The sequence below is a fragment of the Molossus molossus genome, unplaced genomic scaffold (assembly GCF_014108415.1).
Source record: "Molossus molossus isolate mMolMol1 unplaced genomic scaffold, mMolMol1.p scaffold_m16_p_26, whole genome shotgun sequence".
Taxonomy (NCBI): Eukaryota; Metazoa; Chordata; class Mammalia; order Chiroptera; family Molossidae; genus Molossus; species Molossus molossus.
The window spans coordinates 895,880-965,036 of NW_023425362.1; the positions used below are offsets into that span (position 1 = coordinate 895,880).

At 57.0% G+C, this 69,157-nt stretch overlaps 1 protein-coding gene across 5 annotated transcripts; it reads left to right on the forward strand.

The window, feature by feature from the left end:
• The first annotated feature begins 984 nt into the window (after positions 1-984).
• On the forward strand, positions 985-48,051 carry BRD1 (bromodomain containing 1). Of its 5 annotated transcripts, XR_004961561.1 has the most exons (13): positions 1,364-2,734; positions 19,423-19,579; positions 26,160-26,291; positions 26,684-26,812; positions 27,296-27,608; positions 29,172-29,432; positions 34,871-35,181; positions 35,264-35,368; positions 43,806-43,941; positions 44,253-44,380; positions 45,296-45,405; positions 45,674-45,828; positions 46,648-48,051. XR_004961561.1 is itself a non-coding variant. In XM_036278255.1 (12 exons), the coding sequence occupies exons 1-12, from the start codon at positions 1,368-1,370 to the stop codon at positions 46,829-46,831; spliced, it is 3,570 nt and encodes a 1,189-aa protein (XP_036134148.1). In that variant the 5' UTR covers positions 985-1,367; the 3' UTR covers positions 46,832-47,774. The 5 variants fall into 5 exon arrangements, 4 of the variants coding, with proteins under 4 accessions (XP_036134148.1, XP_036134149.1, XP_036134150.1 ...); XM_036278255.1 differs by having other exon boundaries at positions 985-2,734; positions 34,871-35,368; positions 46,648-47,774; XM_036278256.1 differs by lacking the exon at positions 34,871-35,181 and having other exon boundaries at positions 1,326-2,734.
• The last annotated feature ends 21,106 nt before the right edge of the window (positions 48,052-69,157 follow it).

Sequence of the window (69,157 nt, forward strand, 5' to 3'; positions counted from 1 at the left end):
ACAAAAGGGAAAAAGAAAACCACAATCTGAGGGCTTAGCTAAAAAAGTGCATTTAGGGGCTTACGATGTGACTGACGCCCATTCTTTGCAGACTTTTCTAAGACGAGCTAGGTGGCCGTGAGGCTGAGGTTCAGGCTCCCACAGGTGCTTGATGCAGGCTTCCTGGCCTGCTGACCGCGTGCTCCAGCTTAGAACGTCTGTTTGTAAGCTGGTCTCTCAGATATCAGTTTGCTTTCTGTCAGTGAGATGGTTGTTTGGAGGTGGGTCCTCAGAGGTCCGAGAGAGGTCCTTGTCCATTCCTAAGGTGAGACACTGTTTGGTGTCTTCACATGAAAACAGACTCAGTCAATGACAGACAGTGGAGGCTGAAAAGAGCAAATTGTAAATCTGGCCAAGATTTCAGGTACCTGAGCCATTGCCGGCAAACCCATAGTGGGGCTCTGCAGGCACTGCGGGGTTTCTCGGGGGTGGCCCTCACTGGAGCAAGAGCAGAGATGCCCTCTCTGGCGCCTCATATGTGTCTGGCTGTACTGGAGGGGGAGGAGGGCCTGGTCTGGCGCTGTGGTCAAGCCAACAGCTGAGAAGTGCACTTCAGGGGAAGAGCAGGCATGCTGGTCCATGGGGGTTTCCATGGGGGTCACTGCTGATGCCCTGCAGAAGCTGGGTTGGGGCTTCCTGGTGAAGACTGTCCCCCTAGATCAGTATGGAGCTCCCCTCTTGGTTCTTGGTGTGGTTGATTGCCCTGTGCCTCAACACTGGTGTGGAGGACATGTTTATAGGGAGGAAGGAGGACAGGCTATGTGTGGTCAGACCTCTGAGGCCTCTGGTCCCCAGCATGGGTACTGCCAGGACCGGTACACTGAGGCTTCAGGGCCACTCTCCGGGACAGCAGGGGGAGGAGTGGGTCATGGGGATCATTGGTCAGGAGTGGGGAGCTAGTGAGCACTCTTGCCTCATGGTCACAACCTCCATACCTGCTGGAGTCTAACCCTGTGTGTGGGCTTCTCTGGGTGCAGGGTGGGTACCCTTGCTCTTGAGGGATGTTCCACTCATCTCGGTGATCTCTTGGCTTGGTCTAAGAAGATGGATGGCAAGCAGTGGGAATCAGAGGGTACCAGGGGGACTTGTCGCTGTACATGCCTCTCAAGGGCCACTCCTTGCTGTCTGGTCCTGGGAGTCCTGGTGAGGCATGGTCTGTGGGACAGGCTGTTGAAATACAATAATGAGTCTTGGGGTGAGTGATTTTGGAAACTCAAAGTTGTGTTAGCTGGGAGTTTTGATTTAGTGTGAGTGGGTCAGCTGGCTCTGTTTGGCTGTTTTCTCAAGTTGATTTCACCTCTGCCTCTGTTTCAGGGAGTCAATACCAAATGAGGAGGAAAGGACGATGTCATCGAGGCGCTGCAGCGAGGCACCCTTCCTCCCCGTGCAGTACTAAGCACTCCCCAACGCGAGAAACCCTGACCTACGCCCAAGCTCAGAGGATGGTGGAGATAGAGATTGAAGGGCGCCTGCACAGGATCAGTATTTTTGATCCCCTGGAGATAATATTGGAAGATGACCTCACTGCTCAAGAAATGAGCGAATGCAACAGCAATAAAGAAAATAGCGAGAGGCCACCTGTGTGCTTACGAACTAAGCGTCACAAAAACAACAGAGTCAAAAAGAAGAATGAAGCCCTTCCCAGTGCCCATGGCACACCAGCCTCGGCCAGTGCACTTCCGGAGCCCAAGGTGCGGATTGTGGAGTATAGCCCCCCATCTGCCCCCAGGAGGCCCCCCGTGTACTACAAGTTTGTTGAGAAGTCAGCTGAGGAGCTGGACAATGAGGTGGAGTACGACATGGATGAGGAGGACTACGCCTGGCTGGAGATCGTCAACGAGAAGCGCAAGGGCGACTGTGTGGCGGCTGTGTCGCAGAGCGTGTTCGAGTTCTTGATGGACCGCTTCGAGAAGGAGTCCTACTGCGAGAACCAGAAGCAGGGGGAGCAGCAGTCCCTGATCGACGAGGATGCTGTGTGCTGCATCTGCATGGACGGCGAGTGCCAGAACAGCAACGTGATCCTCTTCTGCGACATGTGCAACCTGGCTGTGCACCAGGAGTGCTACGGGGTGCCCTACATCCCCGAGGGCCAGTGGCTGTGCCGGCACTGCCTGCAGTCTCGGGCCCGGCCTGCGGACTGCGTGCTGTGCCCCAACAAAGGAGGTGCCTTCAAAAAGACAGACGACGACCGCTGGGGCCACGTGGTGTGTGCCCTGTGGATCCCGGAGGTCGGCTTTGCCAACACGGTGTTCATTGAGCCCATCGATGGCGTGAGGAACATTCCTCCCGCCCGGTGGAAGCTGACATGCTACCTCTGCAAGCAGAAGGGCGTGGGCGCCTGCATCCAGTGCCACAAGGCCAACTGCTACACAGCCTTCCATGTGACTTGTGCCCAGAAGGCTGGCCTCTACATGAAAATGGAGCCTGTGAAAGAACTGACTGGGGGCGCCACGACCTTCTCTGTCAGAAAGACCGCGTACTGTGACGTACACACGCCCCCGGGCTGTACCCGGAGGCCTCTGAACATTTACGGGGACGTCGAAATGAAAAACGGTGTGTGTCGAAAAGACAGCTCAGTCAAAACGGTCAGGTCCACGTCCAAGGTCAGGAAGAAAGCAAAGAAGGCGAAAAAAACACTGAGTGAGCCCTGTGCGGCCATGCCACCTGTGTGTGCTCCGTATATCCCTCCCCAGAGGTAAGCACGTGCAGATGTGGGGACCAGGATGAGTCTAGGATGGGGCACCAGGGAGGGGCCCCGCAGGGCTGTGTTAGCGTGTGCTCGTGCCTTCTGTTTATGAAGCTTCCTAATGGTCCCCTGGAATGCGGCCTCGTTCATTCATCACCTTGTGGGAGCGTGGATGTTGCAAAAGACTCGAGTCTATTAGATCTGGAAGGACGTGTGGTTTCCTTAGTGCCCACACCAGCCCCTGGGGTGAGCTGGACACTGTCAGGGTGACTGTGGCCACACTGACTGCAGTTCTGGGGTCTGGGGCGCTGTAGTGGGTCCAGGGCTGGTCGTCATCTTTGACACGATAAAGTACTCTTCCTCACCTTGCTTCCCTGCCCAGATTTGGGAACTTTGTAGGATTTTAAATTTTTTCTTTTTTTTTCTTTTGATGTTAGAGAGGGAGAGGGGGAGAGAGAGAAACATCGATGAGAGAACATTGACTGGCCGCCTCCTGCATGTCCTCCACTGGGGATCGGGCCCAGAACCTGGGCATGTGCCCTAACCGGGAATTGAAATGATGACCTCTTGGTTCAGGGTTGACGCTCAACCACTGAGCCACACCAGCCTGGCAAAACTTTGTAGGATTTTAAAGTAATTTGGTGGAAAGTGAAGCAGTGTGACTGAATAAGAAGACACCGGTGGAGATCAGAGTGGGGCTGAAGAGAGCTGCGGGTGGGAGGGAGGGAGGGAGGGAGGGATTGCCCCCTTCCTGCCGCGTGACGGTCTTTCTGGTTTTGCTGACCGTTTCCTTTGTGACGTGAATCTGGCCTGGTCAGTGTAGGGCTCTCTGACCTAGAGTGGTCCACAGTGGTGGGGCCTGGGCCCTGCTGTGCTCTTGCCTATTCTAGGGCCGGCCCTCATCCCACTGTGTCCACCCCTGAACTTGTTTCTGTCTCTTTGCCTGCACCTCCTGTTATAGACTTGACCTTTTTATTCTGTTACCTTTCAAACCGTTCTTGTTCAGAATGTGAGGTAAGTGACCCAATGAGTTTCACATCGGAGCCAGTGAGTGCCCTGGGAGTCCGGGAGAGCAGGCGTCCCCACTCCAACACTTCCTGAGCTTTGAGGAAGTGGCACCCTGGGCATGGGGCTTGAAGACACTTGGCTAAGGAAGTAAAGCATCAGGCTGGTGAAGTCAAGATGCAAATGGATGTCTGCTTGGGAGAACTGCTGGTGAGGTGTCTCGTCACCCGGAGTGTCTTGTTATTTGAAAGTCACATGTAAATAAATTTGTATTTATCTTACAGATCAAGTGGATAACAGACTACCAGGATATTTTTGTTATTAAGTAAAAATGCTCTTCATTATATTGAATGTTAGCTTTTCCTGTATATCTGTGATGTAAAATAATTCATGCCTACCAACACATGATTAAAAGATAGAGTGTGGTCTTAATGTGTCACGATTCACGGCCTGCTGTCTAGATTGTAAGAGTGCAGTGGGAACTGCCGCCGACATGACTGGTTCTGTCTTTAGAGGAGCAAACACGCGCTTTGTGTTAAGAATTGCAAGCGTGGCCCTGGCCGGTTTGGCTCAGCGGTTAGAGCGCCGGCCTGCCGTCCAGCGAGACCGGGTTCGGTTCCCGCTAAGGGCATGTACCTCGGTTGCAGTTTGTCCCGGGCCCTGGTTGGTTGTGTGGGTGGCAGCCACTCAATGTGTCCCTTTCACGTCGATGTTTCTCTCTCTCTCTCTCCCTCCCGCTCTATCTGAACAAAAAATGGAAAAATGTCCTCGGGTAAGGATTGAAAAGAAAAAGGCAAGTGTGGCTTTTTTCCTGAAGTGAAATCTTTTTTTCTTTTACAGAGTAGTACATACTAATTACTAAATCAGTACATACAGACAAAGTTAAAAATCTCACGATCCCTCGTTCAGAGAAAAGCACTGTCAAAACCAAGGTGTCGCTGGCAAATCAGTCAGCCTGACTTTTAGAAGAGAGTTTCCCCTGGATTTCTGCCTCCGAGCCTGAGAATAGTATTTGTATCGAGAGCTTCGGTTTCAGTGCCCTAAAAATTTCAGCTTTACTGACATTGAAGTAAACAAAATAGAAAATACGGTCTAACAAACTGAAAGCCAGAAGTCTCGAGCGGTGTCTTCACTGCGCCGGCAGGAGGGTTGGAGCTGGCTGTGCTGTGGGGCTGCAGGCACTGTTTGGGGAGCATTCGCAGGTGGGAAACGCACTTGAGCCTCCAAGATGCCCAGGCCTGACCGAGAAGACGCTCGTGCCTGGCGCCGTGTATTTCAGAGCAGGCGCTCCCTCCGAACCACCCACCAAAGGTGTGGTCTGGCCCGGGCTTCGTTTCTCCCGCCCTGATTTAGGAATAAGCTTTGTAGTGGAGATAAAGGACGTGCTGGACAAGGGTTTGTGGCCACAGGCTTTGCCGCCTGAGTTGCCAGGATTCCCTGGGAAACCCTAACATTTTGGGTCACCTTACCACTTTGGAAGCTCTCCCAGCTTCCCTTTGCCTGGCGGTAACTGGCATTGGATTGTCCCTTGGGTTGTCAGGGCAGGTGCTGTGAGACTGAGGTGTTGACTGGGTGTGTGCAGGAGGCCCCAGTGGAGTGTGGATTGGGGCAAAGGTGGCACTTTGCATAGCCCTTGGTGGGACTGTCTAGAGCAGCCGCTACCACAGCGTTCTGCGCGAGCTCCGGCTCCGAGCAGGTGCTGGAGGGGTCTCAGAACAGGAGGGATCTCCCTTAACTCCCTGCAGAGAGGAGAGAGGGCTGCGAGAAGAAGGGGGGAGGGTTGGCAGGGACAGGAAAGTGCTTTGTAATTTGAGTGGCTTAAATATTAAGTTTACAAGTAAAAAAGATAACTGAGACCAACTGGTTCAAAGTTATAATCTAGCCTGGCCCGTGTGGCTCAGTGGTTGAGCAACGACGCGTATACTAAGTTTGCTGGTTCAATTCCTGGTCAGGGCACATGCCCACTTTGTGGGCCTGATCTCTAGTGGGAGGCATGCAGGAGGCAGCCAATCGATGTTCTCTCTCGTCAATGCTTCTCTTTCTCTCCCTCTCTGTCCCTTCCTCTCTCATATCAATAGCGAAAAAAGTTACAGACTGTATGAAAGGAGGTGTTTAGTTTTTTTCATATTTAGTGCTTTTAAGTCATAAAGGTTGCTTTTTACTATTTAAGTAAGAGGCTCTAGAATAAAGATGTGGTGTTGTGGGGCTTTGCCTACCCATTCGAGAACTCAGGCTGGTGCTGTGCCAGGAGCTGCTTTGCTGGAGCGTGTGGGCAGGGCGGCTCGAGTCCGGTGGGCATTGGCCCTTCCTGGTGCTCCTGCCTGTGAGGCCCCCGCTCGGGCGGTCAGGTCGCTCCTGAGAAGTTGTCCAGTCTCCCGACCAGTGCCCATCAGTGTACCTACTTCCATGAAAATAAAAGTTGTTTTCCAACAGAGAAACTTATTTAAAACCGGGGAGGTCAAGTCTAAAGAGAATTTTTCTCCCAAGCAGCGTTTTGGTGAGCGCTGCTGTAGCTCTCCCTGCTGGGAGCGCCGCCTCCCCGCCCTGCTCGCAGCCCACTCAGACCCGAGGCTCCTCTGGATCTGCGTCCGCCCCATGTGCTTCATGGGGAGCGCACCAGTCGGGGAGGACTCATCGAGTTGGAGCCTCCTGGCTGCCTTGGCATCGTTGACCAGTTCCCCCCAATTTTCCCCAAAGCGGCACATTTTTTTTTTTATCCTCACCCGAGGACATTTTTTGCATTTATCTTCAGATAGAGCAGAACGGAGAGAGGGAGGAAGAGAGAGAAACATCGATGTGAGAGAGACACATCGAGTGGCCTGCCTCCCACACGACCCCATCCAGGGCCGGAGACAAACTGCAACCGAGGTACGTGCCCTTAGCAGGAACCGAACCCGGATCTTTCTGGTCCGTGGGCCAATGCTCTAACCGCTGAGCCAAACCGGCCAGGGCCCAAAGCGGCAAATTGCTCACTTGTCTTTAGTTGTATTTTGGGGCCTCGTGAACTGAGAGCCTGATGGTGCTACATGGTCTGGACTCTGGCCTGGTCCTTTTGGCTCCTTGGGTCATGGATGTTATTAAGTCAGTGCACATGCTACGAAAGAGGAGGTTGCTGGAGTTAGTGGTGTAGGTTGAGGGTCTGGTCACCAGCTTGGTTTTGTCGAGGGCGCGGCTGGTGGGTACCTTCACCATCTGTACACCAGCTGAGGACAAACAGGAGAGTGAGCACCTAGTAGCCACCGGACGGGAGTTTTTAAAAAGTTCTCACCCGAGGATATTTTTCTATCTTTAGGGAGAGTGGGAAAGAGGGGGAGAGAGAAACAGCAATGTGAGAGAAACATTGGCTGGCCGCCCCCGCACGACCCCGACCTGAGCCAGGGACAAACTGCAGCCAAGGTGCATCCCCCCTGACCGGAATCAAGCCCGTAACTCATTGGTCCACTGGTGACGTTCAAGCCGCTGAGCCAAGCTGGCCAGGGCTGGACGGGCGTTTTATGCTTGTGGACTATAACTGAGAAGTTGGGACTCAAGTTTTGTCTTTCTTTTTTCGTGTTCCTGGTAGTTAATTTTAGTACACTTTATAAAAGCTCCGATATGCTGTGGACTAGGGGCATGCGACGTGCTGTCTCAGCCCTTCCTGGTGGAAGCCCTTCTCTGGACACCTGCAGCAGGGCTGTGTGTGGCTCCTGTGGACGTCCGAGGCGGGTGGTCATGGAGCTCCGCCCGCCAAGAGTGGCAGCTCTCCCCAGGGTCACCAGCGGAAGTGTCTGTGTAGTGGCTACTCTGGAAGGAGCACTAAAAGCCAAATTGAAAAGTACAAAGTGCAGGCTGTGTGGACACAGGGTCGGTGTTTCTGTCACTGCCAAACTGCTGTCTCCTGGTCACAGGGCCACGCCTGAGCTGCTGCGCCGGCGGGAAGCCCCGTGTGAGCACCATCTCACACCATCCACGACTTTGTTGCTTTCCTTGTCTTTTTAAAAAAAACTTTTTTTTCTTTATTGATTTTTTTTTTTAGAGAGAGGGAGAGAGAGAGAGAAACATCGATGAGAGAGAACATTGATCAACTGCCTCCTGCATGCCCTCCACTGGGGATTTGGCTCACAACCTGGGCATGTGTCCTGACCAGGAATCGAACCTGCGACCTCTTAGTGCATAGGTTGATGGTCAACCACTGAGCCACACCCACTGGGCTCCTTGGTTTTATTAAAACATTTTTATTTATTGATCTTTAGAGAGAAACACCCAGGATCACCTACAACCTTGATGAATTGGGATGACACTAACCAGCTGTGAGCTACTCAGCCAGGACCACTTTCCTTGGTTTTAATTTGGGGGGGACCAGGTGTCTTATTGCGAGTCTATCCTGGTCCAGCCCGAAAGGATGTCTCCAGTGGGGTGGGATATGGGACATCTGGTGAGCAGATTGGTTTTGATCAAAGAGCCAAAGTGGGTGAAAATAAAACAGTGCCAGGGGAACCTGGGTGCTTAGTCTGTGTCTCACCAGGTGTCGGCGTGCACGTCAGGTGTGTTTGACTCCTCTGAGAGATTCCTGTATCGAACTAAAGTTCGTGTGTGAGGGCAGTGCTGTGGGCCAAGCTCCATGGTCATCGTCAGCCATTAAGGCCCCTTCCTCCTGGGGGTGCTGCCTGGTGGTCTCCTCTGCTGGGACCACCCTGCTGTTGCTGAGCTCAGCACATCTGCTGTGCTCACGGTCTCACTGGGCCTGGTCCTCTTCCCAAGCACCCCTGCAGGCAGAGTGGGCTCTCCGTCCGTGGGAGGGTCTCCTCAGCATAGCGGGTTTTTGCCATGTCTGTTCACACTCATGTGTTCGCTTACTTTGGGAGAGAGAGGGGTGACGGTTTATTTGAATCTTTTTTTTAAAGGCAATTTTATTTTTTTTAATTCTCAACCGAGGACATTTTTACACTCATCTTCGGATAGAGTGAGAGGGAGAGAGGGTAGAAGAGAGAGACTTTGATGTGAGAGAGACACATCGAGTGGTTGCCCCCCACACGACCCCAACCAGGGCTGGGGTTGAACTGCAACCGAGGTACGTGCCCTTAGTGGGAACCGAACCCGGGACTCTGATCCGCAGGCTGACGCTCTAACCACTGAGCAAAACCGGCCAGGGCTATTTGAATCTTAATACTGGCAGTGGGTCATTGCTACACAGTCTCATCAGCACTCCAGCTAAGTGTTGCCTGGGCTGACAACGTGGAAAACGTCATTTTTGACGTACACCTTGAATCAGTGTCCCAACAGTAGTCAGTGGTGGGAAGGCAGACCAAGGGAGCGCCTCTCCTGGGCCCACAGAGACTGGAATTGGGTTGGGGTAGCGTCATTATTTCAGCTCTTACTTGGAAAATCTCTCAAGCTCATAAACTGTTGCAAAGAGAAGGAGATCACCCCAACCTTCTGCCCAGAGCTGCCTCTCACTGCCCTGCACCTGCAGCAAGTGCACCCTCTAAGGGCGACCCCATGTGCCCAACGTGGCGAGGTGAGGGTTGTGCATCGTCCATTTGCAGCAAAGCAGGAAGGACACAACGCCCCTGTGCCTTCAGCCAGGACCTGTCCTGGTCAGCCTTCTTTAGTCTAGACATTTCCACAGTTGCTCAATGTCTTCTGAGATATCTCTCTCTTTTTTTTTTTTTTTTTTTAATCCTCACCTGAGGATATTTTTCTATTTCTCTTCAGATAGAGTGGGAGGGAGGGAGAGAGAGATCCATGTGAGAGGACACGTCGACAGGTTGCCTCCTGCACGACCCCGACCCTGGTCAAACTGCAGCTGGGATACGTGCCCTTGACTGGAATCGAACCCAGGACTCATTGGTCCGAGGGCCGGCGCTCTAACTGTCGAGCCTACTTGCCAGGGGCAAACGCCCCATTTTTAAAGAAGACAGCCCTTCCCCTTGGGAGAGCCAGCCTCGCCTCAGGTCTGTCGGGTCCTCACTGTTAACGGGGGTGTGCCCGGAACCACGAGGCATCATGCACTCCCTTCGGGACGTGCTGATGTCCTCTGCTTCTTGGGACCAAGTGTCCCCAGCGTGCGTCTCAGACGATTGCTGCTTTAGTTTCTTCTGGCGTCTGATCTGAAGTCTGGGAGACCTTTGGAGGCTATGTGGCTCCTGCGCCTTCACCGCCGGATGTCATGTCTGTGCTTGCCTGGGCCAGCTTCGCTGGGAGGGCTGGGAAAGTGTCCATCTCAGCCCTCCCTCCAGTTCTCCTGTCAGCCCATCCTTCTCATCTCCAGGCCTTGTGGGTCAGGAGGTGCTGGTTTTCAGAGAGGTCCACCCTGGCAAGGCAGTGGAGGTGGGCTCCCAGGTGTGCTGGGCAAGTTGGGGCTGCTCCAGGGAGGTGAGCATCTGGTGGGATTTCTGATAAAACTGGACTCTGCCTGGTGGGCTGTTCCTGACCCCAGGACTCTCAGCTCTTGGTTAGTGAGCTGAGGGGAGACCCCCGCTGCAGGCAGCCATGTTGGTGTGACTGGGTGATGGCAAGGCCTGGCTGGTCGTGGGTGTGGACATGTGCACCGCAGAGATCTCAGGGCTCTGTGACTGTCATCCATGCCTCTGGAGCCCTGAGGAGGGTGCAGGCAGTCCTGACCCGAGCTAAGCTGGGCAGGGGGTTCTCCCAGAAGCCAGGGGTGGTACAGGACCACTTCCAGAGGCAGATTCTGGGCTTTCTAGGGCTCGAGGGTTGGATCTCACCAGTGCCACCCTGACCTTGGTCCGCTCTCTGAGCTAACAGTGCCTATTACAAAGATGCAAGCAATGCCGCCCAGCCGGTTTGGCTCAGCCCTGTGAGCGTCGGCCTGCGGTTCAGAGAGACCCGGGTTCGATTCCTGCTAAGGGCATGTACCTTGGTTGCAGTTTGTCCCTGGCCCCAGTTGGGGTCGTGCGGGAGGCAGCCACTCGATGTGTCTCTCTCACATTGATGTCTCTCTCTATGTCTCTCTCTCTCTCTCTCTCTCTCTCTCTCCCTCTCTCCCCCTCCCACTCTACCTGAACAAAAATGGAAAAATGTCCTTGGGTCAGGATAAAAAAGAAAAATGAGATTCAGGCAATTCAGTGTTAGAAAGGGAAGGGTACATTTCAGCCTGGCTGGTGTGGCTCAATGGTTGGGCATCGACCCTGCACCAAGAGGTCACTGGTTCGATTTCCCGTCAGGGCACATGCGCAGGTTGTGGGCCCGATCCCCAATTGGGTGTCACGTGGGAGGCAACCAGTGGATGTGTCTCGCATCAAAGTCTGTCTGTCTCCCTCCCTCCCTCCCACTCTATCTGAAGATAAATGGAAGAATACCCTTGTGTGAGGATTAAGAAAACGGGGAAGGGTACATTTCAAAACCCTACCACTCCCAGGTGACAGCTGCTGTACATCAGGAGAGCAGCCTGCCTTTTTTTTTATTTTTTTTTATGCTCACCTGAGGGCATTTTTGCATTTATCTTCAGACAAAGTGGGAGGGAGACAGGGAGGAAGAGAGAGAGAGAAACATGCATGAGAGAGACATTAAGTGGCTGCCACCCACACGACCTCAACCAGGACCGGGGACAAACTGCTACCGAGGTACGCGCCCTTAGCGAGAACCGAACCCAGGATTCTGGTCTGCAGGCTGACGCTCTAGCCGCTGAGCCAAACCAGCCAGCGTGAGAGTGGCCTTTCTTTACTTCCAGTGTGTTCTGAGGCAGTGTGCAGAGTTCTTTCCACACATAGGTGGAAGTAATTTTTTGAAGGTATTTTTCCTATTTTTTGTGATCTTTACCTAAAAAGCTTAAAAACAAAGAATAAATTAGATTAATGTACTCATTTATCAAATGCAAAACAAAACAAAAAAAAGCCCAGCTGGTGTGGCTCAGTGTTTGAGGGTCAACCCCTGCTCCAAGAGGTCGCTGCTTCAATTCCTGGTCAGGGCACATGCCCAGGTTGTGGACCCAGTCCCCAGTGGGGGGCATGCAGGAGGTGGCCAGTGGATGTTCTCTCTCATCGATGTTTCTCTCTCCCTCTCCCTTCCTCTCTCTAAACAATCAATGAATTAAAAAATTAAATGAACACTCCAAGTCACTTTTGGGACACTCCATTCCCAGTAGCCCTCCCCTCCCCATAGCGGCCACTCATTGTAAGTGCCCTGCACTGGTGTGCATGCAGCCTGCTGCGGATTTGCGTACTGACCTTGGTGCGAGGCTGTCACGCTGGCGTCCCTCAGTGTTGCAGTGCCCCTGGGGACTTCGTTTTGCTGGTGTCAGAGCTTTCCTGGCTCTGGCCTGGGGGTGGGGATTTGTGGGGGTCCCCAGGGCTGGGAAGGCTTTGTTTTGAGTGGGTTAGGTGGTATTCATCACATGTCTTTCTCTAGGCTTATCATCTCCTTCATTATCGTCTTTGAAAAATCTTTTCCAATTTGGAAATGTGCATGAAGCAGGGAGAGCCCGCCGCCCTGTGGCTGCGCCTCAGCAGCCGCCACACCTGTCTGTGTCCTTGCCTGTCCTCGCCTTCCATCCTGTCGCCTCAGCGCCCAGGCATTTCACCCAGGACCATGTCGGTGTAGATTCCGGAAGGATTCTTAAGCAGCCATGATTTTATCATGTCTTGATGAACTGCGGTTTTTAATCTTCGTGTCTTTTCCGTTACAGTGTGTGTTTGCATCCTGGGTTTGGTCTGAGGCCTCTGTCCCTCGTCCAAGGCCCTCCCACTGCTCCCCCCTGAAATTTTTCAGGACCCTGTAGTTCTGCAGCCAAGGAAGTTGGGTGTGGTTTATGTGTCTCCTTCCCACCCCACCTGTTGACTTCCAGTGCTCTCTGCCCTGACCCTGCACTTCAGGCCGGGCCCTCAGAACCTCAGGGTGACCTCCCTGAGCCCTGGTCTGTGCGAGGCCAGCCCACCTTGTTCTTCCGGCAGCCTGGCTGCCACAGCACTCCCTGCACCCCCACGTGGCTCCAGGCCCCATCCTCTTGGCTCTTGGATGTTTGTGTTCCTTCAGGGAGGCAGACTCCACACCCATGATTTACCTAAACGTGGTCATGGCCCACCTGTCTGCGCACCAGCACTTCTTTAATGTCTTCATGACCAGTCAGGCTTTGCTTCATTGAAACCCACATACTAATTTAGTGTGGTAGAGTGTGTTCTTTAAAATTACTTTTCTTGTTCTTAGTATATAGATCTACCTTTTTTTTTTTTTTACAGATTGGTATAATAACTGGACTCTCTTAGGTTACCTTTGTGGACAGCATCTGTGCAAATGACGATTTGGGTGGGCTTTCCCTTCTTCAGTGTTTCCTGTCTTTATACGCACTCTGCCCAGCCCAGGGCTGATCTGACAGGTGAGAGTGGACATCCTTGGCTTGTTCCTGGTGTTTTACGTTTATATATTTATTTATTTTATGTTATGGCCAGTGTTGTCATACCTTGTTTTAAGTAACCCTTTATTTCCCCGAGGGCCTCAATATTTTCTTCTGAGCTTTTGAATAGTCCTCCCTGCCTCTGTCCTACCTGCCCTCCTCTGGCCTCAGCAGTGAACAATTTCTCCCAAACCCCGAGATTTGTTGGCTGTGTCTTTGCTGTGGTGGCCTCCCTGCAGCGTGTCAGCCCCGGACCGCGGAGGTTCTGGGTCACTGTTGAATCCGTGTCCCTTACATCAAGTCTTAATCACTTGGGGATGAGTGTTCTTTTTCAGTGTGGATGACCTTGCTCTCGTCATTTACTTGGTAGTGTCTTCCTAAGGCCCCACCTCCAGCCCCTGCCCCTTTTCCTGGGCATCAGTCTGCTGCTCCCTCTCTGTGAGGCCAGCTGTTCAGACTGGGGGTGGTTCTTTCCTGACCTGTGGCTCCCTCATGTAAGTTGGAGTTTGGTCCTCATGGTTTCTTGGGAATTTGGAAATTCCATGGAATCCATGGAGCAATTTGCAGGTGATTTGTAATTTATGTTTTGTCTTTTTTTTTTGGTAGTATGTGCCCCTAGCAGGAACTGAACCCGGTACTCCCTGGTCCGCAGGCCAAACTGGCTAGGGCTAATGTTTTGTCTTCGTCTTGCTAACATTGTTCATGGTTGTTGAGTGTCTCCATTATTTTAAGCCTTCTTTACTGTCATTCAGTAAAGTCTTGTAAAGTTCTCCCATCATAAACCTGCTCACACCTGGCCTTTAAGCTGCCGACTCACCCGTGGGATCATCACCCACTGCAGCTTACGTGGGGCCCTGATGGTGGGCCTCGCGGTCCTGATCGCAGGGCAGTGCCCACTGTGCTGACGGGCGCGCGCGCCAGGCTCTGGTGGAGCCTCTCCCAGCCCTTCACTGTGTGTTTCAGGTCACGCGACCCTTTACTTTCCCGTATTTTTTGAGATGATCACATTCTGCTCTCTTATCTGTTGATATGTGGGTTCTATTTATAGAACTTGTCATCATGTCCCTTCCTGGGACAAACCCCCATGGTCAAGGTGTGTAGTGTTCTCTTACATTTGAATGGATTTGATTGGTGGTTTGAATGCGTGTTTGCAAGTGCGTTTGCCCTTGAACCTCCCCTCCCTGGTTTGGTGTGCCTGCCTCCTGGGAGCTGGGTGCATCTTCTCTTTCCAGTCAGTGGTACCAGGTCGGACTGATCCATCTAATAGTAAATCTCTTCTGAAAAGTCATTTTTTTGCCCTGGCTGGCATGCCTCCATGGTTAGAGCATCAGCCTGTGCACCAGTCAGGCCTGGGTTTGATTCAGAGCAAGGGCACATAGTACCTGGGTTGCAGGTTTGGTCCTGGCCCTGGTTGGGGCACATGAGGGAGGCAACCAATCGATGTGTCTTTCTCTCCCTTTCTCTCTCATCCCCCTTTATCCTTCATCCCCCTTTCTCCCTCATCTCCCCTTCTACTCTCTAAAAATCAATGGAAAAAATACCCTCCGGTGAGGATTAACAACAACAATAAAAATTTTTTTTTTTCCTTTGGGGGTAGGAGGAAAAATTTAAACTACATATTGTTTCACTTTCTAAAATAATTATACAAATGTGTTTAGATTTTTTTTTATTTCCTTACAAGTTGGTTTAGGTAAGTTACAGTTTCCTACAGATTTGTTTCACATCTCAAGTTTCCATGATACTCATTTTTGAAAGTGGGTTTCTGTTTCATTTGTCCTCTCCCACTGCACATCGTCTTGTCTTCTGTCTGATTAGTGCTTATCAACGTTCGTTTACTGGTCTTTCCAAAGAGCAGAGTTTTGGTTTTGTTGAGACTGTCTCATATGTTCTCGTTTTTTACTTCATTATTCTTTGCCTTTTTTTTTATCTTCTTTCACCCCCAGCTTTATTGAGATATAACTGACTGATGACAGTGTAAGTTTAAGGTGTCATGACATGATTTGATAGACGTGTATATTGTGGCGTGTTTAGCACAGTGACACTAGTTAGTGCCCCCTTGACCATGCGGTTGCTGTTTGTTTGTGGAGGTGGAGAGAACAGGAAGCCCTCCTCTTGGCAGCGCCAGGTGCGCCCTGTGTGTCCTGCTGTGCGCCAGCCACCGTGCTGTCCCGGGACAGACCCTTTCTCTTGTGTTTCACTTTGGTTTTCCCCTCACTGGTCGGTCAGATGCGCAGACGCTGAGTCAGCCTCTCCTCTCTAGCAGACCATCTGGGTGTAACCGTCCAAGCGGTGTCGCACCTTCCACATGTTTGAGTTGAAATTCAGTATTTTTCATCCCAGGTAGTGGAAAAGCATAGTTTCTCGACTAGTGAAAGTGTGCACGTGTTAAAGGCGTGTTCCTCTGACAGCCAGTCCAGGGGACCTATGGTGCCGGCGCCCCCACTCGGCAGACGCTGCCCAACACTGTCCCCACGCTCTTCTTGCTCTCGCTGGGCTGGGAGGCGGGCATGGCTGTCTGCACACACGAGGCACAGCACGTGGACAGCTGGAAGACTAGTCACAGTGCCTTTCACAGGCGCATCTCTTCACCGGACGGCACGGGCAGGGGGCGGTGCTTCCATGTGCGGGTGCTTCTGCGCTGAGATCGGGTCTCCCTTAGTTCTGATACTCGATTGTTGCTGTGGACGTGAGTGCCGGAAACCTGGTCACGTGTGAATAGGTTGTATGAAAGCGGTTTTGTTGTGGAGATGACATACTCAGTTTTGAAAATTTCCTTTCAAGTTGTACACCAAAATCACAAGTTGATGTTTTATCAGATGACCTCCATTTTTTCCAGAAGCTAAAAGTGGGCGGCCCTGGCCTGAGAGTCTGCCACTGACTCCTGGTGGGTCTTCACGGGCTTTTTCACCACAACCTATCATGCCCCCGTCGCTCACGCCTGTGTACCTTTCGTTGGGAGACACTTTGTGCATAAGGTATCTTCAGAAAGGCTCGAGAAAATCAAACTTCTGATCCTTTCAGTATACCCTTGCCAAGTACTGCATTTGAAAAATAGTTTAGAGTGTAGGCAGGCAGTTCGGTACCAAAAGAAAAAAAAAGAAAAAAAGTTTAGCCTGGCCGGTGTGGCTCAGTGGATTGAGCATCATCCCATGGACTGAGAAGCCCTGGTTTGATTCTGGTCCGGGCACGTGCCCGGGTTATGGGCTCGATCCCCAGGAGGGGGCGTGCAGGAGGCAGCCAATCGATGTGTCTCTCTCACATCGATGTTTCTATCTATCTTTCCAAAAAAATCAATAAAAACATATTTAAAAAAATTTAAAATGGAATACAAAATCAGAAAGTTGAGTAAAACAAACCCATAACTTAGTGAATTGCTATAGGGCAGACATGCTCGTAACCACTATCCACCTGAGAAGACGGGGCCTGGCCAAGCCCCAGCCCCTTGGTGACCCTCCCATCCTCAGGGCCACTGCTGGCCTCACCTGCGTGGGACTCGCTTGCTCACCCTTCTTGAACACCAGAGTTTACTGTGTCTTTAAAAATACGAGTCCTTTGGTTATCTATTCTCGCCTCCCCCTCCCCACTGCCCTCTGAGATTCAACAGTCTTGTCCCTGCTTCAATGTCTCTGGATCTATTTTGTTCGTCAGTTTATTTTATTCATTAGATTCCACATGTAAGTGAGGTCATGTGATACTTGTCTCTCTCTGACTGGCTTATTTTGCTTATGGACACAGAAATAGTGTGGTGAAGGTGGCGGGGGTAGGGGGGAAAGGAGGGACATCTGTAATACTTCCAACAATAAAGATAAGTTAAAAAAAAAATCAATAAGCATATTCTTGGATGAGGATTAAAAAAAAAAAAAGAGTCCTGGAAGTTTCTTCTCCTTAAAGGTGCCTCTTGGTCTCCCTCCCTTCGGAGTTTATGGAGGCGGCTGGCCCTCCTGCCTCGGTCCCTGCCCCTAGGCTGGTGTCTGGGTGGTGTTGCATGTCTCTTGCCCAGTGCTTGCTGTGAGTGGTGGTGGGTGAGGGTTGAGGGACAGATGGATGCGGTGATGTGTTTGGGGTTGGCCAGCTGCTGTCCAGAGCTGCTCTGTGTCCTTCCGGGAGGACACGGTGGTGTCTGCGGGCTGCCTCGGCGCTCAGCCCGCCAGCTTGGGCTCTGCGGCCGTGAGGGTGCTCTGTTCAGTGCGGCCGTCCCGCGAGCACTTGAGAACAGCTCTAAACACATCGTCATCAGAGCCTCGTTGCTCATCCCTGTGGGCCGCTGATAGCTCAGAAATCCTGACTCTGGAGGAGAGGGTGGCTTATTGTTTCGTGAGACAGAATCTTTATTTATAGCATGTTGCCAAACAGCATTTCTTTGGACCTTGAAATTGTTGAAAGTACTTTTATCTATATTGCTTCATTTGACCATGGAAATAACTGAGCGCGCACATGTGTTAGAATGTCTCTCGTGTGCAGAGATCCAGGGGCTGTGTGCTGAGATCTGTGCACTTCACTGCACGTGTGCGATGCCTCAGTCAAATGGTGAGAACAGACTCCTCCCCAAATGTGTGAGGTGCCCAGGATCAGCCAGTTACAGCCCCATGTGTGGGGCTGCAGAGAGCCTGTGTCCCCAGCATGCCTCCTCTCCCGCCTCCTGCTGAGGCTGTGACCAGGTATCCTTCAGTGTGCAGGTCTGTGGCCCCTTGGTCAAGGGCAGGCTGTGGACACACTTGAGCTTGGCTTCTGGATTTGCCTGTGGAGGCCAAGGCTCTTGGTGCCTTCTTGGGGTTTGATACTATTGGGCCACTTCTGGAAAGAGCCCGCAAGGTCAGGTCCCTCCAAAGGCTCGAGCTGTGTCCTGCCACAGGGGGTGGGCTTGGGTCTCCCTGTGGCCTGCAGGTCTGGGAGGAGGGCAGCAGCACGCGCTGCATGGCCTTCAGCACGTGGGCCTGCAGGCCAGCCAGCGGCAGCGTGGCTCACACAGTCTTGGAAATGCAGCAGAGCCGTTTTGTTTTCATGTGTTGTTTTTTTACCCTCACCTGAGGGTATTTTTCTGTTTATCATCAGATAGAGTGTGTGCAGGGGGAGAAGCAGCAATGTGAGAGGGACACATCGACTGGTTGTCTCCTGCACAACCCAATCAGGGCTGAGGACGAACCGCAGCTGAAGTACATGCCCTTGATCTGAATCTGAACCCACGACTCATTGGCTCGTGGGCCGACGCTCTAACCGCTGAGCAAAACCGGCCAGGACCAGGGCTGTTGTTTTTAAGAGCAGGACAGTCATAGTCTGGACATGGTTGAGCTGGGAATCCTCTTGCAGTTTTGTTCTTTGATTATTTTGTAAAGCTTTTTATTTGTATTCTTTAAAATGTTTGGTCTTAAAATTCCTTGATTTCTGTCCTGACATTTTGATTGTGGTGCACAATGAGTAATGCCTCCCCTGTTGCATTTTGAGGTTTTGTTCTGTTTTTAGTTTCAATTGAACTTATGTTATTTTTTAGTGTCCTTGTGAAGCAAGTTGGTGAGTTTCTCTTTGTTTAGCAGGAGGGTAATAACTGGGGAAAGGGAGCTTTCTGGTAACCTGAAGGGTTGTTAAAGGATCATCCCCCCCCCCCCCCGCATTTTATTTTTTGTTTTGTTAATCCTCACCTGAGAATATTTTTTCCATTGATTTTTAGAGAGAGTAGAAGGGGGGAAGAGAGAAACATTGATGTGAGAGACAAATTGATTGGTTGCCCCTCATGTGTGCCCCGACTGGGGCTGGGGCTTGAACCTGCAACCTAGGTACTTGCCCTTGATGGGGAATTGAACCCATGACCCTTTGGTCCGTGGGACCAGGTCCTTGCATTTGATAGTCCCCGAAAGGATGGAGGTCGCGCAGGAGACTAGAGGGTGCCCGGTGTCGTTCCAGTGAGCAGTAGCTCCTTTGTCTCCAGCCCCAGCGGCTGCTTCTGCTCAGCTCTGTCCCACCTCTCCTCTGCGAGATGGCTGAGGGGGCCGGCGCCCCGCAGTCGTCCACCCTTCATGAGAGCCAGCTCTCCTTGAGGGCCCTTTCCCACTGCCGCAGAGCTCCCTGGGCCCTCAGCCTGCGTGGGTGGGGACAGCCCCCCAGGGAGAAAGCCCCCCTGAGCTTTCCGTTCAGGGTTCAGTCTGACAGACATGAGTGAGTGAGTGAGATGTCGATGGAGCCTGCGGATGGTAGGAGATGGTGGACTTTGAGCGGAGCCAGGGATGGCAGAAGGTTGCATTTTGTGCCGTGGATGAGGAAGAAACACCTGCGGTTTATTATAAGTAACACTGTCGTTTTAGTTTCCGTGATGAAACATGTTAATGTACTGCTTTACAGCTAAACTCTGAGTTTCTCCATGTTTTAGATTAAATAAGATTGCGAATCAGGTGGCCATTCAGCGGAAGAAGCAGTTTGTTGAGAGAGCCCACAGCTACTGGCTACTCAAAAGGCTGTCTAGGAATGGCGCTCCCCTGCTGAGGCGACTCCAGTCCAGCCTGCAGTCCCAGAGAAGTACGCAGCAGGTACGTGCCCTGCACACCTCGTGGTGTCCCTCCTGTCTTTCTGAACAGACGCCGTGGCCCCAGGAGCCAGTATCTGCTTCCGGCTGATGCGCTGCCAGCCTCCGGGGCTCCAGGCCTCGTCTGCGGGGCGGGAGCATGGGGCCGTGCAGTCTGGTCCTGGAAGCCAGTGAGGAGGACCTGTGCATGTCCTCCCATGGATCTGTGTCCCCAGTGTTCCTGCATTTGACTTCTGCTGCCTTCCCTTCTCCTCTGCACACATTGGGGATGTCTGGGGGAGGGGAAGCCATTACTGCTGACCACGTGGGGCGGGAGCAGCAGCAGGTGAGGCTCGGGACCTATGGTGTCGGTCTGAGCTGGACCAAGTGTTTGTGGTCGGAAGCGTGCACGAGTGATTTATTTAAAGGGCCTTTCTCTGCAGGCTGGTTCAGCGTTGGCTGCAGTGGGAGGGCGGGAGGCAAGAGAGGAGGTGAGTGGGAGGAGCAGGGTTTCAATTTTTCTAATCCTCACCCAAGGATGTTTTTCTGTTTATCTTCAGACAGAGTGGGAGGGAGAGAGAGAAACATCATTTTGAGAGGGGCACAGCCCCGGCCAGGGCTGGAGACGAACCGCAACCAAGGTACTACATGCCCTTGGCCGGAATCGAACCCACGACTTATTGGTCTGTGGACCCATGCTCTACCACTGAGCCAAACCGGCCAGGGCAGGATTTTGCTTTTTAGAAGAACAAACCGAGCGCTCGCTTCGGCGGCACGGGCTGAGATGGGAAGGCTGCAGAGGAGGCTGGCGTGGCCCTGTGGAGGTGGCAGGTGGACTCGGGACACGCTCTGCAGAAGGTGAAATGACCCAGCGAGCTCTCACGTTTCCCTGCGTGATCTGGGTTCGTGGGCCATCTGACGTCATAGAGCAGTTCTGAGAATGGGGTTTAGAAAGTCAGAAATTGGCTCTGTAAGAATTTGCAAACAAAAATGGTCACCTGCTCATTGCCCCAAATTCTGGACTGGTTGTGTTTGCTCGCTCTGTGCTGTGAGGAGGGGCCCGCTGTGTAGGAAGAGTGTGTCCGTGGTTGGCCTCTGGGCTTGGCCACCTCCTGGGACAGAGAGGCTGGGAGGACTCAGCGGGGGTGGAGTCTGGTCAGAGCCCCTCCCTGCCCTCCTCTGCCCTCTGGGCACGCAGCGGGCTTGCCTGCGTCAGGTCAGGTCGGTGTTGGCGCCTGTGCCTGCCCCAGCCGCTGTCTGCGTGGCTCCGCTGCCCCGTCCCTCTGCTGCTGAGTTGCTAGGTGGCTGTGCAAGGCCGAGGGGCCACTGTTGGGCACAGCAGGACATGGTGCTCTCTGGGGGGCCAGGGCCAGGTTTGGGGGTGCTCTGATGGGAGGCTGTCTCGGGCCGTTGGCAGCCACAGTTCCTGTCACCCCCTCTGCTGTGGAATCTGGTTGGGCACCACTAATCATCGCACCCTCAGAAGGGCAGCGGGGTCTAAAAAGCACACCCTGGGCTGTTCTGGCTTTAAGGTTGGTCCCACTGAGTGAGAACCCCTGTCCCTGGATGGTGTCACCACCCTCTGAAGTGCCAGCCACAAAGGAGAGGCCTAGACAGATGTTTTTGGTCATTGAGTGAATCAACACCCTTTCATCCTGTTCTGTCTTGAGATGTCACCTTTCATCTCTGTGCTGTCCCCTCTTTCAGTCACCGTGAGTCCTGGGTGGAGCGTGCCCCTCTCCACCTCATGCCCCTCTGTTCTGAATTCTGTGGTGGCAAAACAGGTGGTTTAAGTATTAACACATTTAAATGTTCAATTTTTTAAAATTTGGATTTTAGTGTTTTTTTGTTGTTGTTAATCCTCACTTGATATTTTCCCATTGATCTTTAGAGAGAGTGGAAGGGAGGGAGGGAGAGAGGGGGAAAGAGTGAGAGAAACCGATTTGAGAGAGATATCGGTTGGTTGCCTCCCTGCGGTACCCTCACTGGGACCAGGGATTGAACCTGCAACTCAGGTACGTGACCTGGACCAGGAATTGAACCCTCGACCCTTCAGTTCATGGGCCAACACTGTTAACTGCTAAGCCAAACTAGCCAGAGCTTAATGTCTTTTTTTTTTTTTTTTGTAGTGTTTGAAAACCAAAGAGAAACTTAAGATTCTAGGCCTCTGGGAGATGGGATGTACCCCCTGATCCTTCTCTGTCTCAAGGCTTGAGGGGTGTGCTTCTTGGACCCTGCTGCCCTTCTGAGGGTGTGATGGTCAGGCTGTCTCCTCTCAGTGGTTCAGGACCTGGTGTGGGTGTGGTGTCCATTGCATTTGAGTCACACCCTATGACACTGCAAGCACACCTGGTCTCAGGCAGGGGCGGGGGACAGTGTGTGGCGGGGTCAGGCCTTGTGCAGACTGGCACTGCCCGCCTTGTCTTGGGACCGCAGGACTGCTGGGGGGGCCTGGCTCGGGGCCCAGTACACGGAAGGCAGCTCCCTTAATTCAAGGATTTGGCTACCTTGGGCGCATGTGTGGGTGAGGCCGGGCTTTGTGAGTGTCCTGACGTGCTGCAGGCCTGGTGAGCGGTCAGCCATCTGCTGTCCGTGCCATCTGGCATTGGGGTTGCTGACTGCTTTGGACGCACTCCTCTGCGTCGTGCCTGCTGCGGCTCAGGGCTGTGCGCATGCGCGTCCTGCTCTCACTGAGTGGGTCTGGGCCTCTGGAGTCCACTTCAACCTCTGCGTCTAACCTGGTGACGCCTGTCTAGCTGACCTGCCGCATGTTCGTCCTCCACTCTGGGAGTGGAGTTTGTGTTCCCGTCAGGGCTGTGCCAGGACTCGCGTCCATGGGACTGTCGGCTGGAGATGGCGTGTCGTTGGGATGTGCTGACCAAAGGCGGAGCAGGAGATTGGGACCAGAGCCTGCAAGGCCTCCTGTGTGAGAGAAGGGGCCCTGGGCCTCTGTAGGTGGATGGGCGTCACGAAGCGAGGTGTGTAGGGGATCAGAGCACGGAGGTAGGAGGATGCAGAGAAATGGGAGAAGTAGAGGGTGCAGACCCAGGGTTCTGTCATGCAGCCACGGTAAACCACATGGTTCCCACACATGAGCCCGCTAAGAAACGCCAGGCCTGGGCAGGGGCGCAGAGTACAAAGCTCCGGGCTTGTGTGGCCTGTGGTGGGGAGTTGTTGGACCAAGTGGGAGGAGGAGGGGCTTGGAGAGAGGAAGGCGGGGCCTGCACGCCCGGAGAGGCCTGTGCGTGGGGCTGCTGTGAGAGCACACGCCTGTCTCAGGAGGCGCCGATTGACACGGTGGTGGGAAGCCGGTTATCTGAGATTTTGCCCTAAAAGGTACATTTGTAAGGGCAGGAAGACAGACATGGGAACGTGGGCTCTCACAGAAGGATTGGCAGAAAGGCACAGGCTCGAGTCCGAACCGCTGACCTGGTCGGTGCTGAGGCCCTGCAGTGCGCCTGGGCTTGTCGGGCGGGGCTGGGCGGTCCTGACACAGCTGTCGGATGGTCGCTGGGCCTGTGCAGGCGCTGCTCCGGCCTGGGCTGGCCCTTTGAGGAAGGACAGCAGGTGGCAGTGGAAGGGCTGCTCCCAAACCCCTTCGCGGGTGGACTTTTGGGGTCCAGAGCGGCAATGTTCCACACGGAATGTTAAAGGCTGGGTGTGATTTTAATGTTTTTTGAAACTTGAAAAATATTTGATATCAGCTGAATTTGGCCCATTTGCCCATGTTTGTGGATGCCCGAGCCAGGCAGGCCCTGGAAGAGGTCAGGTGCAGCCTTTTCTCCTCCTTGTGTCTGACCTTCTAGGGGGGACAGGCAGACAGACGGGACTAGCTGGTCTGAGGGCAGACGAAGTACCTCAGATTGCTGGGTACTGCTGGGGGGCCTCTGTGCTGGCGCCTCCTTTTGGTCTTTTCTGACCCGGAGGCCTAGCCTAGCCATCACCCTCCTGGGGGTGGGGCGTCAGGTTTAGCGCAGGAGCTGGCCCTCGGCGAGCCCACTGGAGGGGCTTGGACCCTGCTGCCCCTTCGGGGGTCTTCACCGTATGGTGGCCTGGGACTTGGGTGGATGTGCTGGGCACTCGCCCTGTGGAGCTGGCCTGCCCTGTCCGCTAGCACAGGGGTTTCGATCTCACCAAGCTGGTCCTCATGGTGGGTTCTGGCTGTCTCCCTGACAGTGGGTGTCCTTCTCGTTCATGGAGTGGAAGTTGGCTGGATTTCATATATGGTCCTCTAAAATTTTCCTTAGCTTTTTGGTAGGAGAAATAATCACTTCCCGAGTTGTCCAGGTTTGGTTTTACGTGGGAAGTAAAGACCACTCAAGAGTTGGGTCAGAAAACTTGGGCCCTTTGGGCAGGTGAGGCTGCCCCATGGGCTGTGAGCAGGCACACAGGCATCACGGACGGCCACCTGGCCAGCGTCCTGGTGCTGGCTGTTTTCAGAGTGTCTCTTGCACACACAGGGACAAGGTGGCTCTTAGGTGCTCTCGGGAATTTGGTTTTCTAGATCAGTCTCTCTGTGCGTTTATTGGCCTTGTTCGTTCTGCTGACATGAATGCGGACTCCTGATTTATGCCTGAGTTTTTGTTCAGATAGAGAGAGAGAGAGAGAAACATCGACGTGAAAGGGACACATCGAGTGGCTGCCACCCGCACGACCAACCAGGGCCGGGGACAAACTGCAACCGAGGTACATGCCCTTAGCGGGAACCGAACCCGGGTCTCTCTGGACTGCAGGCCGGCGCTCTAACCGCTGAGCCAAACCAGACAGGGCCTGAGTTTTGTTTTTTAAATAATTTTTTGGGGGATATTGCTTTGTTGTTTCACTTATTTATACATTCATTGGTTGGTTCTTGTATGTGCCCTGACTGAGGATTAAACCCACAGCCTTGGTGTGTCTGGTTGACACTGACTAACTGAGCTTCCTGGCCAAGGTGGTGCCAGAGAGTTTCACAGATTATTCGTTCAGTCTGGTTGTTCGCTGGGTGGAGGCTGAGGCCAGCTTGCGTGGCCCCCTGCCCTCTGGTCCCAGGCTGGAGCGTTCATGCCTGGTCTCAGGCCCTCCTGACTGCAGCTGTTAGAGGGAGTGTGCTCCCTGCAGGCAGAGTTCCCCTCCCTCTGCCAGATGTTCAGACTGGGAGCAAGGCAGCAGGTGTCGGGGCGGGGGCCTGCGGGGGCCTCGGCTTGGTGTCCACGTGTGTCAGCTCTGTCTGGGTGGGGTGGGGCAGAGCCATCCAGAGAGAAAAGAGGGTCTGACAAGTGTATGTTTTGGAAACTCACGTCCAGGAGTGAGAAGAAAAGCCGCCTGAGGTGGGACCTTCTCTTGGGCCAGGGAGATGTGCACATGAAGCTGGAGTAGGATCGGGTGTCCTGGCTGCTGTGATCAGAGCCTGAAACAGGGACAGGCCTCACGTCTTGTGGGAGTGCTTTCGGGAAGAGGCGAGGGCTGTCCTGACAGTTTCTGTGCTGTCTGTGTGGTCTTCCTGGGAGTTGTGGCTGGTGGAGGGCAGGTCTTCCGCAGACAGCGCTCGGGTGGCCTGGCTCTGGTGTGTGGACAGGCTGGTGCTGCGACAGCAGTAGGCGGCAGAAGGCCCAGCAGTGGAGCTGAGGACGGGCCGCTATGGGAGAGTGGACGGCGACAGCCTTGCCTGTGTGTGAGGACCAGGGCTTGGGCACACCTAGGGGACAGGAGAGGAGGTGTGAGCAGCTGCATGGTGGGGTGGCGGTGTGGCGCCTGGAGAGCAGGTGAGGCAGGACAGGAGGCTGGTGTGCTGGAGGCCAGCCTGTGGCAGGGCCAGTCGGTGCTGCTGGGCGGGGCGCCTCTGGCTGTCATTTCTGCGCGGGGATCGGGCTGTCAGGCTCTTCCATGATGGGTGCTGTAGGGCGTGTGGCCTTGGTTGGAGTGCACCGGTGGGCCCTTGAGGCCCTGGGCTCAGTGGTAGCCACAGCCCAGCACCCCTCGCCCCCCCAATCCATCTCGGCTGCACTCCCACTGCCTCTGTCTCTCCGACTTTTCAGTGTTGAGATGTAGGAAGGGCACAGGCACAGCACACACGAGTTCAGAGCACCTGTGTGGCTTATCCTGCAGCAGGACTCCCACCTGGTGGCTTCTGTATTTTGTTTCCCCAGCTGTTGCCTTACCCTCAGGGCCCAGTAGGTGGGAGCCCTGCCCCACCCTAGGTCAAAGCTGCCCTCGACATAGGCCTGCAGCTCTTTGGGTCCTGGGAAGGCCTCGTGTCCTCCACCTGTGGGGACCCTGGTGTGCACTGCTCAGTCCCTCCTCTGCTGCTGTGCTGGCGGGGCCTGCGGGGGGCGGGGGGCTGTGCTCCTGCTGGCACCCTAGGCTCACCGCGAGGGCACCCGAGGCTGACTTTCAGCTTTTTAAATTTTTACTTTTTACTTTTTTAAATCTTCACCCAAGGGTATTTTCCCGTTTATCTTTAGATAGAGTGAGGGGGGGGGCATTGATGTGAGAGAGACACATCGACTGCCTCCGACCAGGGCCAGGGCCCTTGGCCAGAATCGAACCTGGGTCTCATCGGTCCGCGGCCAGTGCTCTGGTGACTGAGCCAGACCGGCCAGGGCTGACTTCCCGTCTCGATTCTGCAGAGAGAAAATGACGAGGAGATTCAGGCTGCCAAAGAGAAGCTGAAGTACTGGCAGCGGCTGCGGCACGACCTGGAGCGCGCGCGCCTGCTGATCGAGCTCCTGCGCAAGCGAGAGAAGCTCAAGCGGGAGCAGGTGAGGCCCCTGGACCCCCCCTCCCCCTCCCGGCCTTGGCCCCGCCTCCTCGGCTGGGCGGGGCCTGGATGGCAGGCAGCTGTATGGAAGGGTGACCTGGACCCCTGAAGGATGCTGGGGGGCTGTGTAGGGGCAGCGTGGTGTCCAATGTGATGTTTGGGCTGGCATGGGGCCTCCCAGGGAAGGTGGGAGCTGGGTTGGCACCTGGTGGGTGTTTGGGGTGCCATGTGTGACGTGTCTTGACCTGGGCCACCAGGACTTAGTGTTTAAATTAGGAACTTGTGTTGGCTGTGGACCATGTGACAGTGCTGGGCTGTCACGCGACAGAGGTGGGACTGTTGGGAGACAGGGTCACCTTGTGAGCGTCAGTGCTGAACGCCCTTGCTCTCCAGGTGAAGGTGGAGCAGATGGCGCTGGAGCTGCGGCTGACTCCACTCACGGTGCTGCTGCGCTCTGTCCTGGACCAGCTGCAGGACAAGGACCCGGCGCGCATATTCGCCCAGCCGGTGAGCCTGAAGGAGGTGGGTGTGCACACCGACTGCCCCGCCCCGCTCCCCTCCACACACACTGTGTTCCCACGTTCTCGCTTCATCTGACCCGGTTCTTAAGTCACACAGGGGCTACGTTCATTGCCAAACGTCAGACATGAGGTAGGTGAACGTTCTCGCTTAGAAAGAACCTCAGCAGGTGGTGGTCTGCCTGGCGCAGCAGGCGCTCTGGCTCCAACGGAGGGGGCTTGAGTCAGCGGGCCCGTGGGGTGCGGTGTGCGTCGTCAGCGGGCCCGTGGGGTGCGGTGTGCGTCGTCAGCGGGCCCGTGGGGTGTGGTGTGCGTCGGCGTGTCTGGTGCTCCTGCTCGTCAGCGTGCAGGCCACTGTGCTGTGCACCACGCATGTCAGTGTGATGTGTGTGCAAGTGAGGGCTGTGGGTGCCGTGGGGATTAGTTATCCAGAGTGTAAACAAACCCTTTTCTGGTTGTAAGTGCTTGTTTTTTCACCTGCTATTAGGTGCCAGACTACTTGGACCACATTAAACAGCCCATGGACTTTGCCACAATGAGGAAGCGGTTAGAGGCTCAAGGGTACAGAAGCCTCCCTGAGTTTGAGGAGGACTTTGACCTCATTGTGGACAACTGCATGAGGTACAATGCCAAGGACACGGTGTTCTATAGAGCTGCGGTGAGGCTGCGTGACCAGGGCGGCGTCGTACTGAGGCAGGCCCGGCGCCAGGTGGACAGCATTGGATTCGAGGAGGCCTCAGGGGTGCACTTGCCGGAGCGCCCCGCCGTGGCCCCTCGGCGGCCTTTCTCCTGGGAGGATGGTAAGCACTGGGCCCCAGGTCCAGGAGTGACGGGAGAGCAGTCCTCCTGCGGACCCAGGGCCGGCCCAGCCTAGCGGGACTGGGAGCCCACCGCTGTGATAAGCCCTCTGGTGGCCTCAGGAAGACAAGGGAAGAAGTCGAGTTCATTTCAGAGCCCCCCTAACCCAGCAGGGCTGGGTGTTGGGAGTAAGACGTAGTCCACGTGAAAGTCACCGGGATGTTTTGTCATTGGTTGTGTTTTTTCTTTGCCATGTGGTGTGTATCTCACACTCACAGAACCTCTGTGCACACCAGCCACATCCAGGCGCCTGTGTGGGACAGCCCAGGTCTGCCTCGTGCCGTCCAGGGAGCAGTGTGGCTTCCGAGGACATCATCAGCTGTGCTTGAGAGCACACAAAGCCCAGCTGGCTCCCTCCCAGCCTGCACCCCGGTGTGCATGCGCACAGGGTGCCCTGGGCTGCACCGCCCTCGGGCATGGCAGGCTGGGGCTGCCGCCCGGCCACCACCAGACTTCCTGGAGCAGGAAGGGGCTGGAGGGCTCACTGTCAGGCCTTGCAGAAAATGGCCATGCGCATCCCCATGGTGTTGCCCATTAAATGTGCACACTGGAGTTTTCTGGGGGTGGAATTAAGAATGAGACGTCCTGATTCACGTCTTCCTTGGTGTCGGGGTGGGTCGTAGGTGAGATGGTGCATCGAGTGTCACCTGAATCCTGTTAAACCCGTGTGAGCACTGAGTGCCCCCTGCTGCGCCAGGCCCAGGAGTTGTGGCACAGGCGGGAGCTGTCCCTGCTCTGCTTAGGGAATCGGCAGGATGCACAGGCATGTTCTGGGGCTTCAGACCACACGAGCTTTGCTTACGTGAATGTTTCTGAGGTGGTGTTGCCTGTGAAGTTCTGTTAGAGCAGCGACAGGGACTTGAGCCTGGCATTGTGTCCTAGCGTCTCACTCTTCCCTGTGCCGGTGTCTCCTCTGCTTCATAGGAAAGCTGGTGCTTCTGAGGGGTGCCTGCTGCTGGGGATGCTCCCTGCCTGCCCAGCCATGCTGTGTGCGGCCTCCCGTGCCCCACCCCACTTCAGATAGCTCTAAGAGTAGTTCTTTTCTCTGTGGCCTCTCACTGACTTAAGGTAATTTGCACTTCATACACTTTGGTGTTTTGCTGAGCTTGGACCTGCTAGGAACTTTTGTAGTAAGTGTGCCTGAAATCCGGCATTATCTGTGAGTTGTGCAGCCCAGTTGTCACCGAGCCACACGACCACCTGGGTCTGGACACTTAAGCTTGGCGTCAGCTGTGACAATGTGAACAGCCCCACCTGGGCACTGGCACGGCCTTCCCCTCCAGAGGAGGGCCTGTCCCTGCTTCTGCACCTGTGTCTGCCCCACCTCATGCGCCTGCTCGGGGTGAAAAGCACGTCTGCCTGTGGCAGCAGTCTGTCGCGGGTCAGGGGTGTGGGTGGGGGGCAGGTCACGGGCTGAGTGGGCCTGGTGGAAGCGGGAGGGTTTTGTGACCTCAGAAGGCAGCACAGCACCTGATGACTGATGGACGTGTGTTCTTTGACTTCAGTGGACAGGTTACTGAACCCGGCCAACAGGGCCCACATGGTCCTGGAGGACCAGCTGAGGGAGCTGCTGGACAAACTTGACCTCACATGCTCCATGAAGTCCAGTGGATCGAGGAGCAAGCGGGCCAAGCTGCTACGAAAGGAAATTGCTCTCGTTCGAAACAAGCTGAGCCAGCGGCACGGCCAGCCCCCGCCCGCAGAGTCAGGTACTGGAAGCTTTGAAGAGGAAGGTGCCCAGCGGGGGCAGGAGACGGGGGAGGAAGGTAAGCACCGTGCTGTCTCAGTGTTGGTCTTCCCCGAGGTCCAGGATCCCTCTGACTGCGGCCCCCATTCCACTGGGCTTTCTGTCCCTTACAGTGGTGCCGTTGGTGCTGTTTTTGCACTTAAATAGAGCAAAGTGGAAGGCACAGAGTAAGGTTCCCTTTCTCACCTGGGCCTGGAAAGCTCTCAGAATGCAGAGGTCTCATGCAGCCATGCAGGGAGGCTGGAAGGAGAGGGAGAGCCACTTCATGTGCATGGGACGCTCCACATGCCCTCCCTATGTTCTCTGATGTGTGCAAGGGTGGGCAAGTAACGTGGCTGCCAGTCACTGGGGCAGGCCATGGGGCCAGAGGGCGTCTGTCAGGACCTGCCGACCCTGAGCTGCTGAAGGGCCCCCAGGGACGGCCCGGTCTCAGCCACATTCTCGCACTTCGTGTGCAGAGCGTTGGAAGGGGTGACTCCCCGTGGTCATGGTTGGAGTGTACCTGGGGGCAGAGCTGGGAGCAGGCATGCTTCTGTGGACAAACACACAGTGGAGCGGAATCCGCCCACCAGCAGGAAAGCTTGTGGTGCCGGTGTGGATGGAGGTTTGGGACAGCTTGTGTCTGGAGGTGAGCCGAGCAGAGATTCAGTGGTTTGGGCAGGTGGGGTTTGCTAGAAGACCCTCCCCCTCTCTTCTCAGCCCTTTCTAGTTTGGGAGTGGGCCCGGTTCAGTTAGCACAATAGAGCGTGAGGAAGACCTCCCCACAGCAACAGCAGTTGGGTTTCTAGTCCTGAGTGTTTCACACACATCACACACACAAATGGTTGTGCTGTTTGCTTCTTGAAAAAGCCTTGGTCTGCTGTAAGGGGTCTGTAGTGTCCTGGTAATGCCCACGCGGTGCGTCTTGTGTGGTGCACTGCGGTCCGCTAGCCCCCGAGGAAGCCCTGGCGGTGACTGTTCAGTTCCTCTGAGTTTCGGTTCCCGTGGGTCACGGCTCCCACAGCCTGTAGCATGAGGAGGGAGCCTCGTACAGCTGAGGAGTGGTCGTGCGGCCTTTCCTCACGCCCTGCCTGTCCAGGCCTGTGGTCGTTGGTTTAGGTCAGCAGAGCTTGAGGTGCCGGCTCCAGCACTTCCTGCTGGCTGACGTGGACCGTGGTCAGCCCCAGAACAGAGAAGACACTTCAGTTCACGGCGGTCTCCCTGCTGGAGGGTTTGGGTCTCCGGTATATTCTGCTCACAGGGACCTCTGGTAGCCAGATGTATCTGGGGGCCCAGGGTGGCCCCACGTTGTCAGGCCTGCTGCACCCTTGAGGGATGAGAGCCCTGAGACACTGCAGGACTTGTAGGATGGGGGTCAGTGCAGGGCACCCGCCATCCTCCCGGCCGGCCGCCCTCGCTGCCCGAGCTGTCGCTCTGCGGTGGAGTTCTGCTTCTCTTTGGGGAAGGCCCCTCTGTGTGTCACTTGTCCCGGGAGGAGCGAGCTAGGGAGAGAGCGTGTCAGCGAGTCCATGCCCACCATTCAGACAGCGCGTTTGAGCCGCCCTCCTCCCCAGCAGTCCAGGGCGCTCTGCACAGCCGCGTGGGCCCTTCTCGTCCTCTGTCGAGGGCTCCCTCCTCGGCCTCAGGTCCCCAGCCAAGCAGCGGTGGGCAGCCTCACCTGCCAGGCTGGGCCCCAGTCAGGCCTGGTCCCTTGGAAGCCACCTTTGCTCTCTGTGGCACTGGGTCATTTTACAGGAAGCACACACGGGGTCTGAGACGAAGGTGGCCTGGCTCGCCCGTCGGGTGTACCCTTTGCAGAAAAAGCCTCTTAATTCAGCTGATGGGGAAAGGGGGATGGCGAGGACAAAGCCCCTGAGAGCCCAGGGGGAGGTGCCCACCGCGGAGAGCAGGGACCGCCAGAGAGAGCGGGCAGGTTGTGTGTAATTCCGTGAGTGCTGATGAGGGCAGAGTCAGACATTTATGCCACTGGAAACGTGAACTCACGAGACTGACTTCTGATGGCACAAAACCGAGGAATCTTTTGTGACTGGGACCCAGCAGCGCTGTTACTGTCACCTGACAGAGTGGTCAGTCAGCATCAAACACTGCCTGGGCTGTAATCTGACGCCCACGTGGTGGTTTCCATCTGAAGAACAGGGAAGTGATGGGTGGGTGTCAGGCCCATGGAGCTGCCGTCATCTGAAGGGGGTGGTTTCCTGGGCTGGGGTCCCCGGGACCCCTCTGACGGAGCCTCTGAGGGTGCGTCCCTGTCACGCCAGCTCGCAGCTGGGCCGTGCTCCAGTGCTGTGGGCTCAGCTGCCGGTCTGTCTGCTCCTGGGTGGGCTTGGTCAGAGCTGGAGGTGGCTCGTCCCAGCGCCGGGAGCCCTGCGTGAAGCCAGCGGCCGTAGAGACCTGTCGTCACTCCCACACGGGTGCTTCAGGTGGCTGCTGGGTGCTGAGTCTCCAGAGACAGGTGGCTTTGGGAGAACAGCGAGCTCGGGCTGGCAGGGCGAGGCTGTTGTCACTGAGTCTCTGAAAGGGGCTTTTTCTTTCGGTGGTTGGGGTTTGAGGTCCTGTTTTGAGCCCTGCCACGCCGTCTGCAGACTGAGCCGTCCCCTTGGCCGTGTTCAGTGCAGCCAGGGGGAGCACCGCGCTGGGTTCTGCTCCGTGACGTCTGCAGTGAGGGCCAGGGCCCGTTGTAGGTGAGGACCCCCTCGGTGTAGGGTTAGGGCCCGTTGTAGGTGAGGACCCCCTCGGTGTAGGGTTAGAGCCCGTTGTGGGTGAGGACCCCCTCGGTGTAGGGCCAGGGCCCGTTGTGGGTGAGGACCCCCTCGGTGTAGGGCCAGGGCCCGTTGTGGGTGAGGACCCCCTCGGTGTAGGGCCAGGGCCCGTTGTGGGTGAGGACCCCCTCGGTGTAGGGTTAGGGCCCGTTGTGGGTGAGGACCCCCTCGGTGTAGGGCCAGGGCCCGTTGTGGGTGAGGACCCCCTCGGTGTAGGGCCAGGGCCTGTTGTGGGTGAGGACTCCCTCGGTGTAGGGCCAGGGCCTGTTGTAGGTGAGGACCCCCTCGGTGTAGGGCCAGGGCCTGTTGTGGGTGAGGACCCCCTCGGTATAGGGCCGGGCCTGTTGTGGGTGAGGACCCCCTCGGTGTAGGGCCAGGGCCTGTTGTGGGTGAGGACCCCCTCGGTGTAGGGCCAGGGCCTGTTGTGGGTGAGGACCCCCTCGGTGTGAGGCACTCGTCACATGCAGAGGGTGGCGAGGGGAGTCTGCACCGGGCCGGGAGTGGCCCAGCATCCATCCCCATGTCACTGGGTCCAGCTGTGGCTGTATGTGTGGGAGCCACACGGATGGCCACTGGGCCTGAGAGCAGCTGCTGTAGGCCAGGGGACCGGCGTGAGGCCTTGTGGCTGCCTTGTGGACGGGTTGTTGCAGTGAGTGAAATTCCGGATGCTGACTTTTATAGTCACAAACCCAGGTTGCATCGAGTGTGTTCTAGCTTTAAATTCTCACATAGTTAGATTACATGTAGTTGTTTGCAGACAGTGACTTCTTAAAAGAACTTTTTACTTGTACGTTAACGTCCAGTGTTCCACTCCTGGGCCTGCGGGGCACCTGGTCTGTTGGCGGGCTGGGCGGCAGGGTGCTGGCAGGTGGATGTGGTGGTGCAGCCGAGGGGTCGCCAGGCACGTGGGTCTGTGTGGCCCCTGCCCGTCTGTCACCTGCCCGGCTCCTCAGTGCTTTGGAGTCTCTGTGAGTTGCCTTGGCGGTGCCCCCAGTGACTACAGAACAGCGGCAGTGAGTAAGCAAGGTGGCTGGAGGAGGGGTCAGAAGGCTCCTCTGGTGAGGTCCCCTTTGCATCTGGTGTGGGGGCAGGAGAAGCCAGTGTGGACTGAGTGAGTGCGAGAGGTGTGAGGGCATGGATCATGGCCTAGGGCCTCGTGTGCGCCCGTGGGCCGAGGTTGGCCTTCAAGCAGGGCGTGGGCTGGAGGTGGCCTGTGAGGAGCCGGCAGGGCCGAGGCAGAGCTCGGCAGGCTCATCGGCGGGCCTGTGGTGTCAGGGTCAGGACGAGTGCTCGAGGTGGGGGTCGAGGGACAGGCCAGAGGGAGGAAAAGGAGACAGGAAGTGACCTGAGGGTCTGCTGGAGAAGGGAGAGGACAGGCCGGCAGCTGAGCTGCGTCCCGTGCGATGTGTCCTTACGAGCTTTCAGCAGGAGCTCCGCACGTCCCGTGTCCGTCGGCCGTTTCCCTGTGTCTTGTGAATGCTGTGTTCTCAGACTTGTTAGTGACTTTGAACAGTGGTAGGAAGGATTTTGTCACCAGCCGGCATGTCGGTGTGGCTGCTGATCCAGGGGACTGCGTGCAGCTGCCGCACAGCCTGAAGCTAAGGGAGCTTGTCTCCTGTGACAGGCTCTTTGTGGGAAGCCCTCTCCCCTGGTCTCCGAGTCACCTGTGAGGTAGTGGCTCCAACAAGTTCGGAGTGGCATCTGAAGGCCTGAGGCCTGAGCCTGCTCTTTCTGGGAGAGCAGAGTCCCTGTGGCGGGAGTGGCCCAGCACGGGCTCCGAGGTGGATGTGGACCCTGCAGGCTGTGCAGCTTCATTTCCAAAATGAACTTGGGGTTCAAGTTAAAGTTGCGTCTTTCAAGGGGTTCGGAGGACTGTGCAGGTTAATACAATAGAAACTGCACCTAGAGAATACATACCATGGAGGTCATTCAGGTAGTCACTCTTGGCTTTAGGTCACATGTTCTGCGGGCCCTGTGCTCATCCCAGTGGGTGTGACCTCGCACCGCCAGCCAGCTTGAACCTGTGGGGCCGCCAGACAGCACCTCCAGTGCCGAGGGCTGGAGCTCAGCTCCATGTAGTTTTCAGACTATTTGTGTGTGTGAGAGAATTTTAAAAGCCTAGGTTAAAATAGTCTACTTCCAAAAATTGTATTTGCTTTTCAAGTCAGGTTAAAAAAAGAACTTACGTTGTAGCATTTCAGAATGTGGCACAGAAGTTACTGAGAACTGAGTGGGAGGTTTCTCCTACTTTCCTTAAAAATCGTTCACAGCCGCTCAGCACTGCCTGTTTCTGGCATCGACTTAGGAAGCCCTGGTCAGCAGTGGGGGCGTGTGCTTCCGTGTGCGGAGCCCTGGCCAGGCCAGGACGCGGGGAGGCGGTTAGACCCTTAGTTGCAGGAACTGTTTTCCTCCAGGTAAGTGAGTCGCAGCAGTGGCCCTGCACTCGGGTGGTGTGTGATGCTGGTGAGTGTGAAGTCATCTCTCAGCTGTTTGCAGAGGCCGGGCACTGGGCACTCCGCCTGTGGGCTAGGGAGACCCCGACGTGACCGACGGCCCCCACTGCCTGCAGACAGTTGTGTGTGATACCTGTTTCCTTAACTGAATTAGTATTTTGGTGGACTTCACATTTATAGTAAGTTTTATAATAGATCTTATAATTACCAGTTTTCAAAAATCACTTTATTTATAATTTTTTCAGGAGATAAATCTCCCCCTAAACTTGAACCATCAGATGCATTACCTCTTCCTTCAAACTCGGAGACTAATTCAGAACCACCAACCCTCAAACCAGTAGAACTCAACCCAGAGCAGAGTAAACTACCCAAAAGAGTCACATTTGATAATGCATCACATAGCACTTGCACTCAGAGCGCACTGCTAAGCGGACACCCTGCAGAGCCCACCCTCGCCTGTAGTGGCGATGCGCCGGCGGCGGCGGCCTCCGCGGTGGCGGAGCCAGCAAGCGATGTAAACAGACGCACTTCTGTTCTCTTCTGCAAATCGAAAAGTGTAAGCCCCCCAAAGTCTGCCAAGAACACTGAAACCCAGCCAACTTCTCCTCAGCTAGGGACCAAAACCTTTTTGTCTGTAGTCCTTCCGAGGTTGGAGACTCTTCTGCAGCCAAGAAAAAGGTCGCGGAGCACCTGCGGCGACTCCGAGGTGGAGGAGGGGTCCCCGGGAAAGCGCCTGGACACAGGTAGGTGCTGCACCTTCCTCTTCTTGGGGCTGAGGGCACAGGTGTTGGGGGCGCCGCCCGGCGTGGTGTTTCAGTCCACTGTCCGCAGTCTCTCCATTTCCACATGAGAAGATAGACTGTGTATCTTTCCTTTGAGAAGCCCTGACTCGCAGGTCGAGGGTGCTGCTGCGGACGGCTGCCTGGTGCGTGGGTCATGCTCGTCCTCCCTCGGAGCTTGTGCACCGGGAGGGGCTCCCGAGTGCTCACTGCGTGCGGCGGCGTGCAGGTGCCTGCTGGCGTGAGGCAGGCGGGTCTGGCCCGTGGAGCCCCTGCAGGGACGTGTGCCTGGGTGACCGGCAGGTCCAGTCTGGTCCTCTGGGGCGTCCCTTTCTTTTGTTTTTCTTTTTTTTTTTTTTTTATTTCTCACTTGAGGATATTTTTCTATTTATCATTAGATAGAGCAGGAGGGAGGGAGGGAGAGCAACATCAATGTGATAGAGACACATCGCCTGGTGGCCTCCTGCACGACCCAACCAGGGCAGGGACTGAACCGCAACCGAGGTCCATGCCTGTGACCGGAATTGAACCCACGACTCATTGGTCCACTGGCTGACACTCTAGCTGTGGAGCAAAACTGGCCAGAGCTCTGGGGTGTCCCTTTCTGAGGACAGCATGGTCCTGGGCCCTTGGGAAGGCTGCTGTCCTTGGGCTGAATGCGGCACTGGCCAATTGATTAAAGAACTTTGGATATTTTGTCCTGTTCTGTGTAGCTTTGTTAATGTACAAATTGTTATTTCCTGCTAAAGTAACACTTGAGAATGTTTCTCACTCACTCGTAAGCTTTTATAACTCACATTAGTCCAGTGACCTGATTGAGACATTCCCGCCTGTGCCTTTGGCCACAGTGTTTCCGTGGGTTTCAGGGCCGACCCAGAAGGAGGCGCCTGACTCAGCCGGGGGTCTGTTCCTGTGCTGGTGGGCTCGTCCTCCGCCGCACTCTGATGGCTGTGCCTTGGGGGGTGCTGGTTCTGTCTCGGACACCTCCCCCTATAGGGATTTGAGCAGCTTTGTCCCAGGAGTTCTTGTCTTGGACCAAAGCCTGGTCTGTGTTTCTTACGGTCCATCTGTTGTGTCCAGACAGGAGAAGTGCGCTTTCCTCTGGCCGCTGTGCTGTCGGCTCGTTCTCAGCTCAGCCATGAGGCTGTGAGTCTGGGTGGCAGTGAGCAGATCTGCATCTTGGAACCTACTGGGCAGGGTGTGGGGTGGGGCCATGCCCTACACTTCAGCAGACACCCGCTCTCCTCGCCAGAGGGGTCTCTCGTGAACCTCACGTCAACGCAGGAAACGTTTGCACATGCAGATGGCTGTATACAAATTCACTACCCATGTCCCCTCGTATTCGGATGGACTGATACCATGTTGGGTTTCTTTAATGATTCGTTGAAACCATGGAGCTCCTAAGTGGTGTGGAGCTGTTCAGCATTACGTAGAACGCAGGTGAAGGTGTGGACGGCGCTCACCTCGGTGCCGGGGATTTTCCCTCCCTGTGCTGTGGCCTCAGAGAGTTGAGTGCACCTGGTTTTCCAGGTGTTCTGAAAAGTCCTCGCAGTCAGCAGCGGGGAGGGAAGCCCCCGTGTGTCGTGTATCCACTTGGCAGTAGCTCAGGTGCCAGGCCCTGGCAGACAGCTCCTGGTCTGCCCACACCACGTGCTCCGCACTCCATGCGCCGGGCACTAATGATACGCCCCGCCCCCCGACCTACTAGGTCCTGCTGTCACTGTGGCCACCTGTGGGCCTCTGCCCTGGGTGTGGCTTCATCAGCCTGGCGCCTGGCTTTCAGGGGACTCCTGGCACTCGCCAGATGTCATAGGAGTGTGTGTCCCTGTCTTGCTTTTCTGCATCCTGGTGGAGGGTTTTGCACGTGGTGACCGTGGGCCTTGGAGGAGTGTCCGTGCCCTGTGATCCTGACTGAAACGCAGGCCTCTGCTTTCTTATTCCAGAATGGGTAGTAGAGTCAGTGGACGCGTGATGAGGCCTCGCACTGTTGTGCTGCCCCAGGAGTCTTAGTAGCTGGTGGGCAGAGTGCCGGCCGACCTTGCCCGCGCATCCATCTCTGGCCTTGCTGCACTCGGGCTGCGGCTCTGCACACCTGGTCTCTTGCTCCAAGCTCGCAGCCTCCGCAGTCTGGACTGAAACACTCTGGGCTTCCGGTCGTTCCCCCACTTCATCCGTGGGCTCTGCCTGCCTGCGGGGAGCTCTCTGGGCTCCATTGCACACTGCAGGCTTTCCACGTTAGAGTGGAACTGATGCGTCCCTCGGCCCAAGGAGGGTCCGCACACCTGCCTCTGCTCCTGGCGGCACGCCCTGCGGAGCTGCACTGGCTGTCGCTCTGACCACTGCCTTGCACTCAGCCGTGAGCCCCCGGCCAGAACTCTGTGCTGCTTGTCTGTCCTCTCGAGATTCTTGCCGCGTCACTCCTGCCGTGCACGTGGTGGGGGGCGTGTGGGGGACAGAGGGGCTCTTGGTGTCCTTGGCTGTTCAGGGCAGGGGCTGGCCTGTCGACGTCCCTCAGTCACTAAATGGCTTTTCCGCTGTTTTCCAGGTTCTCATTTTACCTACTAACATGCTGGGTGTTCACTCTGTGGGTCCCAGTTGTTTCTCTTACTCAACTCGGATTGGAGGTCGCTCAGTGGTCATTTGGGATGCAGAGAGCACCTTCATTTCACGTAATTCTTTGGATGACACTGGAAGCATCAGTCCAGCCACCCTCCAAAACACTAGCACCAGCATGTGGAGGAGACCTGTCCCCTCTGTAAGTCAGAGCCAGACTCCCGGGAGGAACCGCTGGCGCTGGCTCAGCTGGTGGGACGCCACCTCGGCCCTCCCTGTGGACAGGTGTGAGCCTTAGAGTCCGGCACGGCTTGATCACCTCTTGCATTCACAGAGGACCTGCTGGACGGATTGTGATCGCGCCTCAGCAGGCTCGGGACGGGCCTGACGACCCGCACTCTCCACGCGACCCTCCTTGAAGACCCTCGGCTGTTAGCATCTGTGTGTCGGTCCTCCTGACCCCTCCCCTCTCCTCCTCTCTCCTCCTTTCCTCCTGGCCGTCCTGATGGTCACTGAGCAGGGCAGCTCTGTCACCACACCAGTCGCCACTGAAGGGACAAAGCCTTGTCTGCGAGACGGGGGTCCTGTACTTGCCCCCCGTGCGCTTGCGTCCCCTGGCGTCTTCGTGGAGCTGGGCTAGGCACAAGCAGGTGGTTCGGATCTTGCTTGCTGTGTGTTAGTGTTTTTACTGAAAGGTCGAAACATACAAGATGCAACTCTCTTGCCAATAGTGAAGATAAAAACGTGTGGATGAGGTGATGGGCTCGCCCTGCCGCCCCGGGAGGCTGTGTGGTCGCCTGTCCGCTGGCCTCTGAAGCTGCCCCCGTCTGACCCCGTGTCTGGGGAGCTGCATGGCAGCCTGGGAGGACCACCTGTGTCCCCACCATGTGGCCTGGGGTGGACGGCAGTGACCGCTGCCCACCCTTAGCTCTGCTGCTCACTGCCTGCCACCCAGAAGGCTCTTCAAGGACCACTGAGGGCTTGGTGGGTGGGGACCTCGCCGTCACACATGGGGAACTCTGTGCCGCCTGGCCATGCAGGCCGTTCAGACCAGAGGCCAGCCTCGGTGAGCTCTCTCACCCATGGAGCACCTCTTCTGCACGCGCCTGGCTGTGCCCCGAAAGGCCTGGCAGGGGTGGCGAAGTCCGGCCTTTGCGGACACAGGAAGGCTTGTTGTGCTTTGTCTCCTGTGGTGCCTGGTGGACCCGTGTGTGGGCACGGTCTCGAGAGCTCTGGGGAAACGCAGCTTAGGGCATGGGGAGAGCCGGCCTGTGCTGTGCTCGCAGGGCTGCCTGGCGTGGCGCTCCGCCTTCAGAGCGTCCCTCGTGGGGCAGTCGCTGAGGGACGCTCTGCTGGACACATGGTCGGTGCACTTGGGCTGAGGGACGCCTGCTGCTCTGGCTGGTCCTCGGCTCCCTCTCTCCAGACCTCCTGAGCCTGCCTGCCTGTCCTGTCCTGTCTTTGCAGGTCTTCGGGGCTGGCTCAGTGGCTCCCCGACCGCAGGTGGTGGGAAGGTTGGCACAGGGAGCCGGCTAGGGAGCGTTGCAGTGACAGTGCACCCATGTCCTCCATGTCCTTAGGAGGGGGTGTGCTGTCTCACTGCTCGGGTTGGGGCCTCCCCACACCTCCGTCCTGCCCCTCATGTTACCTGGGGGCCTGGCTGTAGGTTGTTGTCCCCAAGCACATCGTCTGCTAGTGGATGTCACAAGTGCGGACTTGATCTGTGTTTAGGTGCCAGTCTCCTTGGTCCCGGGTCTCCTTGGTCCTGGGTCTCGTGGTCCCGGGTCTCCTTGGTCCCGGGTCTCGTGGTCCCGGGTCTCCTTGGTCCCGGGTCTCCTTGGTCCCGGGTCTCCTTGGTCCCAGGTCTCCTCTCTGCTCGTGCGCCGCATGTGTCTGCCCTTGCCCTGCTGTGTTCAGTGATGGGCATTGCCTGCTCTTCCTTGTGTTTTTTCCAGCAGGCTCCCACCTGCTGCAGGGCCCAGAGGGGTCAACTGCAGACACTGACCTTACTCATCCCTCTTTTGAGCTTTTCCCACGTGCCTCCACGTACCTGGCACAGGTGGAGAGACATGCCCAACGCTGTTTTAGAGAGGCCCCCTGATCGGGGCCCAGCCGCTTCTCTGCCTGGGAAGGTGCACATGCGTCAGCTGCTCTGCAGGGAGGAGTGAAGACGTGGCTAGAGGTCCCGTGGCTGGATGCAGGTGTGGCCGTCAGCTCCATGCTGACACCACGGAGTGGCTTTGTGGCTGTGTCTGACCAAGCCTAGGCCCAGGGGTATCTGGGGTTTCCTCCGAGGACACGGGCAGTGGCCTTGCTTGCAGCCTTGCTGGTGCCGGGCCCAGATGTGTGCCTGTGTGACTGCCCCTCTCAGACCTGGGTCTGTAGACTGGCTTCGACCGTCTGTCTATCCATCTGGGCTGGGTGGGCTGTCTCCGACTTGCTAAGTTGAGGGTTGCGCTGCTCTTGTGGGATCCTAGTGTCCCCAGACAGTGCCTTCCATGCCCTCTTGAGAACTGTCACCCTGGAGGACCCTGGAGTGGAGATGTGGGGCCATCTCTGCGCTCCTGTTTCCCAGGGGAGGAGGCGGGAGTCGGGGCCTTTATGTGAAGGGGATGACGAGGTGCCGGCTGTGTCCATGCATCCACTCAGCTGCTTTTTCAACGTGTTTGCGCACGTCAGATACAAAGTGAGCGCAGCAGCCTGACAGTCCGTGGTCACTGCTTATAAATACGAGTTAGCTTTCAAGTGGAAGTGCTAAGTTTTCTTGAAGCCAGTGGTATTGAGGCCGACAGAAACAGCGCGCGTGTCGGATGAACTTCCGTGAGGAAATGCGTAGCTTCGTCTGTTCAGGAAGCAGCAAGACTCATTCACTCTCTGCACCTTCTCAGCTGCCGTCAAGGTGTGTGCATCTTCGTTGTTCACAAAGTCAGCTTCACGGGAACCTGCAGAGAAGGGCGCAGGCACGTCTGGGAGCTGCTGTGGTTGGGCTCCAGGCACCACTGCGAGCGTCACAGTGAGCGGGTCCCGTGAACATCTGGATGTCCCAGCGCGTCTGAGAACCAGCTTCGCACTGCACCGTGTCTGCTCAGTGCTGGACAGTGTCATGTCAGAAACAGAACAAAACAATGGACGTGCCTCCATTAGAAAAATACTTCGTTGCATCATCTGAGCAAGCCATCGTTTTTTTGCTCAGTTCCGTGAAGACAGACAGCAGGGACGTTGTTTGCACCGATGGGCTCTTCTTTCATGAACAGTTTTCCTGCAGCGTTTTACCCACAGAACTTTCAAACTTGGGGTCAGTCCTCGCAAACCCTGCCGCTGCCCTGCCGCTGAGCGATGTGACGCTCTCTCCTTTGTTGTCGTCTGACCATCCTCAGCCTCTTCCCAGGAGTGGGTTCCATCTCGAGAAACCCCTTTCTTGGCTCCTTTGTAAGCAGCAGCTCCTCGTCCCTTCAAGTCCCATCATGAGTTTGCAGCCAGGCAGCCCCACCTTCAGGCTCCACCTCTAACTCTGGTTCTCCTGCTTCCCCACCCCCGCAGCCGCTGGCTCCTGAGAGCTGGAGCCCGCAGAGCAGCCATGAGGCTGGAGTCGCCTCCTTCCAAACTCCTGTTCATGGTGCTGTTCTGACCTTTCCCGTGAACCCTCATGTGCTTAATGGCACCTGGAATGAGAATCCTTCTCAGTTCATTTTGCCCTGGTTCACCAGGGAGTCACTACAGCAGCTGTAGCTCACAAAGTGTATGTCGTACGTAGTGAGACTTGACAGTCAGAGTTGGTCCTTGATCAAGGGCTGCAGAGAGGCACGCAAGCGTCCGTCTCCCTCCGCTCCATCGCACTCTGCAGGGGCCGGGGCCGGGGCCGGGGCCGGGGCCCTGTCGGCGAGCAGCGTTGTGCACAGAACCCTCCTCTCTGAGCAGCAGGTCTCAGCAGCAGGCTCAGGCTCTCAGTGGCCCGCGCTGCGCACAGGTGTACGGTCGCCAGGCTCCGTCTATTTGTAGCACAGGCAGAGCAGGTGGAGCATGTTCTTAAGGGCCCAGGGTTTCTGGTTTCAACTCCACGTCGCAGCTGCCCAAGCCCTGACGGGCCAGCCTGTCCGTGAAGCCTGGCCCTGAGTTCTCTCCAGCTGGGACGTCCTAGATGGCGTTCCTTCCACTACGAGGCTTTTCGTCTGCACTGTTGAGTGTGGCCACCTTCGTGAGTTGTCTCTGGACGACTGGCTGCAGCTTCTAGCTCAGCACTTGCTGCTTCGCCAGGCACTCGGGTGTTACGGAGACGGCTTCTCTCCTTCGGCCTTGTGACCCCCCTCTGCCAGCTTCACGCTCGTCTTCTGCAGTCTCCTCACCTCTCGGCCTTCACGGGACTGAAGAGCCAGGGCTGCTCTGGAGTAGGCTCCGGCTTCAGGGACTGTGTGATCTTCTGTCCAGACCACTCACACTTTCTCCGTGTCAGCGATGAGTCTGCTGCACTCTGTCCCTCGTGTGTTCACTGGAGCAGCACTTCCAGTGCCCATGAATAGCTTGCCTTGGCATTCAGAGTGTGGCTGGCTGTTTGGCACAGGAGGCCTAACTCTCAGCTCATCTCGGCTTCCAACACGCCTTCCTCCCCAAGCTCCTCATGTCCAGCTTTTGATTTAAAGTGAGAGACGTGCAGCTCTTTCCTTCACTTGAACACCGAGAGGCTGTTGTAGGGTAGGCATCGGCCTGATTTCAGTGTCGTGTCTCAGGGAACAGGGAGGCCGAGGAGAGGAAGGACATGGGGAAGGTGGTCAGTGGAGCCGTGAACAGCATTTCTCAGTTGAGTTCATGGTCTTATGTGGGAGCAGGTTGTGAGGCCCCGAACGTGACAGTGGTAACGTTGAAGGTCCCTGGTGACAGATCACCGTGGCAGTGTGGTGGCAGTGACACGGTCTGAAATGCTGTGAGTCACCCTGAGCCCAGGCGGTTGGGAAGAGGGTGCCCACAGGCGTGCTCGGTGCAGGTCGCAGCCCTTCGGTCTGCAAGCACAGTGTCTGTGAAGGGGTGAAGCAGGTGAGAGCCTGCAGCCTGACCGCCCCCTTCAGACCATGTTAAAAGAATGGATTTTTAATTTTTTAACCACGAGGAATGGGATTCTTGTTTGGAAAAAAGATACACACAGACCTCCAGGTGCCGACATGAGGGAGCCAGGCTGGGCTGTGGTGGTGGCAGTGGTGAGCGAGGGGTCTGCATTGGTTTCCTCTAGGCCTGACGTCGGTGGGGGACTTGGCCAGCGTGCTGAGAAAGCCAGGCTCTCTGGGAGGACGGTCCCGGGTTCGGTTTGAGATTGGCCTTGACTAGAGCACTTCTCCACCCCTCAAGCTTAGCCAGACGCCTGTGTTCTGCTCTAAGAGTGTTCCGGAGGATCTTTGAGTGCTCTCCTTCTGAGAGCAGCTTTTCTTAGACGTGGACTTTCCTTGAAGCCCCACTGTGGGAAGCTGCTCTTGGTCCGCTCCTCAGTGGGGCCACACTGGCCCAGGCTGAGGGGCTCAATCCATGCCTGGCTCGTGCCCAGCATGCACCAGGGCACACGTAGGGCTCCGTCCATGTGGGAGCAGGTCACTGACACCCGGCTGGCACTCGTGCATGAAGAACGCCTCCTGGGCATCAGTGCTGTCCGGAGTAGTTGGGTTGGAACTTGTGATGATTGCCAACCTTATTTCATTGCACAGGGACTTTGTCTCTCCGTGTAGGTGCTTGGGGGTTTGGGGTAACAGAACCAAGATGCTGTTGGACCGTTATATGAGATGCACAGCAGGTCCGGGTCAGAGGGGCGGTCGTGCTCGGGCAGCCGCTCACTCGGTGGAACTCAGGTGCCTTCTGTCTGTTACAGGTCTCACCAATGGCTTTGGGGGCGTGAGGAGTGAGCAGGAGCTGGGCGGTGTCCCCGGGAGGAAAGCCACACCCCGGCGCCGCTGCGCCTCTGAGTCCAGCATCTCCTCCAGCAGCAGCCCGCTGTGCGATGCCAGGTGTGCGCAGGGCCTGGCGTCCTGTGGGAGGGTGCGCGCTTGTGGGCAGGGTCCTGGGTTAACCTGCTTTGTAGAACTTAACCCGAGAAGTGGGAAATACAGCTGCGTGAAAACCAATTTTAAATTGACAGTTCACACTCAGTGTTCCTCACGCTGCCCTTGTTAGAACGTGCTGAGCACAGCTCGGGCCGCCGGCCCTGCGGAGCCCGCTTTGCCCGGGCTCCCTGCTGGGCACCGTCTGCTCCCTGTGGGGCGGGGGAGGCTCTGGCTCGGCCACGACGGGCCGAGTGACAGCTCTGCTTCCCGGGCAGCTTCAGCGCTCCGAAGTGTGGCCGCGGCAAGCCCGCCCTGGTGCGCAGGCACACCTTGGAGGACCGCAGCGAGCTCATCTCCTGCATCGAGAACGGGAACTACGCCAAGGCGGCCCGGATCGCAGCTGGTGAGTGCAGCCCAGGCCCCTTGTGTCCCTCGGGCCGGGACTCCAGAAGGCAGCCTGTCGGTGTCCACCTTCGTCTCAGGGCACTTGGTGTGCCCTGGCCTTCTCCCAGATGGGCCAGCTTCGGCCCACCGTGGGGCGGGCGTGCTGAGCCCAGACAGGCTGAGGCTGGGTCTGCGCAGCCAGCCCGGGCGGGTGGGGGTGCTGTTGTCCTGCGCGGGGGGTGCTGTTGTCCTGCGCGGGGTGTGCGCGGAGCTCGCAGCTGCAAGTGGTCCGGCGGCAGCACTGCTGAGGCTCCCGTGTGGGTCAGGCTCTCGTGGGATTTGCTGCCGACTGTGCAACTGGGTGGAGGTCGGGTCACCCAGCTTTCTGAATCCACAGAAGGTCCAGGATCAGGCGGGGACAGCTAAGCTGTGCTGTTGGGAGGGAGACTGCGTTGGAAATGGAGGGGGTGGGTGAGGAGCGACCGGGCCAGGAGGGGTCTGAGCACAGTGGCCCTGAGCGCTCCCTGGGCTGCGTGGGGAGTGGGCTGGGCCAGGGGATCTCGGTGGCCAGGATGTGGACGTCCAGGGTGCTGAGTCGGGCCAGGCTCCCTGCTGGGCGAGGTGTGAGAAGGGGGTGGGGGGGCAGAGCAGTGGAGCCAGGGCTGTGGTTTAGAATTTGGGGTGTTGGCTCCAGAGATGCCCTGGGGGCCTCTCCTTGGACGTCTGCAGCCCTCGAGCAGGGGAGGGGCACGAGGAAGCCCAGGGTGAGGCTGTGGTGACAGTGTCCACAGCAGAAGTGAGGGTGCAGGGGCCTAGACACCCTCAGGCCAGGGGGAGTCACTTCATGGGGACGACTTGCGCCTGCAGGGGGGCTTCTGTGCGCAAGGCGCTCTGCCGTCCTCTGGGGGGCTCACCTTTCCGCTCTTCTCCGCAGAAGTGGGTCAGAACAGCATGTGGATTTCCACGGACGCCGCGGCCTCTGCTCTCGAGCCTCTGAAGGTGGTGTGGGCCAAGTGCAGTGGCTACCCCTCGTACCCCGCCCTGGTGAGCCCCGGGCCCATGGGCGTGGGGGTGGTGCTGCGGCCCCTGGGCAGTGGAGCTGCTGGGCAGCATGGCCCTGTGCACCCCGGGTCCAGAGCCGTCCCACCAGCACTGGGGGACAGGTAGCCTGTGAGCTCCTGGCAAGAGACCCGCGTGGGGGCTGTTGGGGTCGGGAGAGCTCCTTCCAAACCCACCTCCAGCTGGGGCCCAGGACTTCCTGCCAGGGCACAGTGCCAACACTCAGACGTGACTACGTGTCCTCCCGGGGCAGATCATCGACCCTAAGATGCCGCGTGTGCCTGGCCACCACAATGGGGTCACCATCCCGGCCCCCCCGCTGGACGTGCTGAAGATAGGGGAGCACATGCAGACCAAGGCCGACGAGAAGCTGTTCCTCGTCCTCTTCTTTGACAACAAGAGGAGCTGGTGAGTCGCCCAGGTGGCACATTCGCACTCTGCCCTGGAGACGGCGGGGGCCTGGGAGCAGCCGGGCCCTTGGGGATGGGTGGGCGCTGGGCTCGCTCTTGCCCGGGTGCAGCGGGCCGGCCAGGCCTCCGTCTCCATTTCTTATCTGTGTGGTCCACCGAGGACTTGCTGCCCTCAGATGGGTCCCCAACCTGGGGCTCTGCCAGGAGGTGCCCCCCCGGCCCCTCTGAGTGCGGGTGGGAGCTGCTCTCACACGCGAGGCCGAGCACAGCGCTGCCGCGGCCGAGAGCTCACTGTGCTGCCGCCGGTCTAGCTGAGGCTCTCCAGCCCGCAGCGCTGCAGCCTGTGCCCGAGGCTGCTTGGCCTTGAAGGGGCAAAACAGCCGCTTCGGTGCGCCCGGCGTGGCGCTCGCCTGGGTGGGTCAGGCCTGCCAGCACCTGGCGGGGCTGTCGTGTCGTGCTGTGCTGGTGGTCCTTGGTGGCCACTCAGGAGAGACATGCAAGGCTCACAGGGCCCTTAGGACACAGTGGCCCCTTGGGAATCATGGAGGAGAGGAGGTGACCACCTGGTGTTGTGCCTCCCTGAGCCCTCACCCCAGAGGTTCGTTCAGTGGGAGGGTTGGGTCGTGCTCCTGCCCCACAGCCCCACGCTGACTAGGGCCGGCAGCCTGCGGCCCCTGCTCTGGGGTTTTCCCGAGAAGCCTCTCGCCCGCCCTGGCCTCACGGTGCCCGCAGTCCCCAGAGGGCTGAGTTGTCAGATGGCGACATGGACGCGGATCGGTGTGCGGTTCTCACTGTGGCCATCTGTTTTCTCCTGAAGGCAGTGGCTCCCCAAGTCCAAAATGGTGCCCCTGGGCATCGACGAGACGATAGACAAGCTGAAGATGATGGAAGGCAGGAACTCCAGCATCCGGAAGGCTGTGAGGGTCGCCTTCGACCGAGCCATGAACCACCTGAGCCGCGTGCACGGGGAGCCGGCCAGTGACCTCAGCGACATCGACTGAGTGCCCCGCCTTGTCCATATGTTGATAAGCTGTACATGTTTGTATATTGTTCAAAACCTAACTTATTCTGATTTCTAGGTGTAGTTCTTTAATTCTTTTTCCCCGGGGAGGGGGGAGGTTTTATTTCCAAGTTTTCTATGAAACCACCCCGTCTCGGCGGGGCGGCCTCTCCCGAGCGGACTGCCCACCGCGGCCACGCCGGGTGCTGGTCACTCTCTGATCCATAGCTTTTTTAAAGACTTTTGAATGTTTAATAATTTTGTAAATCATACTCTTTACACAGAGTACCAGTTATTTAATAAGATGGGATGTAAATTTACAATGACAAATGTGTATTTTAAGAAAGAAAATGACATTATTTTGAAGTGGTACTTTGTGGAAAGAGGTGGAGAATAAATTTCTGCGTGTACATCACCTGCAAATCACCAAAAACACTCCGCCGCCCCGTGCAGGCTGGGCAGGCGCTTCCTCTGGGTGTCGCTGTCCTGTCCCTGGTCGTCCGAGTCCACCCGCCAGCCTCCCAGCCGCCCCAGCCGCCCACGGGGTGCCCCCAGCGGATTATTTATTGTAGAAAGTGTATTCACTTGCTTTATAATGAAAAATAAATTTGCAAAAGTATATTGATAAGCATTTTTATACAGGCACATGAACACCCGACTTGCTGTGGAGCAGGACGTGCTGGTTGTGTGAATGACCCTGGCTGTGTTCTTTGGTTTTGTAGCTCGTACTGTTGTTTACATGAGGGCTTTCTGTGACGCGCTTTGGTTTAGGACACTTCGGTAGCAATAGACTTTGGATACATTTTGTATGGTACCTGTGATGTACATAGAATTAGTACTTTATTTTTATTTTTAAGAAGTAAAGCATTATGTTAGGGGAAAAGGTAGGGTGGGTTTCCAAAATTGCATTTTTTTTATATTAAAAAATAAAGTCAAGATTTGGATGGTGTGGCCATTTCATTCCTACATCCCCAGAGTGCTGGCCGGCGGGTGCCTGGAGGCTGGCCAGGGTCCCGGGTCCCTTGGCCCGTCCCACCGGCTCATCCAGGCGCGTGGCATGTCTCCGTCTTCACGGTGTCATGGGGTGGCATTATTTATTATTTTAGCTAATCATATTTTTATTTTAAACTGGTAGTTTGAAATTTTTAAATGTTTTTTCTTTTCAGTCTCCGTTGTTTGTAACATCTCCACAGAAACTTGAAAATAAATGTCTTCCTTTGATAGTGTGTTCGTGTCTGACAGACGCTTTCTGTCTGCTGGGACCCCTCTCGGAGGCCTGCTGTGGCCGTGGCCGTGGCCGTGGCCGGAGAAGGGCCCACCCCGGGCTGGGCTGCAGCAGGGCCGCCCTCCGCAGGCTCTGGCCCTGAGCGGAGTGGGATGGGGACACTGGGCTTTTTGGTGGCGGCAGCTGGGGCTGAATCTTGGCTCTGAGCGGGCAGCGGGTGAGGGCCGGGCCGCCTGGGCCTGGGCTGCAGGAGAGCTGGAAGGGGCTGGGCGCGGGGGCCTGGGCAGTCTGAAAGGACTGCTTCCCGTGGGGCCACCGGGGCGGGGCATTTCTCGGCTCTGTTCTAACCACAGGGTGTTTCCTTCCGTGTCCGACCCACGTTCAGGCTGATGGCGGCCTTTCGTGGGTCGTGTGGATTTCTGTCCCTACCGGCCTTGGAGGTGTCTTTAGCTCTGGGTTGTGGGCGGTGCTGGGGCACCTAGCTCTCACCTGGGTCCCAGGCGCTGGGTGGGGCTGGGCGGGGGGGTGGGACCTGGAGGTCTTCTGGGTGGGTGGCTGCAGGGGCAGCTTGGGAGGGCAGGGGTGTCCCGGGCGTGCAGGGCCGGAGCCGGGGTGCCCTGGGAGGCTGCAGGTCCCCTGGAGGCCTCGGTGGGCGCTTGTGTTGCTGCCCCTCCCTTGAGGCCACCGGAGGGGAGCGGAGCTGTTACAACCCAGAAACTCGCTTTAAAAATTCATTTCAATCAGAACAAATCCGATATGTACTGTGGTCAAAATACTTGATTACCGCTGAGTTACAAGGCCCAGCGTGAGCACGATCCCGTGGCTCTCTGCTGGTTTACACACAACCCATATTTAAAAATAAATGCTTTGCTATCCTGGAGAGGGTGTTTTATTTGGCCTTAAGAAGCGATATACACCAAGATATTGAAAATTAAAAATTCATGAGCGCGCCGAGGTCTTGTCTGTGGCCCATGAGACACAAGTGGGGATTTGTCAAGGTTGAGGGGCTGACCTTGGGTCTTTTCTGTGGACTCAGAGACTAAGCCCAGGGAGGTCCGTGGTGGGCAGTGGGTGGGGTCCTGAGCCCCTTGGAGGGCCAGTGCTGGGCCCCGTGTGCAGGAAGCCACACCTGCGCTCAGTGTCCTCTGCTCTGCACGGGGCCCCAGGACCTGTCCCCATTACAGCTGCTCAGAGGGACCCGGCTTAGTTTCTGTGTCAGTCCAGCAGAGGGCGCTCCCACCCCGAAGCTGCAGCCGCAGCCCCCCAGACCTACCAGACCCACCAGGCCCCGCCGAGGCTCCCTCCACCCGCTGCTCAGAAGGGGACTCCCAGGGGGCCGCTCAGGCCCTGGACAGCAGCTGCAGTCCCCAGACCTGCCGGGCCCTGCCGTGTCTGCGGCTGTGTCCAGGTTGGTGGGGGACAGTGTGCAGAAGGTCCTGGCCCAGGGCAGGCGGGGGCAGGCCTTAGCGTTCTCAATGAGCGGTGGCTTGGTTCCCTCTTCCTTCTCCCCTCCCCCTTTCCTCCGAACCTGTCCCTGTGGCGACTGACAGCATCTGAGGCCAGGCTGGGCCTCAACTCTGCAGAATTGTGGGCATTTTGTCCACCCAGGAACTGAATTTCTGTCTGATGAATAAACAGTAGTCATTAAAATGTACATATTCGTTCCAGTGTTTATATTTTCAAGCCCCTGCGGGTTTCTACTCCGATAACACTGTGGTGAGAGTGTACATGAGTGAGTGACCGCGCGTGTACATTAGTGAGGTGGTGGTGGGCGATGCTGGCGGGCTGGGGGTGTCCTCTCCCAGGACGGGCCCTCGGAGTCCCAGCCGGGAACGCCGAAGGTGGCCTTGGCCTCGGCAGTGGCATCCTTGGTTTTTTGTAATGATCCCCAGTTCCTGTGACCGCGAGCTTCCCGCATGTAAATCAGCATCTGTGCCCCGAGGGCTGCGGCCTGTGACAGCCGTGTCTGGGACGTGTCCGGGACGTGTCCGGGACGAGAGGCAGCTTTAATTCATACAGAGCAGATGCGGGGCGCTCTTTGCACAGGGGCGTGGCGGTGTCTCTCCGCTGGCCTCTGACAGTGGGCCGCCTGCAGCCTGGGGTCCAGGGGCTTGGTGCTGGGGGCTGGGGGCTGGGGGCTGCCTCTGGCTTCTGACTGCTCCCAGCAGGGGAGACACCTGGCTAGCCTCAGGCCCCAGGTGTACTCACCTGCAGCCAGTTTGCTGGGGAGGGGTTTCTGGGGTTCAGGATGCTGGGGTACAATGTAGGACAGGCCTAGTGATGGCTACGTAGCCCCTTGCTGCCTGTGCTGGGCCCCGAGGGCTTCCTGCGGCTGCTGGCTCGGGTGTGTGGGGGTGGGCTTCACAGGTGTGTTTCTCCCGGAGCCTGCGCTGCAGGGGGCTGGCTGGGGCCTCGGCTGAAGGCTGGGAGCCCTCCATGCACACGGTGACACGTCCTCCAGCAACACCGGTCAAGGTGTTCACTCCCTGTTTTCCAAAGGAGAAATTGAGGCTTGGAGGGTGACGTTACCTGCTCAGGAGTGAGGGACAGCTCGAGCAAATGAGTCGTTTGTGACCTCCTGTCGCTTGGCTTTAAAGGGAGACGCCAGGTCCTGCCCCTGCTCTGGGGAGGGTCAGAGGGCTGGGACCAGGGGCCACCCACAGCTGCTGCTTCAACGGCAGGTGCCTTAGCTCACCTACGAAGACTAAGCTCGAGTCTTCCCTCAGAAGGGTTTGCAGTGACCTAGTTACTTCCTCAGCCCCATCTGTTCCCTCCTTCCTTCTCCTGTCCCTCTGGCTCCACAGGTATTCCTGGGACTTTCTGTGTGCCAGGCTCAGTGTTGGGACACAGACGGAGGGTGCGAGACGAGAAGCTGCTGCCCCCCTCTGGCAGGAGCTGGGAACGACCAGAACCACGAATGGAGACACGAGTGTCCGGGTGGGTATCGGAGAGGCCAGGAAGCAGACTGCCCTCGGGGTCTGGGGCTGAGCTGGAGGAGCCTCTCAGAGCCAGGGTGGCTCCGCTGTGTGGCTGTCGGGGAATCTGCTTGGGGACGAGGGGGCAGGCCTCCCACCTGGTCTAGTGGCCGGGTGGTCGGAGGAGGGGAGGCCGTGGTGAATAGTCAGACACAGCCGCGAGGGGGTCCCGCTGGGAATGGGGCTGCACCTCTGACATGCCGCCCCATGTGCGGGACCCTCACCCTGTCCCTGAGTGTCGGGTGCTGTCCCTGCTCCTGCCCACTTGTCCGTCTGGGAGCTCGCTGGCCACTTTCTGGGGCTCAGAGCGAGGCGTGGAAGCGCTGTTGGTGGATACCAGATGTCCGGACGTCACGGCCAGGTCTAGCGGTGAGATTTGGGGCAACATGGCACCAGCCTGGCCTGAATCCAGGCCCCCTGCCCCCTCGCTGTCCTCACCTCTGCCCGCAAGGCAGGCCTGATTCAGAAGAGGAGGGGCCCTTGGCCGCGCTGAACCCAAGCACAAGGTCGGACAGGACCACGGGGTGCAGGGAAAACCGCTTCCAGAGACAGATAGGCCACCTGGCAGACCTCTGTCAGCTGCCCCCCCGGAACATGGGGCCGAGACTCACAGGACTGCTGGCCCCTCAGACCAGTTCCAATCTCAATGGGGTACAGAGGCCAGACCCCTGCGGTTCAGGGAGATGGCCCTCTGAGTGTGCTGCCAGGGACCATGTCCTACCAGCCAGGCCCACCTTGTGACTGGGAGAGGGAGGGGACCGGTGGGGGCCTCGGTTAGAAGTGGTGATGGGGGCCCTCTCCCACCCTCCTGCTCTTTGGGCCCAGAGCGAGCAGGGGTGTGTGGGGCCCATCCAGCAGGCGCAACCAGGCCCCAGGGACCTGCCCTCCCAGCTTCTGGCAGTTGGAGAAATTGGAGGGTGAGTGATGGGGTTCGGCGGGATTACTCCTGATAGATTCCTGCAAGTTAATTGAAAATAAAATGCATGATCTTTTCTTTTGATGAGAAAAGGCATATTTAGCTGGAACTAATCAGCATCAGGGCCGGAGAAACTTAGACACCGTGGAAAGAAAAGTTTGAAGGCATTTGAAAGATACGGTTAATTCTCCCCAAACAATGTGCGTCATGATGCATTAATACCCCGGCTTTGAGTGATTGCCCGGTTCTGCTGATGTTCAGAACCATTACCCAGACTCAACACAGTTCTTCACTTCACTGTCATTATCTCTTAATTAAATCACGTTATAGATGGCATTTGCTGTCACACTTACACTGTCCCCAGGATGTGGCTCTGGGAGCCAGCGGCTGGAGCTGGGGGATCGGCTGGGGCCCGGGAGCCACGCCCCCCAGTCCCTGCTGCTGGTCACTCCTCACAGGAATGATCTCGACGCCCCACCCCCCTTTCTCCCCCGAGGTCTCAGGAATGAGCCCCATTTGTAGCGTCTCTGGGTCTGTGGGTGTTGAGAGGCTGTGATGGGCCCCGAGGCGCTGGCCACGTCGTCCTTTGGGCTGACCGGGCTGCAAAACTTTCCGCAGGCCCCAGCACTGGAACCCTGGGCCCGGAGACCACGCACGGGCTGCTGTTCGCTGTCCTTCACTGTGAAACAGAAACCACAGAGCGGTCAGGCCACACACGTGTGGTATCTCGTGGTGTCTGAGAAAGGTCAGGCTGGCTGGGCCCTCTGCTCACGTCACACGTGGCCCACAACCAAGGTACGTGCCCTTGACTGGAATCGAACCTGAGACTCATTGGTCTGTGGGCCGATGCTCTAACAACTGAGCCAAACCGGCCAGGGCCCTCCCTCCTTCTTTGGCAAATGTTGATGTCTGCGTGTCTAACAACAGAGCATCGAAGTGAGCGAGGGGAACCTTGACAGGCTGCGAGGAGGTGAGACACCCTCTGTTTAGTTCGAGCCTGCAGAACCCTCTGCAAGACATGACAGACCCAGCAGGAGGAAGTGATCAACACAGTTCAACCAGCCGTGGCCAGTTTGGCCTGCGGACCAAAGAGTCTTGGGTTTGATTCTGGTCAAGGGCACGTACCTCGGTTTCGGTTCATCCTCAGCCCTGGTTGGGGGGCTGTGTGGGAGGCAGCCAGTCTGTGTGTCTCTCTCACATCGATGTTTTTCTCTCTCTCTCTCCCTCCCACTCTGTCTGAAGATAAATGGAAAAATATCCCTGGGGGAGGATTAAAAATAAAAAAGACATAGTTGAACTCAGCGCCGATCACCTGGATGGCACGGACAGCCACAGACTCCGCCCCTCAGCCGCGGAACCACGTCCTTCTCTGGGCTGTGAACACTCCTTCATGAGTTTAAAAGAATAGGAATCAGACCAAGTCTGCTCTCAGACACGACGGAAGTACACTAGAAGTCCATAAGAGAAAGACAGCCAGAGAGTCCCCGATGATTTGGAGAATAAATGCACCAGGGCCAAAGAAAAGTCTCGAGAGAACTGGGAATTAACTTGCAGAAGAATGCCCGTGTCAGAAAGCAAAGATTAGGGCCTGTTGTTAAACCCTCACCCCAGGAAACCAGAAAAAGAGATGCAAATGAAATCCACACCGAGCAGAAGAAAAAACAAAACAAAAACCAGCCAAAGTTCATGAAACTGGAAATGGAAAAACTAGAGAAAAATCAGTGAAAGTAAAAGCTATTGATCTTTTTTTTTTTTTTCATCCTCATCCGAGGACATTTTTCCATTTTTTGTTCAGATAGAGTAGGAGAGAGAGAGAGGAAGAGAGAGAGAGAGAAACATCGATGTGAAGGGACACATCGAGTGGCTGCCACCCGCACAACCCAACCAGGGCTGGGGACAAACTGCAACTGAGGTACATGCCCTTAGCGGGAACCAAACCGGGGTCTCTCTGTACCGCAGGCCGACGCTCCAACCGCTGAGCCAAACCGGCCAGGGCAAAGCTATTGATCTTTAAAAAGGTCAAGATGAAATTGATAAACCTCTAGCTAGGCTAATAAGAAAGAGAGAGAGAGGGAGAGAAAAAACAAAACAAAACTAATATGAGGAAAATGAGCCATCACTACAGGTCTCACAGATTTGAACATGTAGAGCCAGTTTCTTGAGTGACCCAACCTACCCAAATCATGCAAGGAGACAGAAACAATCTGAATAGGTCCGTATCGATCACAACAAATACTGGTCTGCCCCCCCAGACTGGTTATCACTTGATGTTTTCTGCGTTTTGAAGAAATAAGGGCCCCCAATTTCACGAAAAGTATAAACCCCCACAGAACTAACAAGCCCAGTAGTTTCCAAGCATGTGATGAAAACTACGCCAAGGGACGTGGCCTCCAAAGGCTACAGGGAAATTCTCCAAGGCGGATTTGAGGGTGGCCTGAGGCTGCCTTCCTCAGGCTCAGACCCTCTGTCCAGCTGCTCAGAAGTACAGCCCCTTCTTGGGGGAGCCAGGGTGGGCAGTCCTGGGGTGCCGAGCTGTGTGGGACCACCCTCTTCCCGTCAGGGCCATCAGGATAGTTGTTCCCCCCGGGGGGTGTCCAGGCCCACCCATCCGGCCCCCACCCGCCTGTCTCCCTGAACATCCAGCCATCCACCACCTGGAGTCCAGCCAGCCACTGGCTCCTATCTCGCTCCAGCCCCTGAACCACACTGGGCTCCACACCGCCTGGGTGCTGGGGTCAGTCTGGGGGGCCAGCCGCTCAGACGCCTTGCGGACACGGGCACCATGCCGGACCCTCCTGACCCTGTGGTGGTCCTTCCAGGCTCAGAGGCTGCAGGTTCCTCTGCGGTGGGGTCTTGATTCTTGTTTGGGGGGCGGGGAACCACCCAGATGAGCTTTGGAGTCAGTGGAGGGGTGACTGCGTGCCCGGGTCCTGTCTGCTCCTCCAAGGAGCTCCAAGCCCTTGGCGACGGGTTTTCTTGTGGCCGGCAGGCATGGACGCGCTGCTCCCAGTGGGGAGACAGGAGGATTTGGCGTGGCCCCTGGGGCAGCAGCTGTTTGGCCGGTTTCCTTCTGGAGCCCTGGTCGGCCCTGACCACCAACGCTGCCCCTGGGAAGCAAATGCCGAAGTGTGAGGTTATCTAGAAAGTCTAACAAGACGCGTCTCTCAGCTCTTCCCAGATCTGCGTTTAATTTTCAGGTCTTACCCTCCGAGGACTTGGTGAAAATCGCTTCTCTTCCGTTCACACCTGTCAGCCCGACTGGTCACCAGGCGCGGCCTCAGTGGGGGCTTCTCAGAGGACACGGGACGACCTCCCTGCCGCGTGCCACCTGTACGTCCCCAGGAAAACACATCGAAGGGATTTAAAAAAATGCGTTCGACTCAATTAGAAATTAAAACCCAATTAGTGGCCCATTCCAACTTTGTAACAAGTAGTGATCTCAATTATAGTGAGTGATCACAGGTCAGTAACCACGGTTCTTGTCTGCGAAAACTTAAATGCTGCCTTGGGTACACTGTTATTTTCAGATTATCCTGTCCTGATGGCACGGTTTGTGGGGAGCTGAAGGGGCTTGTGGGTTGTCTGTGCCCACTGGGAGAGGGTGGCGGGGGCTCGCTCCCTCCTCTTTGCCCCTGGTCCCTTGGGGACTCCAGGGCCGCTGTCCCAGGGGGACCTCCTCTGGTCTGATTCCCTGTCCAGTCTTCACGCTCCAGCTGGTCAGGCCCTCTGCACCCCAGCTGCTCCCAGGGCACCAGGACAGCCCAGGACTCCGCAAGGACGGCCCCCCGAGGTCTCTCCCGCCAGCCTCCGGCTGCCTCCTGCAGACACACACGATCACCCGCTACCTGCAGTAGGTCGCCAGGGAACAGGCGCGATCCGAGACTGTCGTCTGTTCTGGGTGCTTCGGTCCATCACTGTCAGAGTGGGTTTTGCCGGAACAGATTGTAACATTGCTCTGGGTCTATTTAAGGAACATTTTCTTAATTGCAATGCAGATGAAGCCATCTTGGTTAATAACAACAAATTTCATTGAAAAGCAAGAAAGGACATGAAAAAGTACTCAGGGTCCTGAATGTATGTGAAGTGGCTGATCTGGAAGAAACGGGAGAAGGGGGTTGGGGTGAATTCCGCAGGGGAGATGGGGTTTCTGGGGTGGAGGGTCTCCAGGCAGAGACTCTGTTCCCGAGTCCCCACGGCTAGGTCTGACCTGATGCCACCTGACCAGGATCACAGGTCTGCTTTCCTCAGGGGTCACAGTGTCCCCCGGGGCCTGGGGCATGCAGAGAAGCTGAGGGGGTTTTGAATCCAGTAGGAGGTGGGGGCAGGGGTGGTTCCAAGACCCTCTCTCTTCCAGCCCCTTTGCCTGATGGCCTCCCAGGCAACCTGGCCCAGAGGGCTCCTCAGGCCCCCGTGGTTCCTCTGCGCCCCCAGTGCCTGAACCTGGGGATCCTATTCCCAGGGGGGCATGGGAAGGAGGCCAAGGGTGGGGGCCTGCAGACTAGACCCCTCAGGAGAGCATTACAGGCGGTGGGTGTTTCTGCAGCGTCTAAGGAGCCGGCCTCGCTGGGGGGGAGGGCCTCTGTCTTGAGGCGGCTGCACCCGGCCCTCAGTCCTTTCCGGGCCCGGGCATTGCCCCGCGCGGCCACCAGGTGGCAGGCACGGTCTTCACCAGCCAGACTCCTGTCGGCGCCGGCCTCAGACCAAGACGGATTTCTGTGAATTTGAAGTTTGGGAGAAAAGCATAAAATATTCAACAGCAAAAGTTTAAACACTAATTTTGGGCATAGCAGAGACATTTGCTTGGGCGTTGCAATGGTGTCGGTTATTAACCGCTTGGTTCAGACAGGACCGCGGGGCCTGTGGGGCTGAGACGGGGCCGGGCTGCAGGTGGGCGCCACTCCCCACCTCACGGGCTCTGTGGGGTCTTCACACCCAGGCTTGGGGTGTTCTGCGTTTGACTTCTGATCCGGGGTCCCCCTGGGTGGGAGGGCACGCTGTGGATTCAGACTTTCCCCACTGGGCCAGTGGGCAGGGCCGGCCTCCAGGGTGGGTGGGGAGGCGGGTGGTGTCTGTGTCCCCTGAGACTCTGTGGGGGGTTGGGAGACACTGGAGGGGTCAAGTCCAGACCCCTCCCCCTCCCGCAGGGAGGCCCATCTCGGGGTGCAGGGCCTGGAGTCCCACCTCTTAGGGGGCCTGAGGAGGAGCCGCTGCAGACACTGTGAAACTGACCAGCCGGGGTGCCCGCCAGGGCCCTCGTCGTCCCTCAGGCTCTGCTCCAAGCTCCACAGGACACCCCCACCCCCGGCTCCCCCAGAACAACCTGGGACCCACATCAGGGGGATTCAGCGAACCCCAACGGCAGCACTGGAGGGGCCCCGGGGAGGTGGGGCCTGGGGCACGGAGTCTGTGCTGCAAAGAGCCCGAAGCACAGGGGTCCCTGGCGATGCCTGGGAGGGAGCGCGGAGGCTGGCATGGGGCGGCCCGGACAGGGCGGCGCGGAGGCTGGCATGGGGCGGCACGGACAGGGCGGCGAGGGAGGCTGGCATGGGGTGGCACGGACAGGGCAGCGCGGAGGCTGGCATGGGGCGGCACGGACAGGGCGGCGCGGGAGGCTGGCATGGGGCGGCACGGACAGGGTGGCGTGGGAGGGCTCACAGCAGTGCGCGTGGCCCTGAGCATGTGGCAGGGCCCTTGTGCAGCGTGGCCTCTGAGTGTGGCGTGGCCCCTGGGGCGGGCTTGGAAGAGTCATCATGGGAACACAACGACCCCTAAAGAAGGAAGTGGCCCCGGCTGGTGTGGCTCACTCGGCGGGAGCGTCGGCCTGAGCACCTGAAGGGTACTGTTCCATCTGGGTCAGGGCACATACCTGGGCTCCGGGTTTGACCCCTGGTTGGGGCGTGTGGAAGGCAATCGGTCAATATTTCTCTCTCTCTCTCTCTCAGCGTGTCCTCGGGTGAGGAGTTAAAAAAAAGGACAAATGTTCCCCGCTAGGAAGAAAATAGGACACAGATGCTCTGTTTACTGCTGTTCGTCTTCCAAAGACGTCTGCACACTGGTCAGTCTTCCGTGATGGACGCGGAGAGGAGCCAGGCTGGGCGGGATGTGCCCCGGTGACCTCTCTGTGTTCCCCAGATGCGGGCGGCAGAGCTACTGTGTCCCTGTGGAGTTAGAAAAAGTAAGGGGTGTCACTCAGCGAGGCCACTGGGGGGAGGCTGGAGGGCGTTGCCGGGCCAGGCAGAGACCCGGCTCTCCCCCTAGGTGACTGAGTCACTCTGGGGGAGCCGCCCTCATGGGGCTGGGTCAGGGGCACTGGGACAAGATCCGTGGGGCCCAGTGTCCTTTGTGAGCCCAAGTGTCCTCTGACTCACTGCAGGGAACCAGCCAGAAGCTGCTCCTCCTTCTCGTGAGCTTCCCCCTGGGGCGTCCTGGGTGGACCCCACCCTCCATGACTGCATCCATCCCAGGACCCCCACCCTCGGTCCTGTGCCTGAGGAAATGGCCGACAAAGCCCCTCGGGCCCCAGCAGGCCCTGCTCCTCCCGAGGAGTGCCCTGGGTCAGGGGAGGCCCGGGTCCTTCTCCTGGGAGGGGCTGAGACTTGCCGGCGCCTGGGCCTCTTGGTTCCCCCCTGAGGTGCCCGGGGGGGGGGGGCTCAGAGACCTTGTGTGGGGGAGAGACAGTCCTCAAGAAAAGGAGGCACAGCCCGGCTGGTGTGGCTCAGTGGTTGGGCATCGACCCTGCACCAAGAGGTCGCCAGTTAGATTCCCGGTCAGGGCACATGCCCAGGTTGTGGGCCCGATCCCCAGTGGGGGGCGTGCAGGAGGCGGCCAGACGATGTTCTCTCTCATCGATGTTTCTCTCTCTCCCTCTTCCTTCCTCTCTAAAATCAATAAAGAAAAAGAAAAGAAAAGGAGGCAGCGATGTTCTCCCCAGAGGGACCCCTGGATGGGACTGAGTGAGACCGAGCAGGAGGGAGGCTCCCGAAAACTCTTCTCCGTCGCCAGCAATACGCCAGACCACGGAGGCCGGAGGAGAACCAGGCTGAGAGCCGGCGAGAAGGAGCCCTCCTGGGCCAGAGCAAACCTGAAGGACTGGCCTCGGGCCACCCGCCTCAGTCTCACTCAGCGGTTCTCCACCTGTGGGTCACGACCCCTTCGGGAAAACACATATTTCCGATGGTCTTAGGAACCGAGACACCGCTCCTCTGTCCGTCCCAGGCGGGTGCGCCCACACGCAGAGACGCCCACATACAACGGGAGGAGCTGCCTTAAAGGGTCGCGGCCTAGGAGGGTTGAGAACCGCTGCCCTAACTGGACCAGCTGCGAGCACTCGGCGCAGTGGGAACCCCGCAGCCCGCAGGCTGGAGTCACAGCGCACGACCAGGTTGCGCCACAGCATCAACCAGGCGTCGGGGAAGGACAGTCAGGAGGGCCCTGCCCACCCGCCGACACGCACGCCCGAGACTGAGCCCTCTGAGTGGCACCACGGGCCTCACCCTGCAGGGGCACAGACCCCAGGCCACGAACGTGCCAAGTCACGGAACAAACATCAAGCAACCACAACAGGACCCAGAGGGGCCACAGCTGGGCTCGCCTCTGAAGATCATTTGTGTGATACTCAACCTCACAGAACGAAGGACAAGGACACGCGCGAGCATCTCAGCAGGTGCGGCACAAACACGGGACATCGTGCCAGCCCCTCCTGATAGAGACACTTAACTGGGGACACAGGGGATGTCGACCAGGCGGGCAAAGGGCTCCTCGGAGACGTGCAGCTGCCGGGGACTTGGTGGAGAAAGATGGACAATGTCCTGCGAGATCAGGGACGAGACGAGGATGTCCACTCCCACCGTCTCTTCACGCCACACTCAGGTTCCAGCCACGGCACTGGGCGTGAAAAGGAAATACAAAGCATCCGAATTGGACGGTGGAAGAAAAACGACCTCTACTCGTGGATGACACGCTCTTGAGTCTATTATGCCCAAAGAATCCACTGAAAACGATTAGAGCTAATAAGTGAGCTCCAACACAAAAAATAAACTGTGTTTCTATACCATAGCAATGAGCAAACTGAAAATGAAATTAGGAGCCCTGGCCGGTTTGGCTCAGCGGTTAGAGCGTTGGTCTGCGGTCCAGAGAGACCTGGGTTCGGTTCCCGCTAAGGGCACGTACCTTGGTTGCAGTTTGTCCCCGGCCCTGGTTGGTCGTGCGGGTGGCAGCCACTCAATGTGTCCCTTCACATTGATGTTTCTCTCTCTCTTTCTTCCTCTCTCTCCCTCCCGCTCTATCTGAACAAAAAATGGAAAAAGTGTCCTCGAGTGAGGATAAAAAAAAACAACAACTGTGGAAAATGAAACTAGGAAAGACGCTTCTATTTATAATAGCATCAAAGAGAATAAAACACTCAGGAATAAATTTCACACAAGAGGTGCAAACTGACACTCATGTTGAAATAGATGAAATTGGATCTAAATAAATGGAAAGACAGCCCATGTTCATGGATCAGATGATTTAATATTTTTAAGATGTCAGTACTTCCCAAATTGATGTACAGATTCAATTAGTGAGATAAAAATGCCCTAACATTGATTGTGGTGTCCAGTCAGTGTGGTCAGTGGTTGAGCATGGACCCAGGCACCAAGAGGTCACTGGTTTGATTCCCGGTCAGGACACATGCCCAGGGTGTAGGCCCGAACCCCAGTGAGGAGCATGCAGGAGGCGGCCAATTGATGTTCTCTCTCATCGATGTTTCTCTCTCTCTCTCTCTCTCTCCCCCTCTCTCTAAAATTAATAAAGAAAAAAAAAAGACTGATTGTGGTGATGGCCACATGACCCTGTGACTACGCTGAAAGGCACTGAATTGTATGTGTTAAATGGGTGGGTTGTATGATATGTGAATTATATCTCGATACAAGTGTTAAATAACATGACAGCTTAAAAATGATACCTATAATAAATCTTCTTACACCTCTCTGGGAGGCAGGGGCAGGAGGGCATGAATCTGAGGGGCTTCGGTCTCTGGGCCCAGAGATGAGAGGTGGCGTCCGAGTCCACGGACGCCCAGGAACAATTGTTCCCACGCTGGAGCCAATTCCCGTTTGTACGGAGTTGCATTTCCAATTAGGGCCATATTTGTAATTAGTTTGGAAACCATTAAATGTCTTATTACTCTTGTATTTTTTTTTACGTTCTCTGCTAATTGTTAACCATAATTTTAGAGACAGAAGGGCAGAAGTTGGGAGTCCCTGCGTGTCTCTCTGACTCGTGCACATATATATTGTCCACTGTCATCCGCCTGGTGATGAGGTCATGCATATGAATGAACTGCACGTTCTTTTCCTCCTCCCCCCCCCTCTGTCTCTCTCCCTCTCACTCCCCCACCCCCTCTCTCTGTCTCTCTCAACAGCGATGCCAACCTCCCCCAGAACCCAAGACAAAGAGTCCCAGCTCGGGCCAAGCAGAGAAGCATGAGTGTTTGGAGTTCCAATGTGTGGAGGCTTTGGGGGGCTCGTGGGTGAGTGTACCACCACCAGCCTTTCAGCAGGGGGCATCTCCTTGGAGGTGCTGTAACTGGGTGGGATTTCTGCCATCATCCAATCTAGCCTGTGCACCTGGGAAACAGGCTAGATGGGGCCCAGGGATGAACACCTGGGAATTAGCTGAGCTAGGAGGAGGATCTATCTGTCCATCCTTCCACTATCCATCCATTCGCCATTTATCAGTCATCCACACACCCATCATTTATCTATCATCCTCCATCCATCCATCTATCCACCATCCATCTACCGTCCATCCATCCATCCATCTATCCATCCATCCATCCACCCACTCATTCATCCACCATCCATCCATCCATCCATCCATCCACCCACTCATCCATCCACCATCCATCCATCCATACATCCACCCACCATCCATCCATCCATACATCCACCCACCATCCATCCATCATCCATCCATCCATCCATCCATCCAACCACTATTCCACCCACCATCCATCCACCATCCATCCATCCATCCATCCAACCACTATTCCATCCACCATCCATTCATCCATCCACCCACCATCCACCCACCATCCATCCACCCACTCATTCATCCATCATCCATCCATTCATCCACCCACTCATCCATTCACCATCCATCCATCCACCCACTCATCTATCTACCATCCACCATCCATCCATCCATCCATCCATCATCCATCCATCCATCATCCATCCATCCATCCACCCACTCATCCATCCACCATCCATCCATCCATCCACCCACCATCCGTCCACTCACTCATCCATCCACCATCCATCCATCTATCCACCCACTCATCCATCCACCATCCATCCATCCATCCATCCACCATCCATCCACCCACTCATCCATCCACCATCCATCCATTCACCCACTGATCCACCCACTCATCCATCCACCATCCATCTATCTATCCATCCACCCACTCATCCATCCACCATCCATCCATCCACCCGCTCATCCATCCACCATCCATCCATCCACCCGCTCATCCATCCATCATCCATCCATCCACCCACCATCCATCCACCCATCATCCATCCACCATCCATCCATCCATCCATCCACCCACTCATCCATTCACCATCCATCCATCCATCCACCATCCATCCATCCACCCACCATCCATCCACCCACTCATCCATCCACCATCCATCCATCCATCCATCCACCCACTCATCCATTCACCATCCATCCATCCACCATCCATCCATCCACCCACCATCCATCCATCCACCCACTCATCCATTCACCATCCATCCATCCACCATCCATCCACCCACCATCCATCCATCCACCCGCTCATCCATCCATCATCCATCCATCCACCCACCATCCATCCACCCACTCATCCATCCACCATCCATCCATCCATCCATCCACCCACTCATCCATTCACCATCCATCCATCCATCCACCATCCATCCATCCACCCACCATCCATCCACCCACTCATCCATCCACCATCCATCCATCCATCCATCCACCCACTCATCCATTCACCATCCATCCATCCACCATCCATCCATCCATCCACCATCCATCCATCATCCACCCACTCATTCATCCACCATCCATCCATCCTTCCATCCATCCATCCTACATTACAAAGGCCTACTCTGTCCCAGACACTGGGCAAGTCAATTTCCATGTATCTGCTTCTGTTCAGATATAACGTAAGTGCTGCTCTTGTGACCACTTCAGAGGGGTGGACATGGAGGCCCAGAGAGGTTAAGTGACTTGCTCAGGGTCACACAGTGAGGATCTGAGGCAGCAGGTGGGTTACCTGGCAGGGGGAGGTGTCATCTGTGTACGGGTCTCCTCGTTAGCCCACACATGATGCCAAATGTGACTTGAACTGGGAGCTGGGAGGCCGAGGAGGGTGGGGGGCAGGGAAGGCTTTTCTGTCAGTGTCATCAGAGCCGTGGCCCAGTGACCCCACTCGGCACGCGCCCTGCACGGGGCTGGGGGTCCATGGTGAGTGGGATGCTGGCCCCTCGGTAGGCAGAACACTGACTCTGGGAGCTTTAACATCCCCCCAGATTCCGAGGCGAAGGAATTTGTCAACACGCAGCTTCTTTTCACAAAACAAGAGCTTTCCTCTGAATGGTATTTGCAGCTGAATGCAAACTCACATTTCCAGCCTGAAATCTGTCATCGTTTGGAAGCCGACTTCCATTTGGCCTCCTCCTGCATTTTATGAAAGAAAATAAACATTGCGAGCACATCTCCTTCCCTTTCCGCTCGGGGAGCGGGTGCGCGCTGGCTTGGCGGGAGCTGCGAGCGAGCTGGGAGACACAGCTGCAAACTGGGCCCGGGCAGAGCCTCCCAGCCGTGAGTGAGGCTTCGGGGGAGGTCACAGTGGCCTGGGCGGGGCCCCCAGTCACCCGGCGGGGCCCCCAGTCACCCGGCAGGGCCCCCAGTCACCCGGCGGGGCCCCCAGTCACCCGGCAGAACCCCCAGTCACCCGGCAGAACTCCCAGTCACCCGGCAGGGCCCCCAGTCACCCGGCGGGGCCCCCAGTTACCCGGCAGGGCCCCAGTCACCCGGCAGAACCCCCAGTCACCCGGCGGGGCCCCCAGTCACCCGGCAGAACCCCCAGTTACCCGGCAGAACCCCCAGTCACCCGGCAGGGCCCCCAGTCACCCAGCAGAACCCCCAGTTACCTGGAAGGGCCCCAGTCACCTGGCAGAACCCCCAGTCACCTGGCAGGGCCCCCAGTTACCCGGCGGGGCCCCCAGTCACCCGGCAGAACCCCCAGTTACCCGGCAGGACCCCCAGTTACCTGGCAGGGCCCCCAGTCACCCTTCAGGGCCCCCAGTTACCCGGCAGGGCCGCCAGTCACCCGGCAGAACCCCCAGTCACCCGGTGGGGCCCCCAGTCACCCGGCGGGGCCCCAGTTACCCGGCAGAACCCCCAGTCACCCGGCATGGCCCCCAGTCACCCAGCGGGGCCCCCAGTCACCCGGCAGGGCCCAGGGAGGTCTGAATGCCTCTATGCTGCTGCTTCTGTTAGTTGATCCCCACCTGAGGATATTTTCCATTGATTATCAGAGAGAGTGGGAGGGAGGGAGGGAGGGACAGAGACACATCTATGGGAGAGAGACATCGATCAGTTGCCTCCCACACGAGCCCTGAGAGGACTCGAATCTGCAACCCAGGCACGTGCCCTTGACCGGGAAGAGAGTCCGAGACCCTTCGGCCAGGGCAGCCCACGCTTCGTTGTGGTCTAACTTGGATGGACCTGCCAGTTTGAGAAGTTACAGAGCTGACGGGGAGCTCACTCCTTCATGTGACACCTGGTCTACCTCTGGACAGGTCTGCGTTTCCGAAAGTGGTTTATTTCATTGAAGCGGAGCCAGCAAGGCTGCCCAGCACAGCTGGCCGCTTCTTCCCTGGCCAGACCTGAGGTCGCCATCCTGTGCCCCCCGCCGCCCTCTCTCTCAAGGATGTTCATTGTTCTTCCATCCATGGTCTTTCTCTAACACGCTTGGAACCCCCAGCTCGTGGGCCGCAGCCGGCCACCCAGTCTAGCCTGGCACTGCCCCGGCCGGACACGCAGGGCTGGGCTGGCTCAAGCCATGGCCACCTCACCCCAGTGGGGAAGGCCTGGGGGTTTGCTGGTGATTTAGTGGTGGTCTCTGGACAGGGCCGGGTCCCAAACCCCTCCTGGTCCCTCTGCCCCCTGAGAACCAGGGACCATGTGAGACCGGTCTGTGTGATGGGGCCACGTGACCCCACGCCCCCATCTCTGCCCTTACGGAACCACCTCCCCTTTCCCTGCTGGGAACCATAGCTGACCGTTCCCAGTGCCTGCCCGCTGGCCCATCACAGCCTGGACGGGCCCGTCGGGACCTCGGCCAGCATCCCACTGAGGGGAACCCTGAGTCCTGGATGGGGGACGGGTTACTGGTTCCCACATGTGGGTCTCCTGCCCCCCTGCCCCCCCACAAGCCCCTCAGGACGGCTGCCTCCTTTCCTGGGTGCCCAGAGGCTGGCTCCTCTCCTTAGACGCTTGGCCTCCCTCAGCCGATCACTGGGACTTGGTCCCTGTGGAGAGATGACGGGAGGGGGCGGAGCCCAGGTCCACCCTCACAGGTGGCCTGCAGGACCGCAGAGGTGCCCATGGGGGCCAGGGACGCCCTCGGGGTGACTGTGGCCAGACGGGGCAGCGTACACAGACTAACGGGGCACTGTAACATTTAACACCAGGAAATTGCTGGTGGGCGTGTGTTAGGGGAGAACGGAGAGCAGGGTTCATAAAGAACCTGGTAAAATTTTAAGCCCCCCACCTCCGTGAGAACCATGTGCAGGCGACACGTGGAAATCCCGTTAGTGGGGCGGAGGGTGACGGGCTTTCGGGGAGCCCTGGGTGGAGCTGTCCCTGCAGGGGCTCTGGAGGGTCTGAGCGCAGATGGGCGGCCGCACCCGCGTCTTCCTTGCTGAGTCCTCGCCACGCGAGCCGAGTCCTCTATCATTTCTTCCCCACGCAGGAGCTTGGCCTCGGGACCCAGCCCCCAGCCAGCACCGCGAGGAAGGAAGGAACCAGGGGCCGCGTCGTTCAGGGAGGGCTCGGCCCCCACGGCCCTGGAGCCGTCGGGAACCGGCTGGACATGAGCGCCACCCCGTAAACTTGGGACTGAATGTGACCTCCCAGCAAGGAGCTTCAGTACCTGCAGTTTGGGCCTGACAGGCCCCCTTCTGCGCCAGGGCACCCCCAGCCCTGTCTCTGTGGGTGCGTTTGCGGCCTGCCCAGGGCCTAGTCTGCCTTTCCTGGGGGGCTGCCGGACGACCCTCCTCAGCTCTCCCCCCAGCTGCTTCCTGTGGGGGGCCCCTGAGGGCAGTGGTCTCACTCCCAGTGCAGGGCCCTCAGGGGGGCCTCCCTCGCTGGGTGGGCCTCTCCACCCTAAAGCAATCAAGGGACAGGTGTTCACGGGCTGATGCTGATACTCAGATTCTTTTCATCCTCACCCGAGGACATTTTTACATTTATCTTCAGACAGAGCGGGAGGGAGGGAGGAAGAGAGAGAGAAACATCGATGTGAGAGGGACACATCGAGTGGCTGCCACCCGCACAACCCCAACCGGGGCCGGGGACAAACTGCAACCGAGGCACGTGCCCTTAGCGGGAACCGAACCCGGGTCTCTCTGGTTCATGGGACGACGCTCTATCTGCTGAGCCAAACCGGCCAGGGCTGATACTCAGATTTTATTTTCTAAAATCACCATGAATCACCGAATACGGAGACCGTGCGGGAAAACCCCCAGACGGGCTCTGCTGGCCTGGTGTGTTCGCGCGCTGAGTGTGGCCTCCGCTGGGGACAGCAGGGGAGGCGGCAGCCGCTGTGCGTTCATGCCGGGCCTTCTGCGTGGCCGGTGACCCGAGCTTCCAGCCACGTGCGGCAGACGGAGCCTCCAAGGACGGAGAGGTGCTGGCTTTGGCCTTCACGGCCGTCGCTGTAATCAAAGTGACCCAGCACTGACCCTTGATAATAGGAATTACGGGGTCCTGGCCCGGGCCGGCGGAGGGCTGTCCAGGCTGCCCATGTGCACTGAGAGGCTGTTTTTTTGGACTTGAGGCCTTTTAACATTCTTCTTCTTTTTTTTAATCCTCACTCGAGGACATTTTCCCATTTTTGTTCAGATAGAGTGAGAGGGAGAGAGAGAGAGAGAAACACCAACATGAAAGGGACACATCGAGTGGCTGCCACCTGCACGACCCCAATCAGGGCCGGGGAACAATTGCAACCCAGGCATGTGCCCTTGACGGGAATCGAACCCGCGACTCATGGGCCTGCAGACCGACGCTCTGACTCAGTGGTTCTCAACCTTCCTGATGCCGCGACCCTTTAAGACACTTCCTCCATTGCTACTTCATAGCTGTAATTTTGCTACTGTTATCTTAGGCGACCCCTGTGAAAGGGTCGTTTGACCCTCAAAGGGGTTGCCACCCACAGGTTGAGAACCGCCAACTGCTGAGTCAAACTGGCCAGGGCGCCTTTTACCACTCGTGGGCACCACGGGGGACCTCGAAGAGCCTCTGCGCGTGCGGCTCACGTCCGTCGACGTCGACCACGTTAGGGATGAAAGCAGACCGCAAACAGCATCTGTGAACAGACTTCAGAAGAGTAAACCCTGACATGTAAACACAGAGGACGTATTTTTATGAAAAGAGCTGTATTTTTTCCAAACCGTGAAACTGAGCGAGAAGGAGGGTGTGATTTCACATCTTTGCAAATCTCTCTTGACGGCTGGGGTCTCAGGGCTCTGTCGTCGCCAGTCTCCCTGACAGGTGCTTCGAGCAGCACATTCGCGGAAAACCCGGCCTCGCTCTGAGCGCGGCGGGAAAACGGGGCGTTGAAATACGCGCCTTTCTGCTGGGGCGAACTCAGTCCACAACACCCCCGAGACCGCTGTGCAGCAGACACGTCCCTCCGCGTGTTCACTGACGTCCCCGAACGGTCACTGACGTCCCCGGACGGGGTGTGGTACGGCTCAGACCGAGTCCTGCAAACACGTGTGTGCCTACAGGGAGACTGTTAACAGTGGAAACGAAGCCCCAGCCGGTGTGCTCCATGGTTAGAGCGTCGGCCCACACACCGAAGCGTCAAGGATTCGTTTCTGGTCAAGGGCACGTACCTGGGTGGCAGGTTCGATCCCTGACCCTGGTCGGGGTCGTGCAGGAGGCAACCATTCGATGTCTCTCTCTCTCTCCCTCACTCTCTCTAAAACTCATGGAAGAATATCCTCGGGTGAGGGTTCACAACAACGCAAAGGAAATCAGGGTGAGAAAAACGCCCTTTTGGATGATGGCGGATTGTCAGGTGCTCCACCCGGGTGACATGGAAGCTGGGGCTGTGTGGGGGCCACGTGGCCGGAGCCCCTGCGGACCGCTCGCCCATGCGGACTCGGGACGCCGCCGCGGCCTCATCGACACAGAAGAGCCGCTGGTTCACGGCCGCCGGCTCCCGCAGAAAGGTCTCGGAATGCGGAGGTGCTGCCCGGCTCCCAGGGGTGCACATAGCTTCCAGAATTCTAATTTCTGCTTTAAAAAAACATTTTCTTTGTTGATTTTTTAGAGAGAAAGGAAGGGAGAAGGAGAGAGATAGAAACATCCATGTGAGAGAGAAACACTGATCGGCCCCGAGCCCGGGCATGTGCCCTGACCGGGAATCGAACCAGGACCTCTAGGTCTGTGACGACGCTCAATCCACGGAGCCACACTGGCCGGGTAACTAATTTCTGCTTTAAAGCTCAGACTTGTCACTGGCTCGGGGCATGGAGCAGTGTGCCTTGGAGCGATGGTCTTGCTTGACCCACTTTTGAGAAAAGTCTGCGGATGCCCGCGTCTGAGTACCAGGGGCGTCGGCCGTGTTTCGGGTGCACAGGTGCTCCAGGGCCGGGGCCGCTACTTGGGTCGCAACGCCATCTTCCTGGGGTGGCCTGCTGGGTGCCTCCCACCGGTCGGCCAGAGCACCGAGTTACCACACAGGGCAGACCTGTCATTCTTGCTTGGACATTCCTAAGTGAGAGGGGCATCTCCTCTAACCTCGAGGGAAGGACACAGTGACCTTGGCAGACATGAGTGCCTCCATGGAGCTCCATCTGGCCTCAGGACCAGCAGGTCCATGCTGCCCAGACATCAGGGCAAATGGTCAACTCTGAAAAGGGCAAAGGAAGTCTCGGC

Bases quoted from the DNA above. Each gene is read 5' to 3' on its own strand.
- BRD1 (XM_036278255.1), top strand. From the start codon at position 1,368: ATGAGGAGGAAAGGACGATGTCATCGAGGCGCTGCAGCGAGGCACCCT. The intron at 26,292-26,683 runs GTGAGGCCCCTG...CTTGCTCTCCAG, and splicing joins AGAAGCTCAAGCGGGAGCAG to GTGAAGGTGGAGCAGATGGC. The intron at 26,813-27,295 runs GTGGGTGTGCAC...ACCTGCTATTAG, and splicing joins AGCCGGTGAGCCTGAAGGAG to GTGCCAGACTACTTGGACCA.